At 47.6% G+C, this 51,650-nt stretch overlaps 1 protein-coding gene, 1 non-coding gene and 1 pseudogene across 3 annotated transcripts; 2 read left to right on the plus strand and 1 right to left on the minus strand.

Moving 5' to 3' along the window:
* Positions 1-8,675: 8,675 nt before the first annotated feature.
* MRO (maestro) lies at positions 8,676-41,031 on the minus strand. 2 transcript variants are annotated; one of them, XM_045850145.1, is made up of 9 exons: positions 40,929-41,031; positions 30,056-30,191; positions 25,824-25,944; positions 16,981-17,083; positions 15,926-16,072; positions 14,722-14,904; positions 11,042-11,197; positions 9,991-10,098; positions 8,676-9,623 (listed from the first exon to the last, which is right to left on the minus strand). In XM_045850145.1, the coding sequence occupies exons 4-9, from the start codon at positions 17,056-17,058 to the stop codon at positions 9,570-9,572; spliced, it is 726 nt and encodes a 241-aa protein (XP_045706101.1). In that variant the 5' UTR covers positions 17,059-17,083; positions 25,824-25,944; positions 30,056-30,191; positions 40,929-41,031; the 3' UTR covers positions 8,676-9,569. The 2 variants fall into 2 exon arrangements, with proteins under 2 accessions (XP_045706101.1, XP_045706102.1); XM_045850146.1 differs by lacking the exons at positions 30,056-30,191; positions 40,929-41,031 and adding an exon at positions 26,222-26,343.
* LOC123825976 lies at positions 20,180-21,840 on the plus strand (annotated as a pseudogene).
* A 5,854-nt stretch (positions 41,032-46,885) lies between the features above and the next one.
* LOC123826475 lies at positions 46,886-47,020 on the plus strand. Its single transcript, XR_006787055.1, has one exon. It is a non-coding gene; the product is annotated as a small nucleolar RNA SNORA1 (small nucleolar RNA).
* The last annotated feature ends 4,630 nt before the right edge of the window (positions 47,021-51,650 follow it).

A 51,650-nucleotide genomic window follows, 5' to 3' on the forward strand; every position in this document is an offset into this window, starting at 1 on the left:
CTTGATTACCTCAGCATCCCTATGGGTCCGGAGTCAGGAGTTCAGGCACAGCTTAGCTGGGTCCCCTGCTTAAGGTCCCATGGCTGTAATCAGACTAGTACCTGGGTTGCATTTCAGAGAGGCTTGACTGGGGAAGGTTTTGTCTCCAAGTTCATTTGTTGCCAGAATTAGTTTCCTTGAGCTCTATGCCTGAAGTCGCCCCGGTTTTTGCTTGCTATCCGCTGGAGGCCACCCTCGGGTCTTGGAGACCCCCGGCGGTTTCTTGCTTCTCCAGCACGGCTGCTCTATCCCATCAAAACCTCATCTCAGCGAGAGTCTCTCTAACACCTTCGCCAGGTTCTATTGCCTAGAAATAGACGTCCCACCCATGCTCGAGGGAAGCACACAGGAAGCTGAAAGATTGAGGAGCGCCACGAGGTAGGAAAACCAGCAGAATCCCAGCCCTGCTGCTTGCCAGCTCTGTGCTCCTGGACGAGGAGCTGAGCGCCCCCTCCTCTCAGTTTACTTCTGTGAGAAATGGGCTGGTTGTCCCTCACACATGATTCAGGGTGTTTCTAACCGCACGCAAATGAAGACCAGTGAAAAGGAATAACGAGAGATTTATTTTCTTACCACAGAAATCTGGAGACGGGGTAGTTTCTGGGTTAGTTCATTTTACCCTTCCATGTCTTGAAAGACAGTATTTTCTTTTCTTTTCTTTTCTTTACTCTTCACTCCAGGGTGTTGGATGTTGTTCTGACTTATGCCCTCATGGTCCTGAGACAGATACAACAGTCAGCCTCCCACCCACACGTAAAAGCATCAAATAGACATAACGGGAACATCAGCACAGATGTTCCGGGTCACCTTTGCTTTGCGGGGTGGGTGTTGAGGTTTTTAAATTAATAGACTGTTTCTCCTAGAGCAGTTTTAAGTTTACAGAGGACCCAAAGTTCCCATATATTCCCTACTCATACCAGTCTCCCCTGTTATAAACATCGTGCATTGGTGTGGCATATTTGTTAACATCGATGAACCAATACTGATGCATTTTTATTAACTAAAGTCCATAGTTTACATTAGCTTCGCTCTTTGTTCTGTACAGTTCTCTGGGTTTTCACGATGTGTAATGACCCGTGGCCTCCATTGCAGTACCATACAGGATAGCTTCACATCCTGTGATGCCCCAGGCTCCACCAGCCCACCTCTCCCTCCCTCCCCTCCAGCCCCTCAGCTTACAGCCGCCCCCACAGACCGGCCTTTCCCAGAATGTCGTGTATTTGGAGTCCTACGGTATATGGCTCTTCAGATGGGTTTCTTTCACTTAGTAATATGCATGGAAGTTTCTTGCATGTTTGCTTGTGGCTTCACTGTTCCTTTCTTTTCACTGCTGAGTAGCGTTTCACTGTCCAGATGCACCGCAGCTGGTTTATTCTTTTGTTGTTCTGGGGAGTGATGACGAAGTCCTGGAACTAGACAGTGGTGATGACTGCACAACATCGTGAGTGCACTAGATGCCACTGATTGGATGCAGACGATTAAAATGGTGAGTTTTGTGTTATATGAATTTTGCCACCCCACCCCCCAAAAAGAGAGGGGTCCTGGATGCATGAAGAGACAGAGATGCTTCCCCTGGGGCAGCCCAGGACAAGGGGAGTGGGCAGGGCAGGGCAGCTCCACAGCCCAGAGGCACACCGGTGGCTCTCACAGAACAAGGCGGAGTGACCCTCCAGCAATTACCAGCTAAGCACAAAAAAGCCTTCATCACATTTCTATTGAAAGGCTGGAGGTACAGGAATGAGAGAAATTTCCTGCCCTTGCTGTTTAAGAGTGTTTCCTGGCTGAAGCAGAGTATAAAGCCTTTCTCACCGTGAGAATTCCAAGTGTTGCCTGGAAATCCTAAACGGTTCTTTGCCCTGCCTGGAGAAGGGCTGTTAGAAGGCGAAAGACAGGACGTTGTCGCCCTCCTCTGGTCACTGGGCAGCTTTGGTTTTTCTCCCTCCGGCTTGCTAAGGCGAGACCATCTGCTGCTGGCCACAGTGGGGCTGGCTGGGCAGTCTCGCCTTGCTGCGGTGCTGGACTGGAGGCTTGCGAGGTTCGGGAGCCGAGGCACCAGGGGTCCTGAAGGGAGCACACCCTTCGCTGTCCCCTCCCCCTTCACACACACTGGTGTCCTGCACCCTCCTTCCTCCCATGCACCTGGCTCCTGGGCCCCAGCCTGCCCTCTCTCCCATACGACCCTCCTGACACCCACACCCCTTGGCTCATTGCTTGTGGGACAAGTTCATGCCCTTTCCATGCAAGAGGTTCATTGCCAAACCCTACCAAGGACCTGCAGAAATTTTAAAGCCATAATACTCCCCTTTTATAATGTCCGTCTTCCTCTTTTCAAGGGATAAACTGGGCTTCTACCTGGGCTTTCATTCCTGGGGAGGGACCTCTCCAACGTCCTCCCCTACAATTTTCCCAGACACAGTGAGGGACAGAGGGGACCCTCACCCCAAGGCTCTTCTTCCCGAGCCAGTGATAAAGACCCAACTGGGAACAGGTGCCCCTTTGTCTCAGGTGGCCCAATTCCATTCGTGAAGACTCACTGGGGTGCTGCCCAGCACACTGGAACTTCCACCCTGCCTCCTGGATCGGAGATGGGCTGGCCTTGTATGTGGATAAAGAGCTGCCTGTTCAGGGTGGCTGGCAAGACCGTAAAGAGCTTGCCACCCAAAGGCACTTCCCTTACCAGCTCATCACTTTGCCTTGAAGTACCCACAGACCATCAGAAAGATGCTCAGTCTCACGACTGATGAGAAACGCAAAGGAGAACTGCAACGAGATGTCACTTTTCAGTACCAGATTGGCAGAGATCCACTGTGTTGGGAGGGAGTGGGCAAGCCCAGGCACCTCCCTACTCACGGCACACGGAGGGGCCGGCTGGTGCAGCCACTGCCAAGAGCCACATGGCACTACCCGTCAAAACTTTAATTGCACTGATGCTCTCCCTCAATTACCCGCCTCCTAAGTATTTCTCCTATAGGTGGACTTCTGCGTGGATGAGATGACAAGAATGTTTATTGCAACACAGCTTTAATAACAAAAGATGGGGAAATACATATATATACATATATATATAGTAGAAGACTGGTTACGTAAATCATAGTAATACTACACAAACACTATGAATTTTGTAAAATGGGGTTGTATGTTGTAATAGGAAAATATCCCCAAGGTTTATTGTTTAGTAAGAATTGTAGCATGTAGAACAGTGCAATGTTTCCATTTGCGTGGGAAAAGGACGTATATTCTTGTTTGTAAATGCTGAGGCTGTCTGGAAGGAAACTCCATAAACTGGTAACAGGCTTTTTATGGGAAGGACAACAAGGGGAGAAGGAAGAGAAAGGCACATTTTATACTCAATATCCCCCTTTTCATTGTGGCAAAAATACATGTAATGTAAAATTTACCATTTCAGCCAGGTTTAAGTGTTCATCTCAGTGACACCAAGCACCTTCACACTGTTGAGGACCCATCACCGTGGTCTGCCTCCAGGAACTTCCCATCTTCCCAAACCGGAGCCCTGCACCCACTCAGCACTAGCTCTCCACTGCCCCCTCCCCCAGCCCCTGGGAGTGTGACTGCACCAGGTACCAGGTGCAAGTTGAATCATAGAGCATTTGTCCTTTTTACCCCTAGCTTGTATCACTTTGCACAATGTCTTCATCAATACCCTTTTATGTCTTTTAAATGCACCTGGGGAGCTTTTTTAAACATACTGATGCCTGGGTCTTCCCTCCAGGAAGCCTGATGTCACAGGTGTGCAGAGCAGCATGCACCTGGGTTTTGTTTAGTTTTGTTTTTTATCCTCACCCGGGGACATGCTTATTGGTTTCAGAGAGAGGGGAACGGAGGGGGAGAGAAGGAGAGAAACATCGATCGGTTGCCCTTCGTGTGCCCTCCAACCAGAGACCAAACCGAAACCTGGGTGTGTGCCAGGACCAGGAATCGAACCCATGACTTCTGGAAAGCTGTCTACCAGACCAGGCTCTGCCTGTGATGCTGGGAACTCAGCACACAGCCTGTACCCAGCTGCAGTGATTGACATGTGAGGGGGACGTCCCCAGGGGGAACTGTGGAAACGGCACAGGAAAAAATTGCTATTTAAGGAGAGAGGGCGGAGAAGAAAAGTGCCTATGTTTTTTACAGTGATAATGACCATTTGCACACTTGCCTAAAATAGCTTAGATCCTAGGACCCAAACTGTGGAGGGAGGGAGGGAGGATACAGGAGCGGACGCTCCATGTCCTGTGATCCCGCACGAATGGGCGAATGAGCGGAGGCTGCAGGCGCTCCGGCAGATCTCGGCTGCCCTGGTGAGGGCCTCCCACACCCCACCCCCAACCCCGCCTCTACAACAGCTCCCACTCCTGGGCCCCCAGTCATTCCAGGGCCTGCTGCGGCTGGCAGAAGATGAGGGGGTGGTCTCAGCCCCTGGCTCCCCCTCTCATCCTCTCCCAGGCAAGCCCCCTTCACTTCTCACACACTCACCAGGCAGTAGCTACTCGGTTTCTAGTCTGAGCTGGGCCCCAGGGGCAAGGAGACCAACCGCCCCAGTTTACCGGACTGTCCCTATTTAGCCCTGCCAGTCTTGTGACCCAGGAAACCTCTTCAGCCCAGGCAGACTGGGGTGACTGGCCACTGTGCCTGGAGGGGAACACCATCTAGGGTGTTGAACTTGTGAGTGGGGGGAGAACAATGACTGCAGAATCAAGGGGCCTGGATGAACGCCTCCCTCCATTTGCAATCAGCAAAATGAAGCCAAGTCACTCATCCAAGATCTCAGAGCTGTTGCCAGGGGCACTAAAGCCCCAGCCTGTCCCAGGTGCCAAACGGGCATAGCTGGCATTTCCTCCGAGGCAGAGGGACACAGTAACCGACCTTGTGGGCCTCTCCTTGCCTGGCAGCCTGAGCTCCCAGCCCTTGAGGGTCCCCATAAGCCAGGACTATGACTGTCCGTGCAGGTGCAGGAGGTCTGGCCCTGCCAAGGGCTAGCTTCTTCCTTTACCCCCTTCTCCTCCCTCCTTGCTTGCCTCCAGACAGGACACTGCAAATTAGCTCAGATCCCATCAGAGGGACCCTTATTCTTAGAGGAGCGAGTGAGCATCACAAACAGTGTGCTTTCTGGGGGATCCCTGGCTCAAAGCCCCCTCCCCACCTGCCTGGTTTATTGCAAGGCTTTTGACCTGCAAGTTGGGAGACTCGAGGGTGTAGGAACAATGAGTTACAAGTTGCTCACAGATTAAGGAATTTTTATGTGATAAATAAGAAAATAATTTGACTTTTTCAGCTGATTGGTCGCCTAGTGGTCTTCTTCCTTATTTGCATCAGGGTAGCTGAGTCAGGGAAACAAGGAAGTCCAGAGGTGGTGTGAACTTGGTCTTTGAGGACTGGCTGGTGCGCCCTGCAGGTTTCTGAGCCTCGCTGTAAATTTCTGTAAGGGCAGGTCAAGTTTCCTTTATGTGCCTCTGTCGACTGTCTCTATTTTGTCCTTGACACAAGTGACTCCATTTTAGTTTGGTTCAAGAAGGGTGAAACTGGAGGAAGGCCCCATAAGAGGGCCCAACCCAATCTTCCCCCTCAGACGCCTCCTCATTCTGCACTCTGAGGGGGCAGTGCCTTCCCGGGAGCCGGCTGGGACAACCTTTGCGTCAGCGCTGTGGAAGCCAGGCATTATAGCCTTTGATTGCTCAGGCAAACTTCATTTGTTGACATGTAAATGAAAATTATCTTTATTTTTTAAAAATGTTTATCGTTGACACTATGACAAGTGTCTCTCATCTCCCTTCCCCTTGCCCACCTCTCAGATTGGCTTTGATAAGAAGCTTTGTGAAATCCAAAATGCTGGGCCACCCGTTCTTTTTCTGGAGAAAGATAAGAGCAAGGAGGCTAATCGATATGTAGTTAGGTCCAGGTATAAACACAGATCCAGGTAGGGCAACAGTCTTTTAAGATTAAACAGATCTCAGTGTGCATCTCCCATTGCCTTCATAATAAAAGTCTGTCTTTGTTGACTGCTAGTTAACGAGAAGCACCACGGATGACACAGGTTAGCCACGCAAACAAGCAAACCATGTTTAATCCAAGGAATAGTGTTTTCCCCCTCAAATCATAAAATTTTTAGTTCAGGAAATTGAATTTGCTCACTCAAATCGTAAAATGAGCTCACTGGCTTTGGGTTAATTTAATCCAGCCCTCTGCACATGGTGCGGATTCCCTGGCTCACTCTGCCCATTCTTATGCGAGTCCAGTAAATAAACTGTTTTAAATCCAAACACGTGAACACTTACTCTTCCCTAACAAAATCATACGCATTTGCAGTCAAGTTTGATTTCCGTATTAGAGCAATCCCAAGGAAGAGAACCAGGTTTTCCGCAATTTCTGAATGTTCCTCTTCCTAGCATATTGGAGAGTTTGGGCATAACTAAACGGTACAAAATAGATACCTGTTAAGTCTGAAAACTGAATTCTATTCCACATTGTCACGGGGGTACTTGTTATCCAGAGGAACATCTTTCTGTAAAACAATGGGCTGTATACCAAATTCTACCATTTTTACATTTTTAAGATTATTACAATTTTATTTATTTATTTATTTTTAGAGAGGGAAGGGAGGGAGAAAGAGAGAGAAACATCAATGTGCAGTTGCTGGGGGCCGTGGCCTGCAACCCAGGCATGTGCCCTGACTGAGAATCAAACCTGCGATGCTTTGGTTTGCAGCCCGCGCTCAATCCACTGAGCTACGCCAGCCAGGGCAGATTCTCACATGTTGATTGCTGCTTTTAAATTGGGGTCTGTGTCAGTATTATATTTCATTCTTCTCACCCTTTGCCTTGTACAGATAGGCTCCAATAATGGGTGGCTGCCACGTAAATAGAGACACCTCATTTCCTGGGGTAACATTTTGCCGTTTACTCAGCCTGTCTCATTCAGTCATGGGAATATCTTGCGTGGCGGGTTACCCTCCCATTTTGCGGATGAAAAAACGGAGGCTCTGAGAGGTTATGTGACTTGCTGAAGGTAACCAGCAAGTTAAGAGATGATGTCAGGGTGCAAAGCCAGGTTTTCTGTGCCAAGTCACGTGTCCTTCTGGCACGCACAAGGTCACATCTGGGAACTGAGCTTCTCCCCTCCACAGAGGCTGCATCTGCGGGTGCAGCCAATGCGAGATGTTGAAGAGCTTTGAATTTCCAACCGCATTTCTGTTATGACAGAGGCACGTGCCTCGAGCAGCATGGCTTAGGAAATCACATTTTAACTCTCTGATCTACACTTCTCAAAAACATTTTCTTCTTGCAGAGGGACACTTGGGCCATTACCTGGTTAACGTTTGCCCATTGCTGCAGGAAATTCATTAGCTTGAGAGGAACATGATTGCAGGGGTCACACTTGAAAACAGAAGGTGGGGCCATTAATTGTTAACCAGATCACCCAAAAGATACCAAGGAGAACTATTATTGGAGCTGTTGGGGCCCTCAGGACAGAATGAATGGAGCTTGTGAGCCATTTTGGCAATTTGGGGAGCATAAAAGGCACTGCTCCTGCCCTGAGCATTCACAGCACCCCTACAAGAGCGCAGTGGGAGAGAGCAACATGCTATATGCATTCAGTTATGACTCTCGCACTTATTTAAATGTATTGAGTCATTCCCAAACCTATGAGGAGACAGACTCATGCTTGGTCAAGGCACTGGCATCTGTTTGCAATCCCGTAAAGTCAAAGCTACACTCTTGGGGTTCTGGTGAGAAGCAGGATGCAGGGCTGCCCTTAGCACTATTGATACAATCATTCCTTGGGGAGAACCAAGGTAATCCTGAAATCCCCATGGTGTAAGCCAGAGTGGACCTCTCAGAAGACCCGGGCAATTCCGAGAAGAGAAGAAGCAATATCTGAAAAGCATACTAGAAGTGAGGAGAAAAAAGTGAGTATCTTCCAGGTGCCAAGAACTGTGCCAAGTGTTCCGTGCGATCAAATGAATTTTTGTAGCAGAGCAAATCTACGAGTTGGGTTATTATGTCCCTTCCACAGGTCAGCAAACTGAGGCCTGGTGAGATAACTTACCCAGATTCACACTGGTAAGTGGCAAGGCCAGATTTACACCTGGGAGCCCCCAGCGCAAAACAAGAAGAAAGAAAACCCATTCATTCCTGGCTCCTGCTGCCCCTTCCGTCACCACCCACAACCTTCTCTCTCCCAGGACACACCTCACCCCTCATCTGTGTCACTCGGTCCTGTCTCTAGAGACCTGGCGCTGAAAACTGAGCTCCTCGTTCTAAGAATGACATCAAGATCCCTCTGTAGCGTCTATGACTCTCTTGTGTTTTCCATTTTCAACATGGACATAGTTCAGGGTATGACCTGAATGCCAAGTTCAGTGGTAATACCTGACTTTCTATAGAAGTTCTGGGAGCAATCTGGTTGGAGGGAAGGTGGGAGGGACAAAGAGATTTTTCTTGTAACCTTCTATAAGAGTGCCGTGACTTCTTATGTAACTAGGATTGATCACCAAAAAATTGACATAATAGCTAAGAGGTAATTAATAAAAATATATACTTAACTCACAAATTAACTTAATAAAAACATGTACTTATTACATTTAAAAAAGTTAGCTGAGTTAAAGAGAAGCACAGGTGCTGTGGGGGTTTTTATTAATTTTTATTTTTTCACATGTCCAACCATCCATCAGTTATTCCATAACAAGGCAGTACCGCATGACGGTTGAATGTTGGCTCCAAAGGTCAGACCACATGGGTTTGAATTCTGGCTCCATCATTTATTGGGTCATCTTGGGCAAGTTATTTTGTATCCTCATGCCTTGGTTTTCGATCCACAAAATAAAGATAATAACAGTACCTTTCTCATCGTGTTGTTTTATTAAATAAAACTTAGTGCTGGATAAATTATAAACATTCTCAATAAAGGTTACTTCATATTATTCCATGTGTTAGCATCAGCCTGAGGTTTTTCAACATGTGCTGTATAGATATTTTCCCTTCATTAATTCTTGTTAGGAATGCTGGAGGCGATGGCAGGTGAAGATCATGAGAAACTGAAGACACCCCTCCAAACCACCTCCTGGGACCTTCACCAACTTTAAATGGGTCTTACCAAAAAAATGTATCAGGAGCAAATAGCAATGTATCAATAGCAGGTTAATAAATTACTTAAGATGCATGTTATTCTTCTAAGCCTCAAAAATTAAAATAAAACGGAGAATAGAAGTGACCGTGTTGAACATGAGGAAAAAGCGGAGATGCAAGCACGGAATCAACACAGACTTTACATGTTTTGAAGAAAGCACGTTCCTTCTCATCAAACGTGTATGGGAGGAACTGACATGTGGAAGTAATTCAGACTTACTTTGGATATAATCGTACAATTCTGCAGTGTTATTTTTGCCACTAGCTGCTCTCCCAGCACCCCCTTTTCTGTTACAATTGCAAGAGGCAAGCAGAAACATCTGAAGAGTTAGAAGAGGGCAACAGCAGCCCCCCACCCCCTGCAAAGCGCTCACGTGGAAGCATTCCCCTGCGGCTCTGCGTTCACAGAATTTTATTGGCGTAGAAGTACTGCAGGAGCTCTGGATGGCAGTGGCTCTGAAAGAGATTAGTGAAGGCACAGGTGAGGCAGGGAGTCAACGAACCCCACCCTGCCCTGACTACAGAATGCAGACAATCATCCAATGCAGAGCATGAGGACCAGTGACCTGTACATCCTCAGAGTCAGAGGCGTCATTGCCTGGGCCATCAGATGATGTGGAATGTAACTGTCAGTATATCTTGTTCCTAATCTTCCAGGTGTTTTGTCACTTACTCAGCATTATGGGCCAATTACAATTGAAACATAATTGATCGGAGTCCTTTATGGGGGGAAGGGCAAACTCCTTGGTGCCCTGCCACCCTCTGCATTAATACCGGGACGGCAGTGACCTCTGAGAGGATCCCCCCACCCTGGCTCACTCACCAGCTGCCAGCAGAGCTTGGGGTTCCCTTGATCTCCTCCACTCTGGAAGCCGCGTTCCCTCCTCTGTCTCAGATAGGGAGAACAGGCTCGAAACGTGGTTTTGCAAGCCTGAGAAAAATAATATTGCCATCTTATTGTCAAAAACATCAGAGAATTCTTTCTATTTGTTTTCAGTTAGAGTTTACATTTGCTATTACTTTGTATTACTTTCAGGTGTACAGCATAGTGGTTAGACAATCATATGCTTTACCAGAGAATTCTATAATCCCAGCCAAGGAAGAGGACGGCACCCGATCTGGGGTCTGGAGGCCACTGAGAGTGTGAAAGGGTCTGCAGGAAATTTGAAAACTTGAACCGTGTCTATAATTTGGGGCTGGTGGGAAGGACATTTATTGTCCCATCCAAAGTAGTACTGGATTCCTAAAGCTAACCTCCCTAATCTCTCTCCCTCTCTCTCTCTCTTTCTCTCTTCATCTCTATCTCCATCTCTATCTCTCTCTCCCCACTCCAATTTAAAGAAGACAAGTGGTTTGGTGAAACCATTTGTTCCCAATGGTTTTGAAACCACCACCCAGTCCCAGTCCAAAGCAGCCCTGAGGTTGATCCGACCCTGTTAGGACACATTTTCTCCAATAATAAAACGAAGGATCCATAGGAAATTGAGTGGCCAGGAACAGGAAGTCTACACTAGATGCACCGACAAAAGCTAACAGGCCGGAATAAATATCCTCGGTATGTGGACGGCTGCCCCTTGGTTTAAACCTGAGCTTCCTGTGCCATCTCCACTGACCTGAACCCCTCCAGCACCGCCAGGGGCTGGGACTGGGCAGGAGGGGCAGGCGCAGGTGGGAAGCAACACGCCTTCTCCGAGAGCGATCCCACAGCGAGGGGGCACTTTCTCCAGGATTCACATGGTGTGCTGCTTTACTGTTTGTAGCTGAACTGGCTGGAGCTGAGAGCCCGGTGTCTGGACCCTACAGGGCTGCACTGAAACTCCCTTGGTCCACGGCACAGAGGTTTCTGGCAGGTGGTTGGAGAGTCGGGGACTTACCTTGGCAACCTGGGCATTTCTATCCTTTAAATGGATCAGGAGGGAATCCTGAGTCTGCTTAACTTGGTAGGTGAAAAATTTCTTCCATTTCCGCCCAGCGAAGGCAGCCAACTGCCCAAACAAGACAAAGGCCGAGTGTCTCAGGCTGTCATTCTCCTGCGGTTCCCCGGGGAACAAAACAACAAAACCCAAGCCATTACAAACAGACAAGTGCATGGGAGGAAACCACAGCGGGTTGGGGCCCATGGGGCTCAGATCCAGCCACACACGTGGCTGGCTGGGGTGGGGGATGGGACAGAGAGGGAGAGAGGGGCTGAGTCTTCAATGAACCTCTTCACCAGCAGAGAAGAGGATTCAACTTGGGGATCCCTAGTGCTCCCTCCAGATCCCCACATTTTTTCTTCATTACTTACTGTTCTGGAGATAAAATATGTTAATGTGGTTCAAAATTCAAAATAACCATAAGGGTTTATCTCTAAAAGTCAGTCTTTTTCCTACCCCTCTCAACCTGCCATGAAATGTTCCTCCCCACAAGCTAATAGAGTGGATTTTGTGTGTATCCCTCCAGAAAACTAAGAAAAAGCAGGTATTAGACAGTCCTTTGCAATGTTTTTACAAAAGTAAAAGCATCCCATGCCAATGCTCTGCACCTTCATTTTTTCCATCAAACAATATAGCTGGGAGCTCTTTCTAAGTCAATAGATACATGAATTGTTTTTTATTTTGGAGGTTTTTTTTGTCTGCTCCATAATGCATTTGACCTGTTCTCTGTTTATTCCTCCCAGCATTTTTGCCAGGTCATCTCTCTTACCTTTGGTCTGAATTTCTCCCATCGGTGATAGAAAGAACAGTTACGTTTGTTCCCCAATACTCAGACAACTCTCCCTCTCTGCTGTGAATCTGACCAGCTGGTTTGTCCCTGAGTGCATGTCGGCAGGTTCAGCCCTTTCTTCCTGTCCAAGGTGAGCTGTCTGATCCAAAGTATCTCCCTTCCCAGGTGAGGAAACTGAGGGCCAGGGTCACATCGTCAGGTAACGGAGAAGTCACCTGACTCTTGGTGCAGGGGCTTTTATGTCAGTGTTTCCTGGTTCTGTCCAGCTCCAGGTGAAGCAGAGGGGACAGGACTGGGAGGAGGCTCCTCGGGGTAAAGGAGCAACCTAGGACTGGGAGTCACAGCAATGTGCTGAGACTGAAGACCACTGATGATTTGGTGAAATATTTAAAATATTGTTTAGCCCATGTGACGTATCCAGAAATTGTGTTTATGTTGCAAGTTCTCCACTGCTGTGTGTGTGTGTGTGTGTGTGTGTATGTTACTGCAGTGGGCTTACAGGTTAGTTTAGAAGGAAGGTATCTCAGAGCCCTAACAGTTTCATCAGTGCCCTTTTTGCTTAGCGTGTCTTGTCACCTGGCAGTTAAGAGTACAGTAGCCTGGAGTCAGCAAGCCTGGTTTCATATCCACTTACTGGTTCTGTGAACCTTCCACAAGTTACCTAAGCTCTCTGTGCCTTAATTTCTTCATCTACAAAGTGAAGATAGTAAGAATGCCCACCTCCCAGGGTTATTGTGAAGATTATGTGACGTAATCCATGTCAATTGCCGAGCACCATGCCTGGCACACAGTATAGGCTCCTGAGATACCAACTGTTGTTATTGCTACGTTTATAAGAGAGCATTGACTACATGCTGGTGTGGCCGCCATCCTCATCATCGGTGTACATATATCCACTTCTCTCTTACAATGGCAACTTGGGGGGCGTTTTTGGAATCCTGTTCTTCTTTTTTTTTTAAAGATTTTATTTATTTATTTATTTATTTATTTTTAGAGAGGGAAGGGAGGGAGATAGAGAGAGAAACATCAATGAGTGGTTGCTGGGGGTTATGGCCTGCAACCCAGGCATGTACCCTGGCTGGGAATCGAACCTGCGACACTTTGGTTCGCAGCCTGTGCTCAATCCACTGAGCTACGCCAGCCAGGGCTTGAATCCTATTCTTCTTTATGTCTTCCCTCAGTGCAGTCCCAGTCTCTCAGTAAGATCTGTTTGATACAGTCCCATTCATTTAGTTTTGTCTTTACTTCCCTTGCCTTGGGGGTCAAAGTCATAAAATCTTCTCTAAGATGAACGGCTATAAGTTTAGTACCTATGTTTTCTTCTGTGTAACTTATTTAGATCTTATATTTAGGTCTTTGATTTTGAATTAATTTTTGTACATGGAGACAAACTGTAGTCTAGTTTCATTCTTTTGCATGTGGCTTTTCAATTCTCCCAGCACCATCTACTAAAGAGGGTTTCTTTTCTCCACTGTATGTTTTTGGCACCTTTGTCAAAAATTATTTGCCCGTATACATGTGGTTTTATGTCTGGGCTCCCAGTTCTGTTCCATTGGTCCGTGAGTGTGTTGTACTTCCAGTACCATGCTGTTCTAATTATTATTGCTCTGTAGCATAATCTGAAGTCAGGTAGTGTAATACCTGCAACTCTATTCTTTTTTTTTTTTTTCAGGATTGCTTTGACTGTTTGGGGTCTTTGTGTAACAGGGTGTAGCCAAGGCAGGGCCCCAAATAGGGATTTGTAATGGGGTCCAGAACTCGGCATCCAGGAAATATTAGAAAAAAAAATATATATATATATACAGGAGGTCCTCACCCCAACAAGTCTGAGTTGAGCGATGGGATGCAGGGAGCAGGGCCATTGAAAGTTGTTTTGCATAGCAACAGTTTTGCAGCTAACCTCTACAATGGTCGTTTAACATATCTATAACCTTTAACCGGTTTCATAGATATGTTAAACAGCTGTGGCCATGCTCTGAGCCAGGGGGATGGGAGTAGGCAACTCCTCCTCATTATAGAGCCTGCGTGAGAGCTTGGAGATGATTGGCTCCACACCACATGGCCACACCTGCCCAGATTTACTGTGGCAGCCCAGTAAAGCTGAAAGAATACGGGAATGCTGGCAGCTGTGTGTGGCCAATTGTGGGAGGAGTCAGAAATGGTGTGGCAGAGGAAGATTGGCGCTGGGATTTAAACCCGGGCATAACAGCCATGGGGCTTCTTTTTGGGACCATGTGGCTTGGGCAGAGAAGAACCACGGACTTCTTCTATTTCTTTTTCTGAGATATGGTACCCTGGACTAGGCAGAGGGGGAAGGAAGAACTGTGCATTTATGGGTATTCTGAAGGACTTTGGGATCTCAATGAAGACATTAAGTCATTACTCTTAAATTTGTATAATTCTTTAAATAAGTAATCCTGTTCCTTTTCACCAAACTCTGGCATTGAGAGACATCTTTCCCTGGCAGTGGGCAAGGTGAACCTAGTATGGGGTGGGGGACCCCCGGAGCACAAGGGTGGGTCCATTTGGTAATAGTGTATCGTTCACCTCCCCCCAGGTCTGTTCTGTAACATTTGGGGTTCCATGCAAATCTGACTTTTTTGTTTTATTCATTTTTAAAATGTCTTTGGGATTTCGATGGAGATTGCACTAAATCTATATATTGCTTGGGGTAATATGGACATTTTAAGCATTTCACCCCAATACATTTAATTTGTTAAAAAGATTTGTTAATAAAAAAATAATAATAGGCATCTTGTTCCCTGAGCACCACACCACCCAGGCTCACATGTCTAATCATGCACTCGGATTTCTGTAACCAGTGGTTTTTCTGAGCCGCCTCACTTACGTCATCTAGTAGAGTCCTGGTCTGAAGAGTGATGTCTACGAAGAAGGAGCCCAAGCCTTTCCCTTGGGTCTTGCCCAGGATGACGGTCAGCGACTTCATGCTCTCCTGGATGACGTCACAGCTCATGGGATCGTACAATCCGTGGACCAGCAGGTCTAGCACAATTTTCTTATACTTTCTCACCTGTGATCAAGATTGCAAAAGCATGAGTTTCACAAGAATTGCTCCCCATGCGTTGAAAAGCAACTCTACTTCTAATTGTCCAACCACCTAGGACTTGAACTAAGAGATTATGGTTTTCTTTGGGATCTGCCACCACAACTCCCATCAGAAGACAAGCACTTCCGTGAACCTGACCCAGGAGCCCAAGTCAGTGTTAGAGGGAGAGCAGAGAGCGATGTGGAAGCATGGCCCATCCATGGCCGGACAAGGGTAGGGGGGGTGCGTGAAGGAGGGTGGTGGGCTGGATAATCTAGGTTTCTGAGGCATACTGGGGACAAGAAGAAATGGTCACTGAAGTTGACAGATGCCAAAGGAGGAAGTGGGGGGAACATTTTTACTAAACAAGCATAAGTTATTAGAAAATAAATTGAATTTACCAAAGAGGATTACGTCCAGCTGTGCGCTAATCCTGCCAGCAACTCTATTTCCCAAAGCTGATAATACTGAGGTGTGATGACCCTAAGATGACCCCAAATGAGTCACATCCTTGTGCAGTCTCCTTCCCCAGAGGGTGGGAGGAACCGCTGACTTGCATCTAGCCTATTGAACATGACGACATTCATGGAGGTCATTCCCATGGTTACTTACATTATGTTCCCTTCTGAGCAGAGAGGCAGGGGACACTCTTCTGCTGACCTTGAAGAAGTAAGCTACCATACTGTGAGTGGGCAGCCCCTAGGAGCTAAGAGTGCCCCCTCGCCGACTGATGGCCAGCCTGGACACAAGGCCCTCGGTCCTACAGCTGGAAGGCACTGAATTCTTCCAGCAGCCATGTGAGCCAGAATGAGGACCCCGAGCTCAGGAAGGAATGTAATCTGGCCCACACCTTGACAGCAGCCTCGAGGGACCCTGAGCAGGGGACCCAGCTGTGCCGTACCTGGGCTCCTGCCAGGTCTGGGTGAGCAGTTGCACGGCAATGACGACTGGTACCTGAGGCTCCAGAGCCCAGCCCTGGGGACGGCAGGCCACCTCCCCGGCCTACCTTGTGGGGTTTCTCACGGGCTATGGTCCCCAGGCCTCTCATGGCCATGCGACGCTTTTTAGCACTGGGGTCCCGGGCCCTTTGTGCCAGGATGAAAAACACATTCCTCAGAGGCTCCCACTTCCGGAACCTCAGTTTCCATGCGACCTGGGTGGGGAGTCAAAAATGTGTTGATTTGGGAGTGTCCAGAGTCATTCCCAGCCCCAACCACCATCCCTCCCTCAAGACAGGATCCTGTGTGGCCAGCTCAACTGTACACATTCCTTCTGCACACTCTCCATCGAAAGTCACCGGATTTTTTTGTTGGGAATACAGGGTGGGGCAAAAGTAGGTTTACAGCTGTTCATTTGGAAAATAATACAAGAATTAATAAATAACAATACAACAATAAACTGTGTTTTGCATACTCACAGCAGTAAACCTACTCCCGCCCCCCATCCTGTATATTAATTTGACCTACATAGTTAATTTCCTAACTAAGACTAGGAGAAGAAATGCAGAAGAAGGACACAATTGGGCAGTGCTGTGTGGCAACCCAGAACCCTGCACGTGGAGGCCTGGTCGCCGAGAACCGCAGGGTAAGAGCTGGGTTATCTCCGCGGTGTGCTCATGCACGGGCCCTGATTCCGGAAGGCCCTGAGGTTCTGCACAGCACAGGGCATGGCCGTGTGCCCCGGGCCCAGGGCCAGATGACACAGATGCAGATAACCTCCCAGAAAAGGCCACCTCTTCGCCATCCTCAGTTATAGGGTGGGGAGCCGGAGACCGGAGCGGCAGCCCCACTTGGTGTTTGAGTGATTATTGAGTCTCATTGTTATCTCTAAGTATTCACTGCGATTCCGTCTATCTTTTCATTATGAATTTCACAGACAGCTACATTCATCCTAATTCATCTTCTTGTGATTCTATAAATACCCTGTCTGTGTTTAAAGAGCTGTCATCAGACATTGTGTAGAAGAAGGGGCTTCAGCTGAATGGATGCAGACCAGGCAAGCACCTGGGTCACAAGGTGGCTGCTGGGGAGGGACGTTCGTTGACAATATTTTGTGTCAGACCTTGGAAAAGAAAGATGTCATCCATGTCCTTTTCTTCTTGGGCTGGGTGGTGGGGATGGGAAGGGGCTGGCCCAACATTCTTCTCTGTGTTTTGTCCTTGGAGCTGAAAAAAAAACCCCGCCAAAACCAAAAAAACCATCATATGAGCCACAAATACTCATCAAAGTCTCATCATCAACCTCATCAACCACCAGCATCATCCTACAAAGCATTGTGACAAGGCAGAAATATAAAGAAACAACCTCCCCAAGGCCTGTCCTTAGGAATCTGTCACCTTGGTGAGGAGATTAAGTGGCCACATGAAAAGATAAAGAGCAATTCTGGGTGGCCCAGGAGGAATCACAGTACAGGGTCCGTGTGCCCCTGGTTTCCGGTCCATCCCACAACCTTCCTATATCAAAGTCACCAAAAAACAAACAAACAAACAAACAAAAAACAGATACTGGGTCCCACCCACAGAGAGTTGAAATAAAAAAGTAGCCTGAAAAATCCTTTAAGGCTTCCCAAGAAGATAAACTCTTTCTGCCTTTTAGAGGAGATTTTTATGTCTCTTACAATGTTAAAATGCACATATCTTTCAGTGACTCTTTCATACACAGACACGTCCTGTGCTCAAAGATATTCCTGAAGGAGAGGCAGCAAAGCTTTGCAAGGAACAGCCTAATGGCCTTTAACAGTTGTACCATAGAGAAATTACACACGTGTACAATGACTATACAACCACAGACGGCCACTTTACAGCCGTTAAAAAAGTGTTGTGCCATCTGCGTGCTAAAACGATCTCCACAGTGAATGGTGGAGTGAGAAGGACAACTCAGTGTGTAAGTGTGCCGCCATCCATACAGACACGGAGCAGGGGAGGGAAATCAGTCGGTACGTGTTTGCTTGCACATGCGCAGAACACGGAAGAGTAGCCAGGAAACTTGGACAAAAGCTGTCTCTGGGTAAGAAATCTGAGCAACTGAGGCAGAAGCGAGGCTTATTTTTTTACTACTTAAAAATTACATATATATATATATATATATATATATATATATATATATATATATATACACACACATACATATATCTATACTTAGAGTCTGTCACTCTACCAAGTGTATATACTATTTAAAATGTGTATTATCAATAAACACAGCTTGAAGAGTGATTCTGGCCTCCAGCCTAACTGCAGGCCCCTGGTAGAAACCAGCGCTTCTCAGACTTTAAGGGGCATTTGAATGGTCAGAAGGTCTTGTTAAAATGCAGATTCAAGCTCTGGCTGGTGTAGCTCAGTGGATTGAGCTTGGGCTGCGAACCAAAGCATCGCAGGTTTGATTCCCAGTCAGGGCACATGCTTGGGTTGCAGACCACGGCCCCCAGCAACCTCACATTGATGTTTTTCTCTCTGTCTCTGTCTCTCTGTCTCTCTCTCTCTTTCTCCCTCCCTTCCCCCTCTAAAAATAAATAGATAAAATCTTTTTAAAAAATGCAGATTTGGACTCAGTGGGTCTGGGGTGGGGGCCCCAGATTGTGCCTTTCTGATAAGCTCCGAGGGGACACCAAGGCAGCTGGCCCCAGGACCACACTTCGAGTGTGAGGGTGAACAGTTAAGAGCTACAAGAATCAAGAGGACGGCAGCTGCAGCAGCTGGCAGAGGCTTCCCAGGGCTCATGAGTGAGCTTTAGGGAGACACAGAGCATATTGGACACGCTGGGATTCCAGTGGGATTTGTGAACAGGATCAAACTCGGAGAGCGGTGACAGGTGAGGCTGCAGGCAGTAAAGACCTGCTGGGAAGGACTTTGACCACTCGAGTTTAGTTTCAATTGTCTTTTGTAGATAAGAGTACACCATTCATTTTTTTTCACTGGGGTAAAATCCCCACAACATACAATCAACCATATTAACAGTGTCGTATGACCACCACCTCTATTTAGTCCTAAACTTTCCACAAGGAAACCCCATACCCATTAAGAAGTTACTCCCCATTCTGCCCTCTCCCCAGCAACCATTAATCTGCTTTCTGTCTCTATGAATTTACCTGTTCTGGATATTCTTTATAAATGGAGTCATTCAACATTGTGACCTTTTATGACTGGCTTTTTTCTCATCACATAATTTTTCTGAGGTTCCTCCATGCTGGATCATGTACTGGTGCTTCATGCCTTTTCATGTCGGGGTAATATTCCATTACACGGACATACCACATTTGTTTATCCCTCTGTCTGCTGACAGGCACTTGGGTTGTTTCCATGCTCTGGTTATTGTGAGTGGTGCTGCTGTGCGCACCGGCATACAAGGATTTGTTTGGGTATCTGCTTTCAGTTCTCCGGGGTGGACACCTGGGAGAGGAGCTGCTGACTCCGATGGCGACTCTGTGTTTATCTTTTTGAGGGACCGCCAAGCTGTTCTCCACAGGGGCTGCACATTCGACATTTCCATCAGCAATGTGCAAGGATTCCAGTTTCTCTACATCACTGGAAGTTGTTATTTTCCAGGTCTTTGAACTATTGTTATATCCACTCTTGTGGGTACGAAGTGACATGTCATTGTGGGTTTGGCCTGTGCTTCCCTAACGACGAATGGCACCTTTCTGTGTGCTTGTTGGTGGCTCGTGTGCCTTTTTCAAAGAAGTGTCTGTTCAAGTCCTTTGCCCATTTTTTAGTGGATGGTTCTTCTTTTTGCTTTTGAGTTGTAGAGTTCTTTATTTCTTCTGGATAGTAGGCCATTATTAAATAGATGACCCAAAAATAGTTTTCCCTCTGTAGGTTGTCTTTTTACTTTCTTAATGTCTTTGGATACACAGTAGTTTTTAGTTTTGACGAAGTCTAATTTATCTGTTTTCAGTGTTGTCGTTCATGGTTTTAGTGGTGTATCTAGGAATCCATTGTCAAGTCCAAGATCATAAAGATTCACCCTTAGGTTTTCTTCTAGAATTTTTATAGCATTGGGTATATTTAAATTGTTGATCCATTTTGAGTCCGTTTTTGTATATGGTGTGTGGCCACCCTACTGATTATTCTTTTTTTTCATTTTTTATTTTTTTATTGTATTTTTTTATTACCATTTATCTCCTTTATACTGCCCATCTCCTCACTCACCACACTGTTGCCCATGTCCCTGAGTCCTGAGCTTATTTAAATGCAGGAAGCTGGTAGAGCGCAGCCCTGTTACACAGCCACGCTCTGGGCCTTCGGCTCTGGTTGACCTGGAGGTACATGGACATTTGGTTTGTCCACCGTCTTCGCCTCCCACCCCCCAGCTGGTTTTGGTAATGCTCTCACGGGCGGAAGACACTGAGAGGTCCATGGAGGTGCCTCTTCTCCCCCAGCCCCCAGCCCTGCTTCTCCTTCCTCCCTGGTCATCAGACCTCCTCTCGCTGCTGCAACAAGGGACCCAAATAAAACCCCAGGAGACTGCAGCCCCACCAATTCACAAGATACTTTGTTTGTTTGAGTAAAGGCATTCCCATAAGCTCTCCATTCGGCCCGTGGTTCTCATATCTGAGTGTGCACCAGAATCACCTGGGAGACTTGTTGAAACACAGATTCCCCAGAAGCCTGGATTCTGTACGTCTGGAGCAGGGCCTGAGGTTCACATTCTAACAAGCTCCCGGGTGGCCAATCCTGGGAGGCAGGGATTGCACTTTGAGAAGCAACGCATGAAGAGGATGAAACTGGTGTTGCAACACCATTTCTCTCTAGAATCAAGGCATTAAAAGTGCATACTAGAGCAAAAAACAAAACACTACAACAACAGCAACAAACCATGCATGGAGATTTCTTTCCAGGGGTTTTCTGCATGCAACCTTCTGTTTCAGTTGAACCTGCCGCTCTTCAGGCCGAATGCTCGGGATCAGAGTTGACAGGAGCCTGACAATGAACATGGAAAGTCTGAAAGAAGCAGAACTGCCCTGGCTGGTGTTGCTCAGTGGACTGAGCATTGGACTACAAACCGAAAGGTCGCTGGTTCGATTCCTGCTCAAGGCACATGCCTGGGTTGTGGGCTGGGTTCCCAGTTGGGGGCTTGCAAGAGGCAACCAGTTGATGTTTCTCTCCCACATCGATGTTTCTTTTCCTCTCTCCTTCCCTCCCTCTCTCTAAAAATAAATAAATAAGAATCTTAAAAAAAATAAAATAAAGGCAGCAGAGCTTCCTCAGGCTGAGGGCTGCTCACCAAGGAGAACACAGGCCTTGCTCTCTGTTCTGAGACATAAGAAAGTCATGCTTGAAGCTTGTCCCCCTTGGGATGACAGCAAACTTGGTCCTTTGTACACAACTCCTCTCGTAGGGTCAGCAGAGCCAAGGCTGACTTCCCCACGTCAGAAGCCAAGCACCCAGACCGTGCATCCAGGAAGAAAGAGCCTGCTGTCTCCAGCGTGGCAGCGATCTCTCCGGACTCCCCGCAGCCAGCGGCCAGGGAATATGTGGATCCCAGCATGGGGTCATTGTGCTGGAGCTGTAGGGCAAGCGCGCTCCAAAGACCTGTAAGCACTTTGCTAAGTTGGCGCATCAGGGTTACTGCAATGGCACCAAATCCCACAGAATCATCAAAGACTTCGTGATCCTGGGAAGGGACCCAACAGGAACAGGTCGAGGTGGTGCATCTATCTAGGGCAAGCAAATTGAAGATGAATTTCATCCAGACTTGAAGTTCATGGGGGCTGGAATTCCTGCAGTGACCCATGCAGGGCCAGATAGTAACGGCAGCCAGTTCTTTGGGGCCCAGCTCGCACCCAGCGGCTTGACAGCAAACACACCATTTTGGGCTGTGAGCACCAGGTGTAGGATTGGTGACTCGCGTAGCAACGATGGGAGCAAACTCCCAGGACTGCCCTGTGGACAACATGAACATCATCAAGGCATACACCTTCTTCTGAGTGGTCTTGCTGCTGTCTTAGCACCACTAGGTCTTTTGAGACAGTCCAGCAACACAGAACTCTGAACTTCCCTTTGACCTTGCAAATCATGGAGCTAAAGAAGCCCGGGGTCTTGGGTGAGTTAGAGGTGGAAGTGTATTTTAACAGGATGCTTCTTTTCGCTTCTCCCTGAGCCTGGGCTGACGGAGCATTTGCGGAAGTGCCCACACGTGCCCACACGCAGGGTCCCACTCACTGCAGACAACCCATGCAGCTCCTCCTTCCCTGCATCTGCTCGGAACAGAATGAAGCCAGCTCCGTCATTCCGCAGGGTCGCACCACACTTCTTTCTGCGAAGAGTTTTCTGCTGGCCTACACTCCAGCCTTCGGGGGCTGCTGGCCACAGAACTCAAAACCAAGTAGTGTCCGTCATCCTCCCGAACTCTGTGCACACCCCACTACACCCTCCTCTGTCTGTTCTTCCCCGGAGTGTCCGCATGTCCATGTATATTTTCCCTCTCAAAACCAGAACATCGACACTGCTGTTTCTGACACTTGGGCAGCCCACACAAAGCCACCGTGGATTTTTGCCACATGAAAAATGCACCCAACAATCAAGTTTCTTAGCAGGTGTCAAGTGGGGAATGATAATGTATCATAATCACGAAGTGGATTTGTTAGAAGGAAGCAGGAACGTTGACCATTTTTACCCCAGGAAGGAGCAGAAGTCCGTAGTGAGCATAAGGACACACTGTGAGTTCCCCTTAAAATGCAGTATCTTCATAAAGGAGAAGCACCACTGAAGTTTTTTTAAAACCTAAGACTTTAGAGAAACTAAGAGTTTATATGTTTTTTCTTCATCTTTCTGATTTATTTAGGGGAAGTGATGAAAGGAAGTTAATACCTGTGTAATACATAGCAATTTCCTACATAAAATGTCACTGACAGTCAAAGAAGAAAAAGAAGCAGCAGCCACCAAGCATCCAGCCTTGTCACTTCTTAATGGCACATCTAGAATCTAATGTCACAAAAAGCTGTCAAGCAGGACAAAGTAAAGAAGAGCTGAGTGTTCTGCAGGGCAGATTCAGCACGTGGCTAGCTCCCCACCTCCGCTAGCAAACACCTCCCCAGCTCCCCGCCTCCCGGCCTCCCCACCTTCTCACCTCCCTGCCTCCCCGCCACCCCACCTCTCCATCATAAGTTTAAATCTGATCTGGTTCCATCTCACAGGTTGCCAGGCTCATCTTGATCTTGGGCGCAGGGAGAGCATTTCTCACAGTCGCCTGGACCTCCTATTCCAGAGGCCCTGGGGTGCTTGTTATAAACTGCAGGCCCGGCCCATAACGATTGGATTTGAATCACAGGAAGCTCAGGGCCTGCACAATGCACGTTTTTACAAGGTGCCCAGTGATGCTACACACATGCTGGTGTCTGGAACCTCGGCCCTGGAAATGGAGTAACCGCAGAACTGGAACACTCCATTAACCCGAGGCCAGGCAAGGGGGGCAGGGGGCGGGGTCAGAGGAGCAGCTCCGCCTACCCAGGGTAAGCCAGGGCAGAGCACCAGGGCCTTTGCAGAGAACAAGGGATTGAAGGCATGTGTTTGTGAAGCACAGTGAATTTCACTTTCAAAATAAAACGAAAATTACATTGAGCTGTACAGACATGATTTATACACTCTTCTTGGATGCTATTCTTAAATAAAAAGTTTCCTTTAAAAAAATCAAACAAAATGGCTTCTGGTCCAGATGGTGGAGTCGGTAAATGAAGTTCTTACATCTTCCCCAAACCACATCAAAGTTACAACTAAACTACAGAACAACCATCATTTAGAGCAGCCTGGAATCTAGTTGAACTGAAGCCGTACAACTAAGGATGTAAGTGTCCCGTGAAAAGCAAGAGGTCCCAGCCCCACACCAGGGTCCCCAGCCCAAGGTCCCAGTGCCGGGAAGAGAAGTCCATACAACATCTGGCTGTAAAAACCAGAGGGGACTGTGACTGAGTGAGACCGAGGCTTCTGGAGTCCGGATATTCCTCTTAAAGGGCCAGCACATAGACTTACTCAGACTCGCTTGCTCTGAGCCCCAGCATTGGGGCAGCAGCTCGAAAGGCACTAGGGACCTACGGGGAGGAACTAAATTGTCCGGTTTCAGGGAGAGAGCCACAGGGGCAGCTTTCTCCCAGAAGGAAATGCTGGTAGATGCCATTGTTCCTCTGCTGAGCCCTCCTCCACAGAGCTGGCAGGTGGGCGCCATATCTGAGACTCCATCAACCTGGCTCACACTGTTCACCCAACCCTGGAGATTCCCTGAGGCCCTGGCCCCCACAACTTTGCCTCTTTCCAGTGGCTTTTCCATTCAAATAGCCCATTTTGGCTCATGATTCAAACTTTCCTAAGGTACACTATAAAGGTCAAAATTACAAAACACTTTGATCTTATCTGTAAAAGGAGGGGAAGAAACCATGCAATTACTAACAATCCTGTCAACTCTGAACATATTGATGGTGACAATAATGATATTTATTGCACGATTTGTCGCACATTTGTATATGCTGAGTACTATATTTAGCATTTTGCATACACTGCAGGAGAAGCTGCTTTTGCTGACCTCTGCTTAACCAACGAGCCAGGTTCCAGGCCCCCTGTGAATGGAACCAAAAAGTTTTGTGGTGGACAGTACTCACTCCCAACTTCTACTGCACTCATCCTTATATGCGTAGCTTACTAGGAATCAGGTTATGACAGCTGGGCTTGTTATTGTAACTGTGAAATTTAAATGCTACAGAAACTCATGAAATATGTGCATACAAAGAAAGTTGTTTCTATGAAAGCAAGGTGGAATGTTTTGGAAAGATTCACCAATGGGATGCTGTTAAAAAAATTGCTATATAATGAGGTATGGACACTAAAAGTTTTGCAAAAGTTTTAATAATCTGGAATGATTATTGAAATTAGAATGATTTTGCAGAAAGTGATTTTATCAGCGTCTTCCCAGATGTCTTTACATTCTCATGACACTGAAAGAAACCAGAACTTATAAATGCAATATTATGTGTGTGGCTTATGCAAAAAGGACAACTCAGAACACACCAATGAGTGGATTCATATGCAAAGAAGAGGCTATGTTCCTGCATTAAACATTGGGAAATTCTGCCCTGGCTGGTGAGGCTCAGTGGGTTGAGTGCTGGCCTAGGAACCACAGGGGCACTGGTTTGGTTCCCAGTCACGGCACGTGCCTGGGTTGTGGGCCAGGTCCCCAGTGTGGGGCATGCAAGAGGCAACCACACATTGATGTTTCTCTCCTCCCTTCCCCTCTGTCTAAAAATAAACAAATAAACTATTTTTTAAAAAAGATTGGGAAATTCTATCTTTTAAGGTAAAATAAATTGAGGTATCATCTCTTATCATTCTCTCCTTTAACCAACTTCTTTCATGAATGCTCTAAAATCCAGTCTCGATCTCTGAAATGTGAGGCCTTTTCTGTACGCCATTTAATTTTCACGATGACCTTGAGGAGTAGGTGTAATGCTGCCCACTTCAGAGAAGGGTAGTGGGGGCTTTGAGCAGCATTAACAACTCACCCAAAGTCAAATAGCTAGTGGTGGCAGAGCGAAGCCCCAGAATCGATCCTTGCCGTCACTGCGTTCTAAGTCGTGGTGAGCTCTTAGTGCGTCCAGTGTGCCGACCCCCTACCACACACTCCAGTTTGCAGCATCGGTGTCTTCCCTTCAGTCCCCTCCATCCTAGAGCGCTGTGCTGACTTACTACAATGACCTACAGTCCGTGTATTGATCATAGGCAGATTGGTAACGATCGGGTTAGAAGAGCGTGTGAAAAGAAACAAAGGGTGGGGAAGGCTGCATGGTCAACATCGCCCACTTCAGTTTCACACACGGAATGTCAACGCGCTCTGCTATCAGTGACCAGAATGACAGTCCTGAGAGGGTTGGGGAGCCCCAGTGGACCGGAGCCCCGTCCTGCCGCAGTCTCAGCTGCCCCTTACCTGCGGCTGTCACGTGGGGAGGTGCCGGCGTGGGCAGGTGGGGTGCTGGTCCTGGGGGCCGCTGTTCCTGGGGTGGTGGCCAGATGAGATGACTCGGCTCAATTTTCCTAGCCCTGCATTCCTAACACAGAAAAAGAGAAATGAGAAGGTGAAGCAGGGTCTGTTCAGGACAACAGGTCGCCACAGGGTGTTGGAAAGTAAAGGGGAAAAAAAATCAAAGTTTAGCTGGTGTTGGGATGGGGGGAGGAATTGCCATGTGATACCAACAAGGTTGTTCTAGGTGGACACAGCCGTCCCTTGTGCCCTTTACTTCTCCAAGCCTGTGCTGAAGTGTTTTCCCTCCGCCCCCTTGCTGTGTTTCCCCCCACATTCTTCCCCTCGTCCCGGGGCTCACCCACTTTTTCTAAAGAATGGACGGCAATTCCGAGGCTCTTCCCCAAACGGCTCTGCCCAGTACCGTTCCCCCGTGCCGCCACTAGATGGCGGCATCACTCAATGGACGGGTTCCAGGCAGCCTGGGCACAAAGCCGCCGCTGGGCCGCTTTCTTCCTTAATCCTGTTAGAGCAGCATCTAATCTAAGGATGGGACACTGTGTTCCCGGGCCAGGCGGCCTCTTTGTGGCTGATTGGAGCACCGACAACTAGAGCTTTAACTCTCGATGCCCCTTGCTGCTCACAAACACAGGACTGGAAAGGACGCATTTAAACTCTCAACAATGTGAATGAGTTATTGGTAAAACAAATCAAACCAAAAAACCTGAACTTAGGTCATGGTACGTGCAGAATTTGGGAGCATCCCTCTGCCCCATCATTCCTCCTTCTCTGGATGTTCCCACAATGTGCACAAATCCATTTATCAATTATTATCTATTGTCTGGCCCTGTTTGGGATAAAGGGGGCAGTATGTCCTAAAAGGATAAAAAATTACACTTTCAAAGCTCTAGAGTATGTTGTTGTGCTAACAGATAATATTTATTAAATATTTCTATGTGCCAAACATTGGAATAAATATTACATAGACTACCTTCTTTGATTCCTACATCAAACCCGAGGTAAGCACTCTTATTATGACTCCATTTTAAGGATGGGGAAACCGAGACCCACAGGCCATGCATTTTGCCACCAGCAGAGTCAGAACCCATCCATGGGCTGGCCAACGTCAGAGCTCAGACCCCTAGCCACAGTGCCACACAGGGGCAAGTTTGGGAAACCCAACCAGGTAACACGTGCATCGGGAGGGAAGGCTGGAGGAAAAAAGTGGACAGAAAGAAAACTAATGCTCCAGCGAAAACAAGAATGAGGAAGAAAAAATGCCCCTTTGGACTGGGCCCACAAGGCTGCCCCACCCCCGCCCGACCTCTGTGAATGCAATTTCAACAGCGAGGGACAAAGGAAGCTAGCAAACCCAAGGGGCTGAGTCGAAAGAGGAAATTGAGATGTCTTGCTGCGAAAGGAAAGCAATAAATAGAGGCGAAGAGGCAGCAAGGTCAAGCAAAGGCACTTGGGTTTTCTCGTGCGCTTTCTCAGACAGAACGCAGCTGGGGCCTGTTAGAAACCCCCTTGAAGGGAAACCTGAGCTGTGGTGGGGCAAGCAGTGAGGAGTGAAGCAGGGAGAGGCCAAGGGCGGGACCAAGGGGCTGAGAAAGGGTTCGCTCTGGAGAGGAAGAAGGCTGCTTCCGTCCTTTCTGTCTGCAGCCGGCAGACAGACAGACGCAGAGACGGAGTCGTGTCAACAGAAACTGAGAAAGATGAGCAAGGCATCAAATTAGCCTTTATCTTTTCAGCAAAACCAGAGGTGGATTTTCTGCCAAGAGTGGGAGTAACACATTCACAATGAATCACCCCTTGTGTCTGAAGCTTCTTTATAGTCTGGTGTTGAGGCATTTGACAGAAAAATAGTCTTTTTCTCCGTTGCCGAATGGGAAAACTAAAGTACAAACAAGCCTTCCTGTGTTGCTTAAAGCCACAAAGAAAAGCAGGGGCAGAACCAGAACTGGTACTTGGAAGCCTCTCTGACCCGACTTCACCTCAATTAAACACTTCCCAGGAAGGCCATGGACGGAGCTAACGGCCCAGAGACGCCCAGGCACCACACAAACTCGGGAATCATCCAAACCAGGACCTGACGGCTCAGAGAACAAAACCTCTTCTAATGTAGCCTCAGGGAGTTCTTCTGGGAATTAGAGGGGAGTTCCTTGGATGACGCAATTGCAACATATTGACCTACAGATGACATGACACCCTTCGACACACCGCAATTATGCATTCGATTGTTTAACAACTCTTTTCATCTTCAATTAGCATTTTCTTTCGGTCAGAAATACAGGGTGGCTGATGCAACTGGAAAAGTCAGGAAGGGAGATGATTTCATTTACATTCCTTGTGAAAGTGGCAGAAGTCAACCAATCAATGATTCACTTTCAATTTAGACTTGGGAGAGAAAGACAAATGACAGTCACCCGTGAAAATGGTTTCTCTCCTGTGTTAGAATTGTCAGAAGGCCCTCCTTCCGTGATCCTGCATCGTCTCATTGGGGAACTTGTCGAAAAGGGATGGTTTTAGTTTCTCCCTCCAATCTTCGTTCAGGGTATACCCCCAGCCAGGCCACACCCTCTCTTGATCTTTACTTCCAAAACAAAATAAAATCAGTGCCTCCTCAGCCACAAATTAGGAGTGCCAGCCTCTCGCTCATTCGTTCTTCATTCTTTCAGTGTTTATTGAGATCCAGGTTTCAACAAGACAGAGTGCTTGTCAGCTGGGACCACACTCGGGCCCTGCCCCCTGCAGAACTGGCCAGGACAGGTGTTGAAACGTGGTCTCGTGTGTCCGTAGGGATGGACAAGTGCCACAGAGAGGAGCTGACAGAGGGTCAGGGCAACAGGTGGTCCACCAGGGAAGGAAAGAGCACCTGTACCTGGGCTTTTCAAAGACAGCTCGGCAGGGAGAGATGGAGACAGAAGGTGCTCGAGGAGGCAGGCATGGGACAGCTGCGGGGCCCAGCCGATGACCTGTGAGCCAGGCAACCTGAGGCTCCCTGAGTTCTCCCACCAGCCGCCTGTGCTGCGGACGGCAGAGCGCAGGGCTGCCTGCTGCGAGCTGACATCCCTGTTTGTTCCCCACTCCACTACACATCTGGCTGGTTTCCACAGAAAAGCAATGGTCTTTTCCCTCAAGTCTTTGCAGGAAGTAGATGCCATGTGGAGAAGCACCTGGTGTATCTCTTAGTTCCAGACACCCCCTGGCAGGGGGAAGGAGGAGCCTCCTGGGGCCCCGCCTCCTGATGCCCAGATGCGATGGGGGAGCAGACGGAAAGCTCTCCAGTTCTGCCAGCTCTCTGAACAAAAAGCTGCTCTCGGCCCTGTCCTTGTCCAGCCCTCCTTCTGGCTGTCCTGCCTTCCATATTCTCCAGACTTTACTCCTTGACTGTCATGATTAGCACCAGAATGCAAGAATGAGCTCGAGTTCTCTCACATGCAGAGCCTGGAACGATCTCTGAGAGCGGTTTGCTACTCACTTGACCCAGAAAACCCCACAAGTCAAGAGGTTCAAATCTCCACATTTACTTTATGAACATCCGCGACACTGCCCAGTCCACCAGAGACAGGCAGAGCTGAAAAGCCACCAAGTCCCTGAAAGATGTCACTTTACAGAAGCAGTGCCTGACGTTCTACCCTTATTACAGAGCTGGAAGCCCCAGGCAAACAGTGGGGCAGGACCCAAGGGGGACAGCCCCCATAGAGTGCAGAGTCATTGCTGCACCCGTTTAAAATGCAGAGAAATGCTGTGCGTCAGAGTTTAGGCGTCAGCTCTTCGGTCTTAGCTCATCCAGGTGAACAAAGCCCCTGGGACGCGCCTGCAGACTGATAGAGGTCATGGTCGGATTAACCCCTAACATGAACCCCTCCTGCCACATTGAAATAGGTGGTCCTTTCTGAACAAGAGCAGTTTGCTGCCCAGAAGGAAAAGATATCCCCCCAAGAAACTGAAGAAACAAAAGCATATGGCTTAGGAATAAAATCAGCATAAAATAAGTGCAAATAAACACCTTTCCTACCTGAGACGTTAATTACTCTCAAGCCATCACCAACACCGGCACTTCCAAAAAAATAGTCATAAAGTTAGGTGAACATGTTCAGCCCGACTGGTTAAAGCTATAGCAACCAACAAACTGCGTGGAACTGCAAGGTTGAAAAGAACTCGGATGAACCCCGGCGTGCTGCGGGCTTTCTTACCTGGGCCGAGCCGAGAGGAGGGCGGCCCGCTGGCCCCAGGCTCAGAACACATCCTGCAGGAAGGCACGAGTGACCAGCCCCGGGAACGGCACTGTCCTTTAAACGCGCTGGGGAGGGTGGCAAGCTGCATGTTGCCCTTGAAGATGAAACATAGAGCAGATTAGTTTCATCACAAGAGGGAAACACAGAACAAGACTGTTCCTGGCTATCTGTCCCTGATAATTGCTGCAGATACATTACACACACCAGGCGGTGTTGCCAACTTGAAAGGTTCTCACGTTACTTTCCTGATGCTGCAGCGCCCGTGGAGGCAGCTGCACGTGCTCTGTGGTGGCAGAGAATCGGATCAGCCCCCCAGGCACGGCCTTGTGTCACTTCGTCCCTGCTTCTGACACCCCAAAGCATTCTCACGCTGCTTGGTCACCTCCCATGCCTCTCCGACGGGCAGGGAGTCTGGGGCGGGGGGACAGGAGCACAGGAGACTGGGCGCTGCTTCCTCTCCTGCTTTGACCAGCTGGAGTCCTTCTGTGGGCTCTGCCGCTTGCTCTAATGGCCACCCGTGTGCCCCACGGCCTTCCTTTCTCTTACCCCTCTCTCTTTTCTCACCTTGTTCTCACCTCCGCCCCTCTCCCCCACCATCCTCGTCTCTGCTTAAGTTTGTGGTGGACGTTACCTAGCACGTGCCTTCCCCTGGACCTAACCTGCAGCATCCCACCGAGAGACACACGTCTTTGTGCCTCCCACAGCCTGCGCGACTGTGCGGGTTGGCCCCAGGTAACTTATGAACACACGTGAAGGGCTGCATCCAGATAAACGTAGTAAGGTGCTCACTGAAACACTGTTGGCCACAGTAAAACCGTGTTGGGAATGTCCAGCAGCCGAGGACAGGTTAGATGAATAAATTGGGGTACCCTCACACAACGAGTACCAGGGAGCATGATAAAAAGAATACAGTAGATATGCTGATACAAAGGGATGTTCAAGGTATATAATTAAGTGGAAAAAGCAGGGTTTAAAGGAGAATATATTATCATTCAATGCATGTAAATTTTTTTAAAGAAATATATGCTAAGATAGCCAATTTTATTTTCTGAAAAGAATCTCAAGCAATCATTAAAAGGAGTTTCCCTTGAGGAGAGTAATTGGATGAGGAAGAAAGCTTTTAGTTCAAATGTATACATTTATGTGTTGTTTGAATTTTCTACCAAAAGCATTTATTGCTTTCCATTTAAAAAACCAACAGGGATTACTGGAATACACAGCTAGAGGTCTTTGTTTTTCTTACACTTTTAAGCATAAAAAAAAAATCAGAGAAGTGTTTTTAATTGCTGTGTACATCCCCCCCAGAATATATTTTAAAAATAGATTCAAGAATGCTTTGTTTGCTTGTTTTGTTTTGCTGTACAGCAATGGGGCTGAGGAGGGGAAGAGGGGGGTGGGGTGGGGCGTGAAGCAGAGAGGCCGAGTCCTCGCCACCTCTGTTCTCTGGGGCACTTTTACCTCTCCGTTCTCGCTTCTGAAACCAAGTGCTAACTCTATGCATCTACTGGACAACGAATACATTTAATTCTGAAACAGGAGTGTCGTCAGCCTCACTTTCTTTTGTTAATGCGCTCCTGTTTGAGTGGGGAGTCAGCGCCCCCAGAGTGCTGCCTTCCTTTTAAAAGCCAGGGACCAGTCAGAAAGCTACCAACTGTGTGGCTCCTTCGTTTGAGGGGTCTGGGGGTGGGGGGCGACAGCACAGAGGAAAGAGGGTAGCTGGCGTTCCCTCTTTGATTTTGGTCCCGAGAGAACAGAGAATTCCAGCTTTCCATTGTTTCTGAAATTTAAACCTCTGTAAGAATAAAAGTAAAGCTGAATTCCTTATTACAAATTTTGTGCGAATAATTTATTTCCCCGAATGAACACTTTTTAGGCTATAGATACATTATTCAAAAAAAAAAAGATGGTGAAAAGATTTTTCTTGGATGAGGAGAAATGACATTTAATATACTTAAGTAGCATAGCAACCCCAAATCTAGCAATAGAGTGACTTTTATATCTTTTTTTTTAAAGTAACTATTTGTATTTCTTTAAAAAAAATCCCTTCAGGAAGGGATGTAGGAGGAGAGTATTCTAAAAGTTATGAATTTTACAGAATGTTTTGTTCCTCGGGGTTTCACAGTGTGAATCAGGCATTTGTTCTAGGGTCAAGGGTACCGGACCCTGATTTTGACTACAAGTCGTACACATTTGGATTGGGTCCCGTGGATCCCGTTCTGCTGCACGTTGCAAATAGGTGTTAAATAGTGAATTCATTTCTGGGCAAGGTCTTCTCTGAAGCTGTTAACGTAACAAACGCTCTTTTATACCTTGCCGAGTTTTCTGTTTGGTGACTGATTACTTAGAGCCCCACTATTTATTTGCTGACCGCATTTGCCTGGCTTGCCCTGACCAGGTCATTAAATAAATATTCACTCATTCAATAAACATTTATTGCATCTGCTCAGTGCCAGGCTCTTTGCCCAGGGCTAGGGCGTCGGGGATATAAAGATAAAAGTGCAGATAAAAACTACTGGCTTCCTGCCTCCGGGAAGATCTCGAGTTCCTGTGCCCAGCGCCTACACGTTCACTCTGTGCGGTCAGGGCCAGGGCCAGGGCCAGGGCTAACGGAAGACCAGAGGGACACCGTTTCAGGAGACGCCATCGGGGGGCGTGCCACGTGGGTGGGCCCTGGGAGTGAGGGTCTCCGGACACGCTGAGCAACAAGGCCCCTAGCTCCGCCCTCCCCTGGCCCCGAGTGCGGCAGTTTTCACAGCAGGCAGAGCAAGATCGTTCTGCGTCATTTCACAAGAGACAAAACAGAGACTCGGAGAGACTTAATTAAGAATACGTGGACATCACGTGGCAGAAGCCGGCCCTCAGCCTAAAACAATGGCTCCCACTTCTTTAGTGATTCTATGTGCATTAGTCTCAGAGAAGCAGAACCGTGTGTGTGTGTGTGTGTGTGTGTGTGTGTAGAGAGAGAGAGAGTTAGAGACTTATTTATTTTAAGGAACTGGCTCACAATGGAGGAGGCTGGTGATTTCAAAATCTGATGGGCTTGCTGGCAGACTGGAGGCTGAGGGGAGAGTTGAAACCCAAAGGCAGTCTCCCAGCAGAATTCCTGCTGGCTTAGGGGAAGTCAGTCCTTGTTCTGTGATGCAGGGTTGTCAAACTCATTTGCACGGGGGGCCACGCCAGCCTCGGGGTTGCCTTCAAAGGGCCGAATGTAATTTTAGGACTGTGTAAATGTATCTACTCCTTAACAGTTAAGTGAGATTGCTCGGCGCTGCTGCTGGGTAGAAACAAGGTGCCGGGCCGGATAAACAAGGTGGAGGGCCGGATTCGGCCAGTGTGTCTTGTGTTTGCCACCTGTGTATTATGGCCTTCAACTGATTGAGTGAGGCCCACCAAACATTTTGGAGGGCAATTAGCCTTACTCCAAGTGCACCCATTTGAGGTTTAATCTTACACAAACAAACAAACAAATAAATAATAAACATCCAGGATAGTGTTTGACCAAACAGCTGGGCACCACGGCCCAGCCAAGCTGATGCATAAAATGAGCCCTCGCAGTATCAAACGCAGTAGCACCTCCATCGTGTGGCTTGGAGGCCACTTGCTCTTCACTGTTCCTCTTTGCTGCCGGTTATGTATTTTCCATCCTCCGTCAGGAATGGAGCCTCTTCCCCTCCCTACCTCTGCTCCAGGGCTGGCCCCCCCGGGCATCCCTACGGAAATCCCCGAGCTGACTCCTTTTCCTGAGCCAGCAACGCGTTACTTCGGGGGGCTTCTTTCAGGAGTGCTGAAACCACTGTTCCGCTTCAGCGGCTCCGTGCGGCTCTCGCAGGGAGCATGCTCTGGGTCCGAGGCACTCGCTCTCGGGGTCGTGCCGGTGCAGGGTGGGCACCCACGCATGGGGGCCTCGGTCCGTGTTGAGCTCTGGGGCTCCCAGCGCCCCCCCCATCCTGGCTGGCCCGTGCCCTCACCTGGCCACCCTGCTGCCTGTCCTCTCCTCGCGGCCTCCTCCTCCCTTCAGCCACCTCACTCCCAACTCACGAACGCACTGTCTCATCCCCATCAGCTCTCGTCCCCATCAGCTCCTGTCTCTTCTCCAAAAACAGCTACGCTCAGTGTCTGTTTTCCAGGCCTGGGAGTACGAGACCCTCCTTGTAATCACGTCTTCCAGGCCTTGTTCGAACCCCACACGGAAAGGTCCCTCTAGACCTAGCGGCTTTATCAGTGTCTCCCAGGGCACTAGGCCCTCCTTCGATGGCCCTGATCAGCAGCCACTTTGTATTCAGATGATTACTGCGTAGCAGGCTATCTCTCCGGCCCTTGGCTGTGAGCCCACAAAGCACAACACAGCCTGTGTCTCGGTGGGACCTGCCTCCAAGGCTGGGGCATCGGCCCAGCGCTGTGCATGTGGTGGGTGTCCCAGTCTCTCAGGCTGCATCTGAGATCTTGCTCCCGGCCTTGTGTCATCAGTTTGGCTCAAATAAACTTACAAAAATTCTGTAGGGAATTTTTCAGCCGAAATAATTTGAGGGCTGTGTAAGTGTAACTACTCCTTAACTTTTAAGGACTTGAAATTACATTCGACCCTTTGAAGGCAATCTCAAGGTTGATGTGGCCCCTGGTAAGAACGAGTTTGACACCCCTGCAGGTTTGAACGTTTCCTCCATCGACAGTAATAAAACTTTACTGATTCTCATAATTTGGAATTTATGCAGACAGGGTTAATTTGAAGTTTGGCTTTTCTGACAAATAGCAGCAATTAATATATATGCAAATTAATGGGGGAAATGTTCAAATATCTTAAAGAATCAAAGATTTTTAAAGCAACTTCTAGTATTTAGGAATATCCTTTTCACACACACAAAAAGAAGACTGGTGTGCTAATTAGAAACAAATCTTATGTATTTATTAAGGCAAGATTTATAAGGTAATCTAATATTTTTATTAATTGAGATACTGTACATACTTCAAAATAATGAAATACCATTTCCCTTACATATGATATAATTTAACTTTTTCTTTAATTTAGATCCCCTTCAATTTAGTGCAAATGAATTCATTTCATAATAATGAAGACACTGTTCATTTGAAGACTACTCATTTAGACATCATTAAAATAATTTTCTATGCCTAACACTTGGCTCTAAAGTTCACTGTGTGACTTTGGGCAAGTTATTTTAACATCTGTAAGGCTCAGGCATGTCATCTATAAAATGGAAAAAATAATACCTCTTGTGAGATCTGCGAGGATTTAATGTGATGGCATCCGGTAGAGAGCCAGGCCACTGGTAAAACACTCAGTAAACACCGGTTTCTTTTTCCTCACCTCCTTTCTCAGTGATTCACGAAGGATGGCCTGTGTATGTCTTTAGATGGATATTTTGGTATTATAGCTTCATTTTGGGTATGAGTTACTTTTGTAAAACCAGAATCCCCATATTAGCATTTTATTAAAATAAATCCAATTGTTTTTCCATTAGTTCTAGTAAGTTTTACTGGTCATTCATGTATCCCATAGCAATTAGGGATGCTTTTAGCGGCAAGTAACAAGGCATCCAATCCAGAGATAGAGTTTACTTGGCATGGCTTCATCCGCTGGGGGTGGCATCAAGGACCTCTGTTCTGTTACTCTCTTTACTTCCTCCGCCATTGTCAGTGTACCAACACTGCATCCTGCTGGCCTGAGATTGTTACCACCTGTCCAGGCATCTTTCCACACTCAAGTTTGCATGAATGGCAAAGGATAGCACCAGCCACATCTTTCTCTCATCAGGAAAGCAAAATCCTTACCAGAAGTCCCTCGCCACACTTCTTATACATTTTTGGCCCAAACTATCCACATAGTTACTTCCTTTCAATTTTGCAAGTGATGAGAGAAACTCAAGCAGCTATAAAAAGGGAACTTAATCAGCCTTTTTACCGCACTGAACATAAATGGGCACCAGCAGCCTTTGGTGGGCGACATGCGTGTCCTCGCCAGCTGGTGTGTATACACATGTGTAACCTCACGGTGTATACTTATGTCCAGACCTGTCTGTTTGTACCTCAGAGGTGTGCAGCTTATTGTGCCATTTACACCCCAATAAAGCGCTGGTTTACCCGCAGTGAGAAAGCTAAGCCGCTGAACTGTCTCATCCCCATGAGGACACTGATTAGCCTTCTAGCAAATATTTGTTGAACTGAATGGATTTGATGTGTTTGTGGATTTACTCAGCAAATATTTATTAAGTCTCAGTGTGTACACGACCAGGGCGGCCCCTCATTTACATTTCGTGAAATTGCAGGACACCAGCGGGCTCTCAAAATCTTAATAGATCCAGTAAATGTTGCTTTTCAGGGATAAACCATCCCATTTACTGGACGGCTTCATAATCTCTAATCTGGCTTAATTCCCACCTGCTGTGTAAAATAGACCCTAAGACCGCTAAATGGTGTCCAGAAAAAAAATTTATGAAGCCGTGAGTTGCAAAGGGCTAGCAAGAAGAGCCTCCTCTGGCCCAACCCCCTTCACAGCCCTCAGAGCAGATCCCCACCGTGTCCCTGCCTCCAGCGCAGGTGCCGCCACAGCTCCCAGGCCCTAGTGCTCCTTTTTCAGGGCCAAAACGACCCCCACCCTACCAGCCCTGCCACCAGGGGCTTTGCTCCTCCTGGAAGCCACATACGTTGTCACCGTCCCTCAGGGTGCAGAGCTCCCCACTGTCCAGAGCCATCACAGTTCTTAGTACCCAACCTACGCCCGCAAGGGTCCCGTGCTGTGCCCAGGGACTGCAACGTGCCAGATCTGGGCCCAGCCTAAAGTTGCCTCTGCTGTCGGCTCCCCCTTCTCCCTGCCTGCGTGCACCAGATCCTCCCATGCATTCCTGAGTGCTCCGCTGGCCTTGCACCAGGAGGCCAAGCTGTGACAGGGGCGTTCAGTCAACGGTGCAGTGATCACAAGACAGCCTCCGACCTACTACTCCTCGCAGCCCCTGTAGAGGTCTGGGCACAGTGCTGATCTGCAGATATGGGAGCAACCAGGGGGTTGGGCAGGGTCTCCGAGACCGCTCCTCTCTCACCCTCCCTACTCTCAAAGAGAATGTGCATTCTCTTTGCACATTAGCAGGGGCCGCATTAGCAGGGACCAGGTGCAGGACCGGACTGCGAGGGGTTTCACAGTCTGCCACAGGGCGCGTGCCCGTGCTCCCTGAAGCAGGGGTTTATCAGGTCCCTGTCCCAGCCCCTGAAGGTGAGACGTGTTCATAACACCTGAGCTCTGAAACTCAGGTGACCTTTGAAAATCCAGCCTGGGTCAGATGGGCTCCAGACCACATCCACCGCATTCATCCAGAGATTTCCGAACTTCAGACAGGCAGCAGGCAAACGGGCAAAGGTGTCAGCAATTAACATGCCCCAAGTCACCTTTTCCTCTGTCCTGAACTTGATCTACCTTACGCTGAAAGTGAGTGGGTTCTCGGGTGTTTCTCATCTTGCTCCGCATCGGAGCTTTGGCTGTGGGCTGGTTCTCCTTCCTCCTCTCTGCCTGGCCGTCCTGGGAGCCCCAGGGACCTCAGGGACCTCTGTTGCCTGCCTCTCCCTTCACCTTCTTTCTGATCCTGAGTCAGGCAACGAGAGTCCCAGTCACCAGGCAGCCAGGGCTGAACTGTCTAAGGAAGTACAGCTTGTCCTTCCTTCCGTCCTTACAAACTCTCTCCAGTGGACCCTGACTGGTTTGTTTTGTAAACTCCAGCCCTTGGGGGGCCTCCAGATTTCTGTGGTCAGGGAGGGAGAGTGGAGAGCCAAAGTGCTTGGTGGGCTGGAAGGCTACCCAGTCTGCAAAGGGATCCATCTTGGTAGCTTTGGTCCAAAGCCAAACATCCCACCAGCCTGGTGTCTGTCTGCCTCTCGGAGCAAACCAGAGCTCCAGAACCTCCGTCGGTGTGGACAGCTCGTAAACACAGCGCACAGCAGTCTTCCGGATGGAACGGAATTGCTGGAACGCCGCTAAGGAGCACCTCCTCAGAAACTAAAGGGAAATGTGTGGTTGTTCCTGGGTGATCAGAAAGATGATTGCATTCCAGAATTTTCTTCTGATTAAAGAAAATCCAGCAACCTACACAGAGTTTTTAGGCTGTCAGTGGTCTGGGTTTTAGCTCTGTAGCAAAATGGTTAAAAACTTGTCTTTGGAATCAGATCTGGGATCAAATCCCAGCTTTGCTCCTTAACATCATTTAACTCTCTAGGCCTCAATTTCTCCATCTACAAAGTGAGGATGATTTCACAGCCAACCCATGAGGCTGTTACAAGGATTGATTGGGAGAAACTACATTAAGCACAGAATATAGAGCATCTGACATAAAGGAAACAATAAATGTTAACTTGTTACTATTATTATACTAGCAATTATGAGGATGGGTGAAAGTCAGATAAGGTAATTAAGACAGACAAATGATATAGCATTTATAGAGCTGGGTCCTTACTTCAAAATAAAAATTAAATTTCTTTTTATTTTGCTTACACTTCAACGTGTTCCACTCATTTGCTTGTTCACAGGCCCACGGACTAGAGACACAGAGCACAGCAGCACAGAGTTCGGGGAACAGACTGTGCTCGGAGCCCTTTCTTCCGCTTCCTGAGACATTTGGGCAAATGACTTAGTCTCTCTGAACCTCACTTTACTCCTCTATAGAATGGGACAATAATTAAGTTGCAGGATTGTGCTGAGGATTTTAAAAGCCTCATCTCATCCCCCTCTCCCAGGGGCTGGCAGCCCTTCCCGTGTGCACAGACAACTCTCTTGGCTCGCCCTTGGGAGCCTTTGTCACGTGGGACCGCAGAGCCGCCCCTGCTGTAGTTGGCAAGGTTGTTTGAAGTGAGTCTATTGTGGTTGTTTTTCACTGTCTAGTATTGAGAGCTGTCCTTGGCTATAGCTGGCATGCAGTACAGGCTTGCTAGCTGAATAAGTGGAAGAATAATTGAAAATGACAGAAAAATCGAGTGGGTAGGAAGAGGAAACTCCTTTGCCACACATACACCAGGGAGCAACCTTAGCAGCTGCACCAGAAGCTGTGTTGTTTGCTGAGATCTACTCACTGTAGTAGATGTGATTTGCCTTGTGTTTTGTCCTATAAGTGGTGTCACAATGTCCCACCGTATTCTGATGTCCTGGGCCTGGGCCTGGGCCTGGGTTGCAGGCTCTGTCCCTGGTCAGTTTGGTGTTTGCAAGAGGCAAACCAATCAATGTTTCTCTCTCACACTGATGTTTCTCTCCCTCCCCTTCCCCTTTCTTTCCCCTCTCTCTAAAAATCAATCCATCCATCCATCCCATGGCTAGCCCAACTGTATGATTGTGCTGCTAGATATTTGCTGCTTCTCCTCTGGGTCATCAGCATGTCATGCCCCCTTGGCAGCAGGCACAAAGTGCCCTTGTTGGGGAATGAACAGCCGCCCAAGTGAAAAATCATTAAGTCTTTACTCACACCCCTAAGGTTCAGGTTGCAACATGAACGTTGGCAAAGAACCATAAGGCTAATTGTTCAGAGATGCCTCCACAGTATCCCCACTTGGAAGAGACAAGCCCATTAGTCTTACTTACCCTGAAAACACTGTTCACCCCACATCACGGTAGGCTGGACACTGGTGAAAATGAAGGCAGGCCCCTGTCAGCTGAACTAATGTGTTTTGGATTTTTTGTGGGGGGAGCCTAGTTTACTAAATTCAGTGACCTCAAAAATTAGGAACGATAGATCCTGCAATGTTATAAATGCAGCTATGCGTTTTTGTCCTTTCTTCAACTATATTAGAACATTTAAGACACATCAAAGGGTTGCAGAATTACCTAGTAAACTCAGAATCACCCGTGGTGTGAAGGCTGCATTCAAATTTGTAGCCCAGTAACCAAGGTCAAATACATTAAGCCGTGAGAGAGGCTCGTAGCTCCACTTTGCTGTACTTTGCAGCGCAAGGAAAATATTCCAGGCCTGAAATCTGGGAACAGGCCCAGTACTTCTTGAGGCAAAGGCCAGAGCACAGAGTTGTTTTCACAGCCCTGTTTCAATTCATGCCCTTTCTGGCTTGATGAATCAGTCCACACCCAAATCTCTAGCTCTTAAGGTCCAAGAATAGAACCAGAGATGTGAACCGCCCTCATTCTGGAAAAAGATAGGAGTGCCGCAAAGGCAGGGGCCTCTGCCCAGGTGGCATACCTCTCCCACCAGCTCAAACAAACACAGAACCTGTCTATTCTTGCAGCGACCTAAACGGATAATCCAGAATTTACATACATATAATATTTTCGCTTCTCTGTGATACACTCACCTGTTAGTAACAAAATAAGAAGCCACCATGAACAGCATTAGCTGGCTTTCAGATGAACTCACTGAAATATAGAACCCTGAAAGTACAGGCAGATTCCTGTCAATAAGGAGAAGAAGCAAGAAATACTGGGACCCCAACAGTTTCTTCCCCTCAGTTTAGCTTTGTCTAATGCCATCACCAGTTTCTCAGTCATTTAATATCCTGAAACTTGGAGGAGACTCTTGGACTCACTCCTTTTTTGTCTCCTTTGCCCCATTGTTCATCCATTTCTGGGCTTTATGTCCCTGAAATGTCTCAGGTCCTTCTTTCTTCTGTTCTCAGGTAGGGCAGGTGGTCCGTAACCACACATTTATTACAGCTCTTACTCTAGGCTTCCCCCTCCCCACCTGCTTGGCACATCCTCACAGATATCTCTGCAATGCCATGTCCTTGGGGACATCCTTCAGTGCAGACACACAGAATGGCAGCCTCCCCCAACCCCCCACTTCCAACAGCAATCAATATCCCACTGTAATTCCAGATTCCTCCATTAGGCCTTTACCTCCTGGACGGCCAGGCTGGTCTTGCTGAACTCCCATTGTTAGCCGGCACCATGTGTAACATGGAGTGGCCAGGGAGTAAATTCACACCAAATGAACCGACGCACCTTGAAGCCCACAGAACAGCTCATATCGCCATTTGGTTTATAAGCACTGGAATGGAGTAGTTAATGAGTGGTAAAAGTGTTTTGCTTTTATACAGGTGAGAGCATAAGAAGGGTATTTTGATGCATCAGTGCTTTGCCTGATCTTGCAAGGTCTTGAGATCCTTCGGTAGTAGGCATGAGACAGGCATGGGCAGAATAGGAACAACAGGCCTGGTATGGAATGCCACCAGAGCGGAAAGCCCCGCGTACCTAGCAATGGGCAACACTGGGAAAACAAGGACCTCACCCCCAGGATGACCTTTCATCCCCTAGCAGCGAGAAGGAAAAACAGCTGGAGAACAGCCTCATATGACTCCCATATAAGCCCCTGCATGTCCACTGCCTTAAGTATTAAGCCCTCAAGACACTGAGGTTCTGACCCGCATCAAATGATCTTAGGAGCAAAGCCTCCAGTCTGCCGACCACAGACAGCCACAGAGTTCTGGTCAAACCAGAGATAAGATCTAGGCCTCAGCTGTGTTTCAGCTCCAGGCCCAAAAAAGCAGCCAAACCAGATGAGTAATGCCATGCGTGGCTGACATCCGGACCAGATGCAATGACCAATGACCCTGTGCCCTGGTCAGTGGAGACCCTGCAGGGACACATCTGGGAAGCTGATGAATGTTCTATTGAGAACCTCCTCTGAGACCTCCCAATAAAAACCCTCAAGACAAAGGGCTCAGTGCATGCTCTTCCTCTCTCTTGAGCGACCCCACCCCCTTCTTTCCCCAAGGGGCAAGACGCGTCTCTCTGGAGCACACCGCGGCTTTCTTCTTCTCCCTCCAGTCTTGTCCTCTCTGCACTCCTCTTTCCTAAGCTCCAACGGCCCTTCTTTTGCTTTTGTAACTTGTTTTCTGAGCCCACGCAGCCCAGCTGGCTCACCTTTTCTACCTCTGTGACCTTCTAGATAAACTTTCTCTTATAAATTGAGTTTCTTGGCTCTGAATTCTTTCTTTGCTGAACTCAAGTACCAAGGTTGCTGAAATGAGGTCCAGTTACATTCTGGTGCTGTTTCACTGCTCACACTTCTTGAGTGCAAAACAATGAAACACAATTATTTTATGAGAACTTATAAGTAGTAACACAGACTCAGAGGCATTGATGTAAAACTTTCTTAAAGTTTGCCACGCATAAATTTGAGGTTATGATGAATACCCTGTCTCATAAGGGCTCGCTGAATTTTGTTTTTGGATCATGTATGTTTACTCAAAAATCAGAAACACTATAAATAAGATCACTTGAAAATATAAAAATAAAAGGACAGGTGGTTTTGAGCAAGCACCTGAGATATCTGGGCCTCCAATTCCTCACCTGTAAAATGAAGAACTGCACAAACCAGGTAATCTCTGTGTTCCCTTCATTTCTGGCATTATTTTACTCTGTATCCAAAAAGTACCCTCTACTCCTTAAACCACAAAATATACTAGTTTGAGCATTTACTTGTAAGCTTTCATAGGCCAGCAAACTTTCCTCATCTCCAGTGTTCTTCTGTGGGATCTTCATAGGGTTAGAAATCTTTCTTTTTGAAAATGAAAAAGGTTGTTTTGTGTAATACCACCCTCCTCCCAACCATTACCATTATGCCATTTTAACAAGCCATTTGAACACCAGAGATTTAATCTGTAGATAAAAGGAAATCTCTATGTTTAATACATTTAGTTTAGTAGAAAAGTAGAAAATTATTGCAGCCATCTCGTTTTTCTCATTCTACCACAGACCAGTGTAAACGTTGTCACAGACTGATGACATCCGCTGTCATGCTGACTCACCACTTGTTTCCCTCTGTGTGAACCAGGAGGCAGTAAACCCAGCTTCTGTCTGTGTAACACAGGGACACCAGGAAACCCACCAGTTCATCATCCCTAAATATGAAATCTAAAATTTCTGCATTGGAAGGTATATTAAATAGAAGCAGGGATATCAGAAAGATATTTGCATTCTTTCTCCCACCTCGCCATCCGTTATCCAAACTGACAGCTGTCACTGGCAGATCTCTGACTCCGAAGGTGGGGGCTGGAACAACAGCAGCTGGCTGCGCTTAAAAATGCTTATTTTCCACCAGCTTCCCTTTACAGACCCGTATCAGTACCTTACACACTCTACAATGAGACATGCATGTGGCTAACTGGGTACATTTGATGTAATACTGATATAATGCTCCATTTCTGCATGTTTAAATAGTCTTCATTATTCAAGGCTCGATGCAAATGTCTCCTCCTCCAGGAAGCCTTCCCCACTTGCCTACCCAGAAGCAATCTGCCTCCTTTTGAACTTCCTCAGTATTGTTTGACTCTATCCTGTTGCACTTTCCAGTTTCTTCCATGTTTGTGTTACAATAAAATATGTACAATCTTATTTCCTTTACTGAATTGTAAAGTCCTTGGAGTCAGGAACTGTCTTTGGACGTCATGTGCAGACAGGCACATTTAGCCAGGTATCCCTCAGGAACCAGACTCTCAGTAAGCACAGGGGAGAATGAAGCAAGGGCAGGAGGAAAAAGGAGGCTGTTACATAAAGGAGCGGCCTTCCTTCAGGGAGAAGTCCTGAAGGAAAAGTCCCTGAAATGAGTCAAAAGCCAAGGGATTAGTCTGAACAAATAAGGAGCAGATAGAGGACAAAGATAGATGGGCCTGGGATCATGTCATCTTTTTTTTTCTTCTCTTTCTTTTTTGTTCATTTTTATTTTTGGAACTATTGCAGATATCCGAATTTCACCTCCATCTGTCCCCTCCTCCCAGGCCCTGCTCTCCCTCCCCTCTGGCCGTCACCACAGTGTTGTCCGTGTCCATGGGTTACATGTGTGTGTTCTTCAACTCATCCCGTCACCTTCTTTCATCCAGTCCCTTCCTCCCCCCGCCCCTCCGACTGCTGTCAGTCTGTGCCATGTATCCATGTCTCTGTTTCTATTTTGTTCGTTTTGTTCATTAGATTCCACATAAGGGTGAGATCATATGGTACTTGTCTTTCTCTGACTGGCTTATTTCACTTAGCTTAATAATCTCCAGGTCCATCCATGCTGTTGCAAAAGGTATGATTTCCTTCCTTCTTATTGCCGCGTAATACTCCATTGAGTAAATAAATGCACCACAGCTTTTTTATCTAATCATCTACTGATGGGCACTTGGGCTGTTTCCAGATCTTGGCTATTGTAAATAACGCTGCTATGAACATAGGACTGCATATATTCTTTCGAATCGGTGTTTTGGGGTTCTAAGGATATATTCCCAGAAGTGGAATCACTGGGTCACAAGGCAGTTTCATTTTTAATTTTTTGAGGAAACGTTCATACCGTTTTCCACAGTGGCTGCACCAGCCTGCATTCCCACCAATAGTACACTAAGGCTTCCTTTTCTCCACAACCTCACCAGCACTTTTTGTTTGTTGATTTATTGATGGAAAACTGTAGGACATTGAAGAAATAAATTGAGGAAGATACAAATAAGTGAAAGCATATACCATGTTCATGCATTGGAAGAATAAACATCATTAAAATGTCCATACTACCTAAAGCAATCTATAGATTCCATGCAATTCCTATTAAAATACCAATGATGTATTTCACAGATCTAGAACAAATATTCCAAAAAATTTACATGGAAACAAAAAGGACCCCAAACAGCCTCAGCAATTTTGAGAAAGAAGAACAAAGTTGGAGGCATCATAATACCTGATACTAAACTATACTACAAGGCTGCTGTGATCAAAACAGCCTGGCACTGGCATAAGAACAGGCATGTAGATCATTGGAATGGAACAGAGAGCCCAGAAGTAAATCCACGCCTGCATGGTCAATTAATACGCGACAAAGGAGGCAAAAACATAAAATGGGGTTAAGACAGTCTCTTCAATAAATGGTGTTGGGAAAATTGGACAGAGACATGCAAAAAAAAATGAAACTAGACCACCAACTTACACCCTACACAAGAATAAACTAAAAATGGATAAAAGACCTAAATGTAAGTCACAATACAAAAAAAAAAAAACATCTTAGAAGAAAGCATAGGCAGTGCAATCTCAGACATCTTTCAAAGCCATAGTTTTGCCAATATGTCTCCTAGGGCAATGGCAATAAAGGAAAAAATAAACAAATGGGACCACATCAAACTAAAAAGCTTCTGCATGAAAAGGAAACCATCAACAAAATGAAAAGGGAACCCACTATGTAGGAGAACTTATTTGCCAGTGATACATCTGCCAAAATAACCTGCCAAAATAACAATGTATGTAAGGGGTTAATCTCCAAAACGTACAAAGAACTTACACAGCTCAACACCAGGAGGATAAACAATCCCATTTAAAAAGGGCAAAGGATCATATTATCTTTATGGGTGATACCTGACTTCACAGCCTGACTTTCCTTTCCTCACCTGTTGCTCTCCCGATCCAGCTGAACGGTTCACTCACTATCCTTAGAGAAGTCAGAGCAGGCATAGGCCACAACCACAGGCAGGCTCACGTTCTCAGAAGCAAACTAACTTACTGTAATTTCTTTCTTAGAACGTGAGCATGGTCTCTCTGAGAGCAACCAGATGAGTCAGTGCTGAAATTTCTCCACTGCAAGTGAGCAGATTTGGTCCTACAACTAAATCACCAAAATATCTTGTTCAACCAAATTTTTTCTTCAAGAAACCGACACCGGGGCTCACTATGCCAGAGTGTTTCACCCTCACCCAGGACACTGTCCTGACAAAATAGCCTGAGTCAGCAGGGGCAGGGGGCAGAACCTTCTGCCTCTGATTGGTTGAAAGGTCATGTCACCCACATGCTGTCTATCCGACCATCCTTCCCAACTTAGATATTATTTTCACTGGACGTTGGGTTGGTCTCGACCATTGAGCCCCATCAGTACAGATCTGGTTTCCCATGACCAGGCTGTCTTCCTGGAGCCAGCACCTCAGAATGGAACCCTTCAGCTTTCCACGTGCCAAGGCTGCTTTTCTGCATGGTTCCTCAATCCTTGATAAACACAATCTACCTTCCAGGTTCAGGAATCCGCATGACCTTTCTACCACCCGGCCCCAAGGGCTCTTTCTTTCCTGGGCCAGCTCAGATGCTGGCATTTCCTCCCGTCTTTGCTGCGAACTCCAGGGATGAAGCCGGAGTTATCCCTTCATCCAAGGGTTGCCACCAAAGTCAAATTAAGTTGAAAAAAAAAAAAACCCCTCAGTTAGTCTTTTAGGAACTCCATTAATATGCTAGTGGTAAGTTTAGTCAACAACTTTTGTTGACTAGAGAACTTCAACCTCAACCTATAAATTTTTGAGGTACATTTTTTCCAGGAAATTATGTTAATCATTTATCACATATTATAACTATACTCCCAGTCCAGAGGTTAATCTATGCAGGGTGAGATTTAATTGTAAATCCAAATGAGTTCTATTCGAGATAACAGTGCAGTGCCTACCAGGCACTTTACACAAGAGCCAACTCTTTTGTATTCCCTGTGAATCACGGGAGAAAATGAAACCAGATGAGCAAGGAACACTTTCAAGGTCCCAGGAAATGAGGGCGGAGATTAGATTTGCAAAGTTGAGAGAAAGGTTTGAGCTGAGATCCCAGGGGTGCCGGTCCTCGGTCCTCGGAGTTGATGAGTCATCCCACAAAGGTGCTGATTAATAAACAGTGAGAATTGGCAACATACAGGACAAAAATTAGGACTTGGTGATAAATTCAGAATAGAGAAGGAAAGGAAAAATCACATTTGGATTCCATCAATATCTACTGAGCAGTTGCTATATTCCTGCTTGTGTGCTTGGGAGCGTACACATGTTCACTGTGGTCTTCAGAATAACCCAGCAGAGATAAGTTTGATAAGAAATATTGATGAAAATGGGCACTGTTTTTGTACGTGGTGTCCCAAAATTGTTCATGTGGCTGCACTGAGACACAGGTTATGCTTCTGTCGCGGTCATTTTATTACAGTGGTGACAGTGAGACTTGTAACATTTTTTGCTAGGCTCAGTGAGTAACTGAGCCTAGCAAAAAAACTGGATATAATAAGACTTTTCAATCTTCAAAATAATTAATGAATAATATACTCACATCACCTGCTAAAATAACAATGTACTTGTTATTATTTAACTTCTCGGAGGAAGAAAAGAAAGATTGAGAGAATGATCAAGCAGAATTTGAGTCTGAGTGTCCTGACTCCCAGTCCTGTGTCCTCTTCATGACATCGTGGATCCAGAGATGAGGTGCATCCAGAAATGGCACATTTGGGAGGAGTGGCCCACAAAGGGGAAATCTGCTGAGTTTGATTTGGGTCCCACAAATGTGAACTATGGTGGGACATCCGACTGGGGACATTCTGTACTGACCTGGCTCACAGTCTCTTTCCATCCCAGTGCATGAGGACGCAGCCCCTCCACAGAGCCTGTGACCTCCGGCGTCACCTGCAGTGTGCTTCTCCTTCTGGGTCACACTGTCCTGCCATCGAGGGAAACTGATTCACCTGGCGCCCACCTTCCTGTCCACAACGCCCAGCCGCCCGGGTCTCCGGTTCTCTCCTTCCCCTTACGTCATTCACCTTTGATGTCTTAGAAACATCAGCCCCTCTATCTTTTTACTTTCTTCCAATATTTTTATTAGTTCTTCCAGGTTTCCCCACCTCCCCCAGTGCCCCTAGACTCCTTGGCTGACCTTCCAAGTCCTGCTCTTACCGGCACCTTTGGTCCCCTCGCGCCCCACACTCTGTGGCATCTCTCCAACAACACCCCAGGCCTGGCTCAGTGTTATCATCCATCCTCACGCTCACTTAGTTGCCAGAGAAAACGTTGTCAGCCTCGTAGAGAACACTTACAAATCCGTGATCTCCCACCTCGCTGAGGCCCTCGGCACCTCCCTCAGTCCTTTCCTTCGGGGTCCCTCTCTTTTGCCTCCTGTATCACGGAGAAAAGCTTGAGATCATCCTACACACTCTCCCCATCACCCCCTGATATGTAACAGTACTGACACCCTCCCACAGTGGGAAATCAGCGTCCCTTCCACCCAAGGCCAGGCCCCGCCGTCCTCTGCCTGTTCAGGGCTCTGCTCCTTCATGGCAAATAGGCCGTCTCTCCTCCTCCCCAGGCTCCTCTTTCAACCTCTGAATGTGCTCCAGCCCCTCCTCCCAGACCTCCCTGCCCCTGAGCCCTTGCCCGACTTATTCTCTGCTTATCCGGACTTCTCAGAACAGACTCAGTCTCTGCTTCCTCGCCTCACACTTGCCCCTCAGCCCGCTGCAGTCTGCCTCCCCACCAGCTAGTGAAACTATGCTCCTAAGACCTTAAATGCCCTGCTAAAGGACATGCACAATTCTTACCTTCCTGGACCTCTCTGCTCTATTTGTACTTTTAATTGTGGTAAAATAGGCACCACATAAAAAGTAGTGTTTGTAGTTCAATAGTGTTAAGCATATTCACGTTGCTGTGCAACCACGTTACAGAACGGAGCCTTGGTGCCCATGGAGCGGCTCCCCACGCCCCTCAGCACCGCAACCAGCATTCCACTTTCTGTCTCTAGGAGTCTGACCGCTCTGGAAACCTTCTACAAGGGAAGTGATACAGTAGCCATCTTTGTGTGACTGGCGTGTTTCACCTAGCGCAATGTCTTCGAGGTTCGTCCACGTTGTGGCCCGAGTCAGAATTTCCTTTTTTTAAGGCTGAGTAATATTTTTTTTGTGTGTATATACCACATTTTTGTTTATCCATTTGTCTGTCGATGGCCATCGGGGTTGCTTCCACCTTTGGCTATTGTGAACAGTGCTGCCCTTTGCGACCCTGCTTTCAGCTCTGTTGGACCCTCACCCAGAAGCGGCACTGCTGGGTAACACCACCCGCTCAGTTTTCCGCGGTCTGTCGTCTCCTCCTTCTCTGCTCTCTGCTCCACTGGTCCCTGAGGCGCTGTCCTCGCTTTCACTCCCAGCTCTCAGTGCCCCTCCTTCCCTGCCTCCCTCTGTCAGCCCTGGGGGTCTGCTTCAGTCAAGGTCCAACCAGAAAGACAGGAACTGCCTTTTTTGTTTGTTCTCTTTTTTACATTATTGATTTGAGAGAGAGAGAGTGAGAGAGAGAGACATCAGTTTGTTGTTCTGCTTATTGATTTGTTCATTCATTGGTTGCTTCTTCTATGTGCCCGGACCAGGGATTGAACCTACAACCTTGGTGTTTGGAGGTGATGCTTTAACCAACTGAACTACCTGGCCAGGACAGAAACGACCTTTCAAAGAAAGGATGTCTGATGCAAAGAGGTGGTTATACCAACATTGGAAAACTGAAAAAATATGAAAGGGAACGTTGCGGTAGCTCAGGTCAATAACCACAGGAAGCCATTCCCACCCCAGGGCTCGGGAACAAAGGAAGAGTGAGATCTAGGGAGTGACAGGTTCTCAGAGAGCCCCTCCCCCTCTGCACAGCTGCTACTTGGACCCCCACCCCTCACCCAGGGTGCTCAGCTGGCTGGTGCTGGTGGCTCTGAGGGAGGTACCTAGGCCGGTGCTGCCAGGGAATGCAGAAGGTCAACACTGGCGCTGTGGCATCTTCTGTGGCTCGAGTGACAATCTTAACAATTAGAAGCAGAAAGAAAGTCCATTCTGCCTTCTTCATGCCTTCCCGTCTCTCTTAAGTGGCTCTAGTTGGCAGATGCCAGCAGGAATCCGGGTGGTAAAGGAGAGATAGGAAAGCAGCTTGCAAACCCGGCCATATTCTCAAAGGGCAGGGCCCACCTGGAAGGGTGGGCTCGGTGCTGAGAGACACTGTGCAAGTGACCCACGCAGGACTCTGTCCTGGGTCCACTATTTTCCCTGAACACGCGCTCTGGGAGTGGCCTCAGTTTTCTAGGAGTAAACCCTCATGGCTCTGACCACGACCTACGTCTGTGACATCCACAGCCACCCATCCCATGCGGACCTCTCATCCGAACTTCAGGTGCACTTTTTTCTTCAGCTGCCTGCTAGAAACCTCCACCCTGGTGGCCCTTGAATTAAACAAGCTTCGAAGCGCACCTGTCATCTTTCCTTTTCAAACTGCTTCTACTGCTCCGTGCTCTGTCTCAGCTGGTGGCTTCAGCTACGCCGATTAGCTAATCTAGAAGCCTGGATGTCTCCTCATTTCACTGGCTCCTTCACCTCCCAAATTGCTCTCCAGTGTCCCCTCCCCTTGCTCCATCAGTGGAGCCCCGATATAGGCCTTTATGCAGTTCCCCCGTATACCCCACAGCCTCCTCAGTGTTCTCTTGGACTTTCTTCTTGGCCCCCTTAAACTCACACAGCTGCCCAAGGGACCTCCTCAAAATCCAGAAATGGCCATGTCCCTCCCTTGCTTGAATAAACCCTTTAGTAGCTTCCTCCTGTCGTTCCCTCCTCTGGCCCTGCCTCCTCTCCAGGTTCATCCCTTGCCCCTCCCTGCCTGTCCCCAGCTCCAGCAATTCTGAATTGCTTGAGCTATGTTACTTCTCACATTCTGTCCCCTCTGACTGGAAAACCTTTCTGTCTTCACACCCACTCTGAGTTAACCCTACTCATCCTTTAAGACTCAGGTCCGATGCCTCCCCCTCAACAGCTTCTCAACACTCAGATAACAGATCCTCACATCACAAGGTAGGACAAGGGGCAAGGCGTGCAGAGCCGTACCTCCAGCCCTCAAGCCACTGGTCTCCAGGCTACTCCACCACCACGGTCACAGCCACAGCCACCCCTGGACTCCCTGTAGTCAGTCCTGCAGCCTGAACACACACCACTCTACCCCCAATGGCACTTCTCAATCGCTGTTCCTCTACCTTCTTCTAAAAGCAGCTTCTGAGATTTCCTATTTACACCCCTCCCTCACCACCGACATCCAATCACCAGGCCCCGCAGAGTCTCCCTCCTCACATTTCTCAAGTCTTTCCACTTCTCCCATCTCTATGGTGCCCCAAGACCAAGCCATCCTTAACTTTCATCTAGAGGATTGCAGTAGCTCTCTCCTCACCGGCTCCTGCCCATTCTCCAAGCTGTCATCTCCCTGTAGCCAAACTGACCTTTTCTGGGTGGAAGTACAATCTTGTTGACCACCTGTTTAAAAACTGTTGGACGGTTGGTCTTTGTTTTTAAGATAAAGGCTAAATTATTTAATTACAAGGCTCTGTAAATCACCTTTTGCCTATCCCCTCTCACCTCCCTATCTTAGCACCAATCAGACAGGCCCTGGTTAACTCCTCCATCCTCTGAGTCACGGTCTTTCCTCACCTGGTCCACTCTCATTGCAGCTTCGGAGCTCGGCTTCCGCGACATTTCTTTTTTTTTTTTTAAGATTTTATTTATTTATTTATTTTTAGAGAGGGAAGGGAGGGAGAGAGAGAAAGAGAGAGAGACATCAATGTGAGGTTGCTGGGGGCCATGGCCTGCAACCCAGGCATGTACCCTGACTGGGAATCGAACCTGCAACACTTTGGTTCGCAGCCCTCGCTCAATCCACTGAGCTATGCCAGCCAGGGCCAGTGACATTTCTTTAAGAAAGCCTTCAGTGATTCCCAGTCCCCATGAGATCTCTCTATTTATTACACCCTGTCTGGCACTTTGTGCGAATGTCTTTGTGGCACGTACCACAATTATAAAACTGTGTGACT

This window comes from Phyllostomus hastatus, unplaced genomic scaffold (assembly GCF_019186645.2).
Source record: "Phyllostomus hastatus isolate PE091 unplaced genomic scaffold, TTU_PhHast_1.1 phas_contig_80, whole genome shotgun sequence".
Taxonomy (NCBI): domain Eukaryota; kingdom Metazoa; phylum Chordata; class Mammalia; order Chiroptera; family Phyllostomidae; genus Phyllostomus; species Phyllostomus hastatus.

What these genes read in the sequence shown, in the direction of transcription:
- MRO (XM_045850145.1), bottom strand. Translation starts at nt 17,058, where the DNA reads ATGTTGGGCCAGCCCCTTCCCATCCCCACCACCCAGCCCAAGAAGAAA. An exon ending in TGACATCTTTCTTTTCCAAG is followed by an intron (nt 16,073 to 16,980) that starts GTCTGACACAAA and finishes CTCCCCACCCAG; the next exon opens with GTCGCATGGAAACTGAGGTT. An exon ending in CCCGTGAGAAACCCCACAAG is followed by an intron (nt 14,905 to 15,925) that starts GTAGGCCGGGGA and finishes TCTTGATCACAG; the next exon opens with GTGAGAAAGTATAAGAAAAT.